The sequence below is a fragment of the Miscanthus floridulus genome, chromosome 2 (assembly GCF_019320115.1).
Source record: "Miscanthus floridulus cultivar M001 chromosome 2, ASM1932011v1, whole genome shotgun sequence".
In the NCBI taxonomy this organism is placed as follows: domain Eukaryota; kingdom Viridiplantae; phylum Streptophyta; class Magnoliopsida; order Poales; family Poaceae; genus Miscanthus; species Miscanthus floridulus.
The window spans coordinates 151,602,014-151,672,156 of NC_089581.1; the positions used below are offsets into that span (position 1 = coordinate 151,602,014).

Below are 70,143 nucleotides of genomic sequence, written 5' to 3' on the forward strand. Positions count from 1 at the left end.
CGAGACGCAATGGTCGTACGGGGTCTGCCATCCGGAACCTGCTAGGATGACGAAACCGACACACAGCGCCCCCTACCTAGCGCGCCAACTGTCGGTGTTTTGGACCGGGGGGTCCTCAACCAACCAGTGAATTTGTTCTGCGTGCTCCCGATTCTGGATGGTGATGCAAAGAGACACAAGGTTTATACTGGTTTAGGCAATCGAGGCCCTACGTCTAGTCTGAGAGATCGAACTTGTATTCCTTGCACCGAGGTGCTCGTAGTAGAGGGTTACAAGCTAGAGGAGAGAGGGAGCTAGTCCCAGGTCTTGGCAGGGTGTCGTGCGGGCCGCTTGAGATGTTGCTCTCAGGCGGCAGGGATGTGCGTGTGTGTGTGTGTTACAAGGTGTTCTTCTTCCTCTCCCCCTAAAACAGCCCAAGTCTTCTCCTTTTATAGCATGAAGGGAGGACTAGGACGGTACATGAGCTAACTATACGGCGTCGTGTGAATAGAGGCGGTGTGTCCGGGCCCTGTAGCCTATTCCTGTGGCGGCGTAGTCGTCAGAGTGGTCCGTCCTTGGAGCACTGGGGCGGCGTGGTCGTCCCATCAGATCCTGTGCGTCGTGGGAGCCCCGGGACTGCCTCGGAGTGGGTGCGGTGGTGAATGTGCAAGCCACTATGGATGGATTGTGCGCGAGGCCAAGACTTGGTCGGTGTCGAGGCTGCACCGTGGTGGAGGGGTCTCGGTAGGCACGAACCCCAAGATAGCCGAGACCTTGGTGTACAGTGCCGAGGCCTCGAGTGGGCGGCTAATCGTGGGTACATTGTTAGGACATAGTGGCCGGTAATCCCCGTCGTACCCTGTCCCAGCCGGTATGGCGCTGATCGTGGACACAGCGTTAGGACACAGTGGCCGGTAATCCCCACCGTGCCCTGTCCCGGCCGGTATGGCGCTGATGCGACCTCGGGTCGCGTCGGCCATTCTGTGGCGTTAAGCCATCGTCCGGCTGAGATTGCGGGAGTGGTTGAAGCATTAATGGGACATGACGCGTTGTCTGGAGGGTCGGTCGAGGTGGGGGGTGACGGGCTGCGGGCGACCCGGCCTCGAGCGACACGAAGACTGAGGCCTCGCGCGATACGGAGATCGGGCTCCTTGCCGAGGCCTCGCGCGAGACGCCTCACGCGATACGGAGAATGTACCCCCTGCCGAGGCCTTCCCTGGAGAGCCTCGGGTGAGACGGAGACGGCGCTCCCTACCGAGGCCTTCCCTGGGGAGCCTTGCGCGAGGCGGAGTTTGTTCCAGGATGCCGAGACCTCCTGCTCGAGGCTCGAGGCGAGGTGGAGGAGGACCCAGTGGGCTCGGTCGTGGCAGGTGAGGGGCCCACGGCTTACCTTCTAGCTTTATTTTTTAGATGGGATTTTAGCGACCCATTTGATGTTTGCTTGGGGTACCTCGTTCTAAGGTACCCGACAAAAAGGAAAAAAATAATTTAATACTAGGAGAGGTCCCATCGGTTGAAATCATTTAGTGTTCCAAAATGACGTTTGAAGTTAATATTTTTTGAAATTCAAAATTCAAATATATATAACACAGTCACATGAAAAGATAGATAAAATAATAGCTATAACAAAATAATAAATTGATAAAGCATGATTTTAGAAATTTTTAGGAAAAAATCGTCAAATTTGAAGTTAGTATGAGGGAGAAAGACTAGTTACAAGTTTTAGCCAGAGATTAAAAAGAGAAATCAGAGTTCTTTAACAATTTCAAAATTTAATTTCAATCAGCATTTTGAAGTAGTAAATGATTTCAAATGAAAAAGTTGTCAACTATAAAGTTCCATAACTTTTTGAGATCTACAACTTTTGTTTTGGATATTTCTCCATCCGAAGTCATTTGAAAAAAATCAAATTTTAAATTTTAGAAATCAAACGTAATTTTAGTTAGAAAGATGATTTTAAATGAAAATATTTGGACATCCAAATGATCTTAAATTAAAAAAGTTTGAACTGAAAAGTTGTAGATCTCGTCAAGTACTACAACTTTGATATAAAATTCATCTTTATTGGACATCATATGAGAAACTTATGAAGTTTTCTTGCAGCATATCACTGTCGGTTCAAGCCATGAACCGACAAGTGATAGTATCAGTGTCGGTTTTGGGCTAAAACCGGCAGTGATGGCCTAATATCACTGTCGGTTCTTAGCTAAAACCGACAGTGAAGACCCGAATATCAGTGTCGGTTGGGCTATCAGTGTCCTATCCCTGTCGGTTTTAGCCAAAAACCGACAGTGATGGGCTATCACTGTCGGTTTCTCAAAATTCGACAGTGATGAGGCCGGCAGTGATGTCCAATTCTGTAGTAGTGATCGCTCTACTATCCAAACCAGTACGCAATTGTCTAATTTAAACTTGGATGCTATAAATTAAAGGCGGAATACAACGTGGCTTGCAACCTCCTTTTGTTGCCTCATTCATCTATGCATCATAGGTCCAACTTCGTGCCTACTCTTAAATCTTGAGCTATAATATCTTCCCTTGTGTTCCATGTAGGTCTCCACACACTTAAACCACCTTTGAATCGTTGGCCTGTTTCAATTCTTTGTATTGGCACCATCGTCAATAGCTTCCTAGTCGCCACCGGAAGCTACTCGATACAACTTGTGTGCCAAACGCGTGAAGCGAATAAGGAAGGCAAGTAACTGTTATGCACATTCCTGCTTATTTTAGTTCTATCGTGGTTGCCTTTCCTTTGTGCGCTACCATTGCTACACAAAAGGCCCCAAACAAAATTAGCCATTACACGTGCCGACAGATGCCATGCCAACGCGCGCATTGGCAAGACGATGAAACCAAGCTTCAACTTCAACCAGTTTGGGCTAACTACCACCAGTTGGAACAACATTTATACCTACTTCCCCCATTATGATAAGAAATAATGCAACAACAAACTAGATGCCCTGAAAGCCACATACCTTAAATGGAAAGATGAGCTATCAGCCACTAGGCTTGGTAGGGACCCACGTATGGGGGACGTTGCCGCTGACCCTAAATACTGGAACAGCCAGGCCGGTACCTAGCTCGAGTGCGTGGTAATTCCAATAGTTGTTCCCATGAGCTGTCAATTTTTGTTGCCATTGTAGTGCCTAATTGCATCCATCTTACTAACACTTGCGATTGTGTTCTTCGTAGGAAACAAGTTCCGCTGGTTGTAGACGTGGAAGACCACCTCGGTTCCTGGAAGAACTTGAAGCACTATACGGCGACCAGAACTAGCACATGGGTTGTTTCATGTCGGCTGGTGGTATTCGTGCCTCAACGCCCCCTCCTATTGTGGAGCCACAACATTTCTGCGAAACGTACAGCGACAACTCCAGTTCAAAGAGGGGCACCAGGGACCATGCTGTTAATAGCCTAGAGAAGAAGTCCTACAACATGGAGGAGTACATGGCATGTTTGTCCGAAAGCATTGCTACTAAGAGTACATCTCATGATCAAGAACATACCCGTGAACAGGTGGAGGTCGACGAGGCAATGCAAATCCTACGGGACGATGGTGTGCCAAGTTGTTCAGACATGTTCTTCAAAGCATTAGAGCTATTCAAGAACTCTGTGTCCCATAGGGAGTTCAAGAATCTGGTGAACACAGAAGAACGTATTGCTTGGCTCACGTGGCACATGAACAGGAACAACAAGTAGTCCTGGTGGATGTAGTGAAGTACATGCACGTCAGACTATCAGATGTTTAGTGTGCTAGCCACCTATGATGACATTTGAGTGTCATCTTATATCCTTTGCATTCAGTTGTCCACTAGTTTTATTGAGTTGTTGCATGTTTGTTCAAGTTCCCGCGATGTAATGTGGCCCGTGGCCGAACTATTGAAAGCTCTAGTTTGGTTTTGGTTAATTGATGAAACCCTAAGTGCTAACCTAGTTTATCAAAGTGATTATGAGATAGGTAGCACTACTCCAAGTGATGAAGCAATGGCGAAGATCATGACGATGGTGATGGCATGGTGATGATCAAATGCTTGAACTTGAAAAGAAGAAAGAGAAATATAAAAGGCTTAAGGCAAAGGTATAAATAGTAGAAGTCATTTTGTTTCAGTGATCAAAACACTTAGTGAGTGTGATCACATTTAGGCTAGATAGCCGTACTATTAAGAGGGGTGAAACTCATATTGAAATACGGTTATCAAAGTGCCACTAGATGCTCTAACTCATTGCATATGCATTTAGGATCTAGTGGAGTGCTAACACCCTTGAAAATGTTTGTGAAAATATGCCAACACATGTGCACACGGTGATACACTTGGTGGTTGGCACATTTGAGCAAGGGTTAGAAACTTCACCGGCGGAGTGTCCGCCCGTAGAGTGCGGATAGTCCAACGGTGCCACCGACGCCCTAGACAGAAAAGACAGGGGTTCATAGAGTGACCGGACGCTGGTGGTGTAGTGACCGGACGCTGGGTTCAGAGTCTGGTCAGTAGCAGCAGTGAGCACACGTCTCGGTCTTGTGACCAGATGCTGGCGCGAAGAGTGACCAGACGCTGGCAGGGTGCGTCCGGTCAGTGCTGACGTATGCTGACATGAGGCGCACAGAGGAAACGTTGAGTGACCGGACGTCGGGTGAGTCCGGTCAAGCATGACCGGACGCGTCCGGTCGTGAAATTTCATGTTTGGTACCTTACTAGAAACGACCGGACGCTGGGGTTCAGCGTCCGATCACTTTGAGCTGCAGTGTTCGGTCGTCATATGACCGTTGAGATCGAGCGTTCAGTAATTGAAGAGAGGGACACGTGGCAAGCATCGGGCGACCGGACGCAGGACCCCAACGTCCGGTTGAACTGACCGGAGCATCCGGTCACCCCGTGTTGTGCCCAGTAAAAGGGTACAATGGCTCTATTTCATGGGGGCTTCTATTTAAGCCCCATGGCCGGCTCAAGCTCACTCTCTTGACCATTTGCATTGATATAGCAACCTTGTGAGCTTAGTCAAAGCCCTCCCACTCATCTCCATCATTGTTTCATCATCATTGTGAGATTGGGAGAGAATCCAAGTGCATTACTTGAGTGATTGCATCTAGAGGCACTTGACATTCGTGTTTCGCTGCAGGATTCACTTATTACTCTTGGTGGTTGCCGCCACCTAGATAGCTTAGAGCAGTGAGGATCGTTGAACGGAGGTTGGTGATTGTCTCCGGCTCCGATCGTGGTGATTGTGAGGGGTCTTGTGCCTCCCCTGGCGGAGAGCCAAAAGGTAACTCTAGTGGATTGCTCGTGTCATTGAGTTAGCTCACTTGTGGGTAGGTTCTTACGGTGTCTAATTGTGTAGATAAGGTTCGTGCAACACCTCTTAGCCATCGAACCACCAAGTGTTGGTCGACACGACGGGGACTAGCGTGCCGGTAAGCACGTGAACCTCGGGAGAAAAATTGGTTGTCTCTTTCCCTTTGGTATTCTCCCGGTGATTGATTTAGTATTCATCTTGTGATTGGTTCACTCCTCTACACAGCGGGTATAATCATACTACTCACTTATTTATATTCTTGCAAACTAGTTGTGGCAAGCTCTTTAGTGTAATTAGAATTGAGAGCTTGCTCTGTTATTTTAAGTTCATCTAGTGGATCTCTTTAGAGTAGCAAGATTGAGAGCTCTTGGTGAGTAGTAACATTGCAAGTTGTGTGCCTAGTAATCATTGCAACTAGAATTGTTGGATAGGTGGCTTGCAACCCTTGTAGAGCTAGAGTAAGTTTGCATTTCGCTATTTGTCATACTAATCAAATTACTCTAGTTGATTTGTAGTTTTTAAATGGTCTATTCACCCCCCTCTAGCCATATTAGGACCTTTCAACTTTGTTTCCCGAACTCCTAATAAGCTGTTTGTTGTGATGTATATGTGTTTTGTGTACTGAACTCCTAATAAGCTGTTTGTTGTGTTGTATATGGTTTTGTCATTTCAAGTGTTAAGTACCTTCCTTTGGCTGAGTAGGCTAACAATGTTTTTTTTGCAGGGGTCGCTGAGGTAACCACATCTGGACGATTAGCCCTGAAAGGCTATGGAAGACGTGAGGTAGCCAAGAGGTTAGTATGAGCTACCTGCTTTGATATTTGGTGATGGCATAAGACCTAACTGCTATGCCATGTTCTCTGTATAATTTTTTAATCTGCATGTTCCGAGGGCATGCTTACCTGCTGATATTTTTGTTTTCTGGTGATGTCATTTTACCACAAACACTGACTTGAAGTAGCTGCAATCATGTTATATATTTTAGCACATATTTAACTGATTTGAATTTAGATAACTAATGTGTTGTGAGTTTCGACGTGATGCAGTTTATGCTTCCTTGTTCTTAGACCTTTCAACTTCTACTAAAGTCAAGTGGTCATAAATTATCTCTAATTTCGAAGGTTTGTATTAAGCTGTTTGCAGTTGTAATGCCTCTGTTTCTATATTAATTGGTGTTCTAGGTTGACCTAGTTGAGTACATGTTTCTTAAATTGTTGGGCTGACCTTCCGATAGGTTCAGGTGGCATATGAACAAGTTATTTGAAACTAATGAACTGTTGTACATTTTAGAGGCTGCATGAAGTTAACTTGCTGCATATTGTCTCATGCATGCTGTTTCGAGCATGGAAAGAAGTGATGAAGAGAGTGAAAATTCAAGTGAGAACAGTTTCAATGAAATTGTAACAGCAGCTATGGCGGGAGGATATGCAATGATGTCCATGATGATGGTACCGCCACAAGTGAACTATGTCTACCATCAGCCAGACATCACCGGTCGACAATGGGTAGATAACCTCTTGGCTAATCGTCGTAGATGCTTTGAGAACTTTCGTAAGCAGCCTGCAATTTTCCAAAGGTTGCATGCCATATTATCTGGAGGGTACGGTCTAGCATCCACTAGGGAAGTTGAATATATTAAAGCTTTAAGCATGTTTCTTTGGGCAGCTGGGACAGCGCAATCTCAGAGGCAAATGCATGAGAGATTTATGAGGGGATTAGGCACCTGTAGCAAGATATTTGCCCGAGTTCTTAACGCCTTGGTTCACTTTGCAAATGACGTGATTAGGCCTAAGGACTACACCTATTCTGTAGTGCCGCAAGAGTTGTTAGAGTACACCCTTTTTTTGATGGCTGCATAGGAGCCATTGATGAAACTCACATAGATGTGCTAGTTGATGAAGTAGTACGTGAGGATTTCATTAATAGGAAAGGGAGGACAACCCAAAATGTGATTGTTGTTTGTGACTTCAACATGAGGTTCACTATATTAGGGCCGGGATAGAGGGTTCAGCGCATGACATGTGATCAAGATAGCACAGGCGGATCCCACTTACCCACACCCACCATCAGGTTTGTCTACCTAAGTTGACTTCCTTGTTGTATGGATGCAGTTGGTGACTAGTGCTGCATGCTAAGTGTTTGTGACCTTTTGTGGTGCTATGTTCGTGTGCAGGACGGTATTATTTGGTGGACTCCGGCTACATACTTCGCCCAGAATATCTGGCGCCGTATCAAAATAAGAGGTACTGGGTGAAGGAGTTCAAGGATAGGGGCCCTCGAGACGCGTAGGAGGTGTTCAACCGCCACCATTCGAAGCCGCGTATTGTAATAGAAAGGACATTTGAGGCCACGAAAGCTAAGTGACGAATGTTGAAAGTCGTACCTCACTATTCGGGAACGAAGCAATCACAGATAATTACGGCATTGTGTGCACTGCACAACTACGTGCATGATCTGGAGGGCTAGAAGCAACCAGGGAGGCACAGGCAAGCACAAGGACTTGGCGAGTTGCATCAAGTGGTAGCTATGGCGTTAAGTGACCCTAATGATATGTAACAAGTCCGGGACTGGATTACTTACGGACTTAGACTCCTTGGGATGACAACAACGTATGTGAATATGTTAAAGTTTTGTTAGCAAAGTTCCGTTGTCATGAATCTGTTGGTCAGTGTCTAAGTGGGACTGAAAAGGCTTTTTTGAACATGCAGGTGAGTGTGAACTAGAGGAGACTGGGAGCAAGGTGAGCAGCCGATAACATGAAGAAAAGGCTTCAAGTTGGTATGTGCATGTTGACATTTGGGCTTCGTCTTCCTACTATCTGAAGTACCTAAAAGGGGTACAAGTTTTGTATTGTTGTTCCACCTATGCACCCAATTAGATGTAGAGGACTGTTGTGATTTGCAAACAATTGTTTATGACCTGATGTAATGGGCAACTGCGTAGGAGAAGTATGATGTTGTGACACTTCTGCTACCAGTTAAGTATGTGGCTTCTAGGGACTACAATTTATGTAAATGTGCCCACCACTAATTCGGTGTCAAGGATGTAAGGGCTGGTTGTTTTGGATGCCTCATCCTGGTATTGTAGTGACCTGGGTGTAATCAAATGGTGCCATTGGACAAGTATTTGAATGATGTAACGGCTGTCATGGTTGTATTACTGGTGTTCTACTTGTATCTGCTGCGTAGTGTTGTTTGAATTTGAATTTAAACTGCATTAAATGAAGGCTGTGGCGTCATTTTTTGAAATCAAATGGCTGCTCGTGCTACATCGGCTAATGCTGGGCACATCTGCTGGTTTTGGCTGATGCTGCTCACTGTACCGGTTTCAGCTTCAGTCCAAACCAGCCGGCAAAGTGACCAGCCGAACGGAGTCCTGGTAAATTTCACCGGTCCTTGTCAGCATCGTGATGCCTCCGACTCCGATTGACCAGTCGCATCTTTTCTCAGACATGGACCGTGTCCACCCGACATGCCCTCCACAGAATCACAACCGTCGTTCTCAACAAGACAACAACGAACGGCCCTGATCACTCGAGGCCTTCCACCTCCGCCAGCTCAACGCCTCAGCCACGCCACCCGTACCGTATCGGCGTATCCACCGTCACCACCTTGCCGCAAAACCCCTCTCTCCTCTGCCCGCCCCGGCCGCCACTGTTGCAACATGTACCTCCATCTCATCAAGCATCAGCTTGGCCTCCAAGAAGCCGGGAGGAAGGGGCGACCCGCGGCCGCGACCGCCGCGCGAACCCTAGCCGCAGCTCCGATCGCCACCGCTGGTAAGCCGTACTGCCCCTCGTCGAGTCGACCCGTTTCGATTATTCGATCCGTGTTCCCGGCCGCCATTCCTGGGGTTTTGGGTGCTGGGTGCTTTTGGTTTTTGATTCGTTTTGATGCTATTGTTGTGCGGTGCAGGGGTTTTCGATATATGCTTGCGAGTTACGACGAAGAGAGCGGAGGGAGCTGAGGACGGCGGTGACGCTGTCGTGAAGAAGGCTCGGGGTGGGGGAATCGGCGGCGGAGGCGGAAGAGATGGTGGCCGGGGCGGATGTGGGCGGCGGCGGGAGCAGCAATGGGAGCGGGGTGGTGGAGATCGACGAGGACCTGCACAGCAGGCAGCTCGCTGTGTACGGAAGGGAGACGATGCGGCAGCTCTTTGCCTCCAACGTCCTCATCTCCGGCCTTAACGGGCTAGGGGCCGAGATCGGTGCGTGCTCCTTTTTTTATTTTTGTTTGGTCGTACGTTTAATGTTTTCCTGTGTTCCCTAATCCTTATGGTTCGGCAATACAATAGTATGTATACATGCTGAATTGGTGGATTGCAAAATACAGCTGGGACTGTTGCATGTAATGGATATATGGGCAGCAACTGGGCAAGCAAAAAGGCTGACAGCCTTAGACATTTATGCTCCAATGTTTAATCTGTTAAAGTTTCTGTTGAACTGAGAAATGCAAATGGTGCGGCCATTTTTCTGATTTTTATGTACATATTTTGTTTACTATTCTGTTTAATGGCCATCCTCATTATAAGACATGGTGTAGCAGTATAACTGCGCAAGTCACTGCCTCTCACTTGTTTACCTGTATAGTCATATAATTCGGATCAACACTCAACACGATGAGCAAATTGTATCCTCCCCCCAAAACAAAAACCTTCTTGTCAGCACAGGAACATAATGTTTTTTTTTCTTTTCTCTTGAGCCAGCCAGTAATTAATCATTTTTGTTAGATAACTATCATTGTATTTCCCATGTGCATTTGTTCATATTCTAATGCTAGAATGTCTTATAAGCATTATCTTGGTGAGGTCTTTGGAACTAATATTTCCTCCCAACAGCAAAGAATCTTGCTCTGGCTGGTGTTAAACCTGTCACCCTACATGATATCGGAAATGTGGAAATGTGGGACCTATCAAGCAATTTCTTTCTATCTGAGGATGACATCGGGAAGAACAGGGCTGTTGCTTGTGTTGCAAAGCTTCAAGAACTTAACAATGCTGCTCTCATACATGCTCTAACATAAGAATTGACCACTGAGCACCTTTCAAAGTTCCAGGTCTGTTGGTTCTCCGCTGTGCTAAAATTTGCTACTTCTCCTTGTTTGCATTCAGGATCTGTTTTCAAGTGTATGGGATGACGTGTTGTATAACTATGTTCAGCTTAATTCTTTGTTTTGATAATAGCAAGCAAATCCATCTTGCCCTTCTATATGACCTTGTATTTTTCTTCTCCTGCTCTCCTTTTTTATTTTAGTGGCTGAGCATATGATTGTGAGCAATATGTTCTCTCATAAACTCATATGAGCACTGTCTAGTGCCAAATGCTTTTCTTTTGTAGGGCCTAGTTGAATTTGTTTTCTTGAATTAAAAAAAAGAAATATGGAATTAAATTGAATGTAGTGCAAATCTGTGTGTATCACTGTATCTCTTTGCCAATTGCAGTATAGGGTTTGCATATGCCTCAGATATTATTTCATGGTATCATGTACATCCATGATCTACCTTTTCCAACCTACTTAGGCTGTGTTTAGTTGTAGGAATTTGGATTTTGGGGCTACTGTAGCATGTTCGTTTTTATTTGGCAAATAGTGTTCAAACATGGACTAATTAGGCTCAAAACGTTCGTCTCGCAATTTCCCACCAAACTGTGCAATTAGTTTTTCTTTTCATCTACATTTAATGCTCCATGCACGGGCCGCAAACATTCGATGTGACAGGTACTGTAGCAACTTTTTGGAAGTTGGGGTGGAACTAAACAAGGGCTTATGTGAAAAGGGTGGTTCCTTCTACTGCAGAACCCCTTAACTTTCTATATTGGTATCTTGCTCTGTGGGCCTGTGTCTGGTCATTATCTGCAGAATAGCTGATAGTATTGATAACATTCCATATTCAGCCAACTTAGAACTCCTCAAGTGACCATGGTTAAACTGCTGATTAGTAACATCATATGATTGAAGCATATTGGCTTAGATAAGTGTAAAGCAAATGATAATGTTATGCTTGGTAGCATCACTGAACATACTGCTACAGTATCCAGTTTTTATTTATTTATTTATCTGTATCATAAATCATCAACTTCGTAAACTCACCAGCTATTATATAGTGATCATACTTATAGTTGTCTGATTTTTCAGGTGGTTGTTTTCACTGACATTAGTTTGGACAAGGCGTTTGAGTTCGATGATTATTGTCGTAACCATCAGTCTCCAATTTCCTTTATCAAGACAGAAGTCCGTGGTCTTTTTGGTAGTGTGTTTTGTGATTTTGGGCCTGAATTCACTGTTCTTGATGTCGATGGTGAAGATCCACGTACTGGCATAATTGCATCCATCACCATCAGCACTGACAGTGACAATCATACGATAGTGTCCTGTGTTGATGATGAGCGCCTTGATTTTAAGGATGGTGATCTTGTTGTTTTCTCAGAGGTCCAGGGTATGACAGAACTCAATGATGGCAAGCCAAGGACAGTAATGTGCGCAGGACCATTTTCCTTTTGCATTGAGGATACAAGTAACTTTGGCACTTATACAAAAGGTGGAATTGTTACACAGGTGAAAGAACGGAAGATCTTAAAGTTTAAGAGTTTGAGAGATTCGATTAGAGAACCTGGGGATTTCCGTCTGAGTGATTTTTCAAAGTTTACCCGCCCTCCTCTGCTTCATTTTGCATTTATAGCTTTGGATAAATTTAGGAAAGAGTTTGGACGCTTCCCTGGTGTTGCTTGTGGTCTGGATGCCCAAAGGTTTGTGGAGTTCGCTACTTCTATCAATGAAGCCACAATTGATTACAAGATAGAAGGCGAGCTTGATGAGAATTTGTTGCGGCTTTTTGCGAGTGGTTCTAAAGCTGTCCTGAACCCAATGGCTACTATGTTTGGTGGAATTGTCGGTCAAGAAGTTGTGAAGGCATGTTCTGGGAAGTTTCATCCGCTGTACCAGGTAATTGTCATGACTTACATGATATTTTATGGTTGTCTAGTACAGTATGTTGTTACTATCTGATAGTTTGTCTTGATCAGTTCTTCTACTTCGATTCGGTCGAATCTCTGCCAACTCACCAATTGGACCCTAAAGACTTGAAGCCATTGAGTAGTCGCTATGATGCTCAGATTTCTGTTTTTGGCTCTAAGCTTCAGAAAAAACTGCGGGATGCCAATGTCTTTGTTGTGGGATCTGGCGCTCTTGGATGTGAATTCTTAAAGAACCTAGCTTTAATGGGAGTGTCTTGCAGCCATAGAGGGAAAATTACTATAACAGATGATGATGTCATTGAGAAAAGTAACTTGAGCCGCCAATTTCTGTTCCGTGATTGGAATATTGGACAGCCTAAATCTACAGTAGCTGCCACAGCTGCTAGTGCTATCAATTCCTGCCTGCGCATTGATGCTCTCCAGAACCGTGCCTGTCTAGAGACCGAGCATGTGTTCCATGATGCATTCTGGGAGGGCCTTGATGTTGTCATTAATGCACTCGATAATGTTAATGCTAGGATGTACATGGACATGGGATGTTTGTACTTCCAGAAACCACTCCTGGAATCTGGAACACTGGGTACAAAATGTAACACGCAAGTGGTAATTCCTCACCTTACTGAAAATTATGGGGCTTCACGAGACCCTCCTGAGAGGCAGGCACCCATGTGCACAGTCCATTCATTTCCACACAATATTGACCATTGTCTAACATGGGCTTGCTCAGAGTTTGAGGGTTTGCTCGAGAAAACTCCAAAGGAAGTCAACTCTTTTCTGTCTAATCCTGCTCAATATGCTGCCTCCATGAAAAAGGCAGGTGATGCTCAGGCCAGGGAGTTGCTTGATCGCATATGTGAATGCCTTGAGAAGGAGTGCTGTGAAACATTTAACAATTGCATAACCTGGGCAAGACTGAAGTATGATTTATCTCCCCATTTTGTTCATTCTTTAGCAACATTTATTTGTTTATTTTGGTCTGCATTGAATAATCTTTTCTATCTTAGAGCTTGGCTGATTTTACTGAGTATCATTGAAGAAAATAGGACTAGGGATGGTACTCATTTTAGATGCTGTCTAATTACCCCCCTCCTTTTGTCCCCAGATTTGAAGATTACTTCTCCAATCGTGTGAAGCAGCTAACATTCACGTTTCCTGAAGATGCTGCCACTAGCATGGGAGCCCCTTTCTGGTCTGCCCCAAAGCGTTTCCCTCACCCACTGGAATTTTCAGCTGCTGATTCATCACACATCCATTTTATAATGTCTGCTTCCATATTGAGGGCAGTGTCTTTTGGAATCTCTATACCTGATTGGGCAAAGGACACTGATAATCTGACTGATACAGTCAGTAAAGTTGCAGTACCTGAATTTAAGCCAAAGAGCGGGGTGAAGGTTGAGACAGATGAGAAGACCAAAAACATCTCCAGTGCCTCAGTTGACGATGCTGCTGTTATCGAAGATCTTTTAACCAAGCTGGAAGCATGTGCCAAGAAACTACCTCCGAGATTCCAAATGAAACCTATTCAGTTTGAGAAGGTTAGCCTTATTTAAATATTCTTTCTGTTATTTTAAGGCTAAGACATTGTGTTTTAAAATTTTCCCTGCTGTTGTTTTTACTCTTTTGAAAATATTTTGAATCTAGGAGAACTTCACATTCTTTTAAATACAAATCAATGGATATGTCCTGGCCTGTTAAGCATAAAGATTAACATAGGTTCTGTTGTTCTGTCATGTTCCTTCATGCTTTAGACTGGATTACAGAAGTTAGTTGCCTCTGACTCCTTGCTAGTAGTAATCCATTATTTACATTACACGGCTCCAGCGAGATAAAAGTCAGTTAGCTCTTTTCACTTGATCTCTCATGTTTGTTTTCTGTCTAATTTGTGTAATGCTTCTGTTTCATTATCCAGCTGAGAAAAAAAATTACCTATTGTGGTTTCTGTTAACATGAAATATTGAAGAGGACTGCTATAGTAATATATGAGCATTTTTGTTTAAATGTGAACTGTTGAACATTCTGTATAAAAATAAAATTGATAGAAACTTTAACAGTCGATCCTTTTTGTTATCTTAATTAACACCACTTTCTATACAGGATGATGATACAAACTTCCACATGGACTTAATTTCTGGTCTTGCAAATATGCGTGCCAGGAACTATGGCATCCCAGTGGTTGACAAGCTGAAGGCAAAAATTATCGCAGGAAGGATCATCCCAGCCATTGCAACTTCAACTGCCATGGCCCATGGCCACAGGACTTGTGTGCCTTGAGCTTTACAAGGTTCTGGCCAGAGGGCACCCAATTGAAGACTACCACAATACATTTGCTAACCTGGCCCTACCGATGCTCACCGTATCTGAACCTGTTCCCCCCACTGTGATCAAGCATCGAGATATGAGGTGGACCGTATGGGATCGGTGGTCTATCAAGGGAGACATCACAGTTGCAGAGCTCCTGAAGTGGTTAAGCGGCAAGGGCCTGAGTGCATACAGTGTCTCCTGCGGCACATCGTTGCTCTACAACACAATGTTCCCAAGGCACAAGGATCGACTGAGCAGGAAGATCGCAGATGTTGCCAAGGAGGTGGCAAAGGTGGACATTCCAGAATACAGGAAGCATCTGGATGTCGTCGTTGCTTGTGAGGATGACAACGGGAACGATGTTGACATCCCTCTTATCTCCATTTACTTCCGGTAGGTTGCACTGTGAAAAGAGATGATGAATGGGAGGAAAAAGTCCCCGTGAAAAAGAGATTTGAGTAGATTGATAAGTTCTGTTAATATTCACTCTTGTTATTAAAAATCGGTAGCGAAGTGACCACAGCTGGAGTTGCTTGTAGGCCTTGGCTTACCCCATATTCGGCTTATTCGGTTTTTTTTTTTTCAGCCGGAACAGTGTTTTTCTCTCACAACAATCCAGCCAGAACTGTGTTTTTCAGCCTGTTTCGGTCAAAATTCTGCTAGCCGAACGGGGCCGTAATGCATCTCCTATTCTCCTTACGGTTCTGTACGGGTGCTTGGGTCCCTGCTGTTGCATGCCAAATATTTGCAGGTGTGCAATGTGATCTGGATATTTTGATTAATGAATGTTTCATAGCATCAGAGTTCTATTCACGTTGCACCTCACTGCAATTTTTTTTCTTTGAACACACCGACAGGAGCTCTGTTTTTTAATTAAGTGGAAAGAGTTGATCCAGTTTATAAGAAAAACCAGGTCTGAAAGCATTACACTTGCATGGTTAATTACAGGAAAACCAGCAGAAAACCCTAACATCGACAGCATAGCCAAAATGAAACCCAAAACGACACAGCCTGCCGCAAGTCATCGTTGCACCTCACTGCAATCGTCAATCTCAGACAGTAATATCAGCTTTTGTGAATCATTAACATGCCATATAGGAGTATATGACACTGATACACACGCCAATTCCAATCCTTTCCTTTTCAGCGTGCCTTGCTGGCAACACAGTTTAATTCTCTGAATGAGTAGGGAGCCAGGGCGCTTTTGATACAACGCTTGTCACCGTTGAGACTCCTTGAGTGTCTTGGTGAGTGCAGGCCAGCAGGTGCGTCGGCGCGCAGCGGTGAAGTAAACTGTAAGCTGCACGGTGCCCGTGTTCACTGGGACTCATTTCAGCCCATTCCACGCGTTTCCCGCATAGGAGAGGGCTGGGGGCTGGGCAGTGGCGACGGAGGTGTCCGTGTCCCGTGGCCGGCGCGTGGGCCGGCAGGGTCACCCCAGCGTCATCTGATTGCCTCCGCCCTCCGGCACATGCCTCTGTCTCAGTGGGAGGCCAGGACCAGGACTCCAGGAGGGAGCGGAGCCAAGCGCACGCCGGCACGCGCAACCGATGCCTGTCTCTGGCTTGCGCCTCACTCCACCACTGGAAGCACCACGGCCCATCCCTCCCCTCCATCACGACGAGTTCGCGACGGCACATGGATGGATCATCAGGACGCCCCGTGTTTAACACTCCAAGCCACCGGGCGAGCCATGATGCCCGTTCCCCGTCTCCGCCGCCGCATCCCGCTCCGCTAACCAAAGCAGCAACTCGCCACTACTACTACGGACGCGGTAGCTCTCAACCACCAGACGCCGCCCCTCCTCCCCCGTCACCGGGCACCGGCAGCACGGCAATATCTTAACCCCCAGAAAGTCGTTGCCACACGTATCCGATCGTGATCGTAGATACGTGTGGTGGACAAATAAACAAATCGGGCGGCGATGTCTTGGGGACTCAGCGAGCCGCGAGCGTTCGTCACCGCCAAGGCAGGCAGCAACATGCACCTCACGACTTCCTGCGCGCCGCAGCTCGGCAGCTGCAGAGACTGCAGTGTGGAGGGTCTCCGATTCGCCTGCGCGTTTACTCACTCGTCATAGGCCGTGCCGTACACCGGGTTATTCGTGATGGAATGAGACAGCAGGCAGGCAATCAGGCTGACTTAGCTTACACTTGATCGTCAGCCATACTTATCGGTCATGATATATTGTTTTTCTCTCACAATAAAACAGCATTAGTCGGCTTATAAGCCACAGAAATGATCAAGCGAACAGGGCGTAGCTGCCTACCTAACCTGACAAGAATATCTATCGGTTCTCCTAATATTAATAATGGAACGAAACATGCAAACAGCCCCCAGTCTGTGCAGATGGCAGGCGCTAATCATCCGAGACAACTGAACTCCCAGGAAGATGCAGGAGCACTGCTACTGCTCGTCATGATCAAGGAGCAGCACTGCAGAAGCCACCGACTGGCCGAGGCCAACCAGATGAGACGACGCAGGCCTGTCCGAGTGTCCCTGTCGCACGGCACGGTTGCGCGTCCCAGTCGCCACACCCTCCACCGTCACTTGCTGTCGCCGCACGGCCGCGCGCCCCCACACCTGGATTCATCTCTGGTGAAAGGCGACGCCCAGCGGCGGAACCGAACGACCCGGCACCTCGCCACCTTCACTGCACGGCCGCATGGGAATAAGGTCGCCGCTGGACACAACGGTTCCTGTAAAATGTAAATCCTGCTGCGCTGCGTCCAAGTAGACGTTTGTATTGTATCCTAGATAGATCTTTTTTTTTTCGCGACCGTGCCACATCCTAGATAGATCATAGATCGCTTGGATCGCCCAAGGCAGGCAGGCATTCGTGATCGGCGGCAACGTGAGCCTCCAATTCACTTGGGGATCACGAACGTGGCGCCCTTTTTGTTTGGTTCAGCTTCAACCGACCCCTATCTCTCTGCCCGTCTGAGATTACCGTTGACTGCGAATTGATGAGCGCCCAAGCCCAAGCCTAATAGTGTTCGCTACCTTGTCGTGTCACGTGGACGGTGGATCCTCGGTTGATCGTGGCATGTTTCCGTCGAATTTGGCGCTGCTGCTGGGGCGGTTTCCCGATCGCGGTCAACTGGGTGAGGCGTCCCCCTCGTCTGCGATCAGGGGTGGGGGGACTTTTGGGTTATCGGTTGTTTGGCTGTGGCTTATCGTAAACGATCGTAAATTTCTAGCCATAATAATATTTTTCTCTCACATAAACCAGCCAGCAGTATTTCTTCACGAACCAGCAACGGTACTGTCGGTGTTTTGGACAGGGGGTCCTCAACCAACTAGTGAATTTGTTCTGCGTGTTCCCGATTCCGGATGGTGATGCAAAGAGACACAAGGCTTATACTGGTTCGGGCAATTCGTGCCCTACGTCCAGTCTGAGAGATTGATCTTGTATTCCTTGCACCGAAGTGCTTGTAGTAGGGGTTACAAGCTAGGTGAGAGAGGGAGCCAGTCCCAGGTCTCGGCGGGGAGTGATGTGTGCCGCTTGGGACATTGCTCTCAAGCGGCAGGGAAGTGTGCGTGTTACAGGGTGTTGTTCTTCGTGAGAACCTCTCCCCTAGAAATGGCCCAAGTCCTTTTCTTTTATAGTTTGAAGGAAGGACAAGGGTAGTACATATGCTAACTATACGGCGTCGTGCGAACAGAGGCGGCGTGTCCGAGCCCATGTAGCCTGTTCCTGTGGCGGCGTAGTTGTCGGAGTGGTCCGTCCTTGGAGCACTGGGGCGGCGTGCTGGTCACATCCGATCCTGTGCGTCATGGGAGCTCCAGGGCTGCCTCGGAGCGGGTGCGGCGGTCAGCGTGCGGGTCGCTGTGGATTGACTGTGCGCGAGGCCGAGGCTCGGTCGATGCCGAGGCCGCACCGCGTTGGGGGGTCTCGGCAGACACGAATCTCGAGATAGCCGAGCCCCTGGTGCAGAGTGCCGAGGCCTGGAGGGAGCGGTTGATCTGGTGTACTGGTTCGGAGGCGATGATGACCCGGGCCAGGCTGCCCATGTCGTGTTGTTTTCGAGGCGGGGATCGCGGGGCACAGTGTAGTACGGGCGCTGATCGTGGGCACAGCGTCAGAATACAGTGGCCGGTAATCCCCGCCGTGCCCTGTCTCAGCCGGTATGGCGCTGATGCGACCTCATGTCCCGTCGGCCACTTCGTGGTGTCGAGCCGTCGTCCGTCTGAGATTGCGGGAGTGGTTGACGTATTAATGGGACATGACATGCTGTCGGGAAGACCGGTCGAGGCGGGGGCGACGGGCTATGGACAAGCCAGCCTCGAGCGATACGGAGAATAGCTGTCTCATTCGAGGTTGTAGGCACAGGGCCTCGGGCGAGACGGAGATTGGGCTCCTTACCGAGGCCTCCCGTGAGAGGCCTCGCGCGAGGCGGAGATTGCGTCAGGACGCCGAGACCTCCCGTGAGAGGCCTGAGGCGAGGCGGAGAGCCTGGTGGGCTCGGACGGGGCTGGTGATGAGCCCATGGTTTACCCTCTAACTTTGTCGTTGATGGAATTTAAGTGCCCCTTTTGGTGTACGCTCGGGGTACCCCGTTTTATGGTACCTGACAGATACGAACCAGCCAACCGAACAGGCTATATGGCGATTGCGGCATCCCGTCCCGTGCGTTGCTTGCTTCACGTGATGCCTCCATTCTCGACAGGCACGTCCACATCCACGCAGATGCGTCTTGTAGACCTCGGAACTCAGCAAGGGTGCACAGAAGATAGATTTGCCAAGTGAAACCCTAGCGCCTGGATGTCTGAACAGGATGCCACGTACGGACGCGGCTGACACTTGCACCGTTCCCACATCCGCATCGCGCCCCACACCCCCGCGTCTCACGTCCCGCCCCTAGGGACCCGCGCCCACCACATGCTCCGTACGGGGAACTCACGTGGGTTGACGCACGGCTATAGCCCAGCAGCAGCGCCGTGCCATGCACACCCCAATCTACTTTTATAATATCTAGATAAAACTTTTGTAATATACGTCTAAAATAGATAAATCATTTGAAGCATACAGTTGAACCATCATTATAACAAGTGCAATATTCCAATCTACTTTTAAAACCTCCAGATGCAACACTTGCAACGTACACAAATAAGACATATGAAACACTTAGAGACATGCGTCTGAAACACTTGCAACATACGTGTACAAAAAACAGATGAAACATTGGGGATAGACGCTTGCAACATACGTGTACAACCATTGCAACATATGCAACATCCCGATATACTTTTGCCACATCCGCATGAAACAATTTTAACATACATCTGAAACACTTAAAACATGTGCTTGCAACATGTCTGAAAAAGCGTCTAGAAACACTTGAAACACAGCATCACCGCGTGGCCATGACCTACCTGGTGGGCAACTGTGGTGGCGCAGGCTCGCTGGATGGTGCGCGCCCGCACACCCCCTCCATGCCCGCTGTTGGCCGAGGGAGAGGAGACGCTGTCGGATCTGGGGAGGGCACCGCCGGCCCGAGTAGGGAGGGTCAATAGCTTGCTTGAGCTGCCGCCTGCGCGCCAACGGCTTCTTGAGCCCGCTGGCTAGATCCAGTGGGAGGAGGGGACGCCATGGAGGCCGCCGGACATGAGGGAAGACGCATGCCTCGCTGGATCCATGGAGAGGAGGGGAGAAGGGGAGGCTATGACACAGTCGAGGGGACACCATGGCGCTTGCAGCGGTGATTTTTTTTTGTGAAGAATGGAGACATCAAGGTCCATTCCAGAAACAGGCAGGAGGCTACGACTATATGGGGTGCGGTGCGGACAGGGGCCGTTATAGAGCGGCGCAACTCGGGCGGGGTCCGTCTAGACGGACGGACGATCAAACAGGAGCATTACCGTTTGCCAAGACATAAAGCCTTGACATGTTATCACGGCTTATTACATACACTAAAATATTTTAGGCGTGCTTTTCTCTTTTTTTTTTGCACATACTTTTAGGTGTGCTTTTCTTTTTTTCCTCACTTGAAATCTATCGAGACACGCAAAAAGATATGTATATGGGACGACATGAAATCGGCATTGGCACGACTTCTACCGACATTTCTTCCTTCTCGCTCCAAGAAAGAAACTCTAGCCTCTTTTGGCGTGCTCTAGCCAAGCCTGGAGGCGGCCACCCCTAGCCACCACTTGCCGGCCACAGCCACTGCTTGGCTGAGCAGTGGCTAGCTGGGACGTGCCTAAGGGTGGTCGAGCATGGCTAGGTGCGGTCGTGGCGAGGCTGCGGGATGACGGTCGTGACCTACGCACGAGAAGGCAAAGCTAGCGTCAAACAAATCTTCATGTAGGACCGATTTTTAAGAGTAAGATTTTGGAAATGGTTGGAGAAACCTAATAATTGTGCTCTCAATTTTTTTGGTGACTAGAAAAACTTATTGATTTTGGAAACAATTTTTTTAGGAAAAATGCTCTAACCAACCGATATGACACTGGATTCGAACACCAATATACTTTTGAAACCAAATAAAATTTATAATGTTGTCGTCAATGTGGGGATATTATTTGTGTCAAAGATTGAGCAACTGTTCCATTAATCTACGGCGTGGCAAGTCTTCAAAACCTAATGCAGAGACATGTCGTTACGAAATGATTGGGTAGCTAGATTAACCTGGGATTATTCATATCTGCGAAATGATTACAACAACAACCAAAACATTTTCTTTAGTTGAAAAATAAAAAAGAATTCTGAAAGTCCTTTAGTTGTGTGGTCGCCTTCGTGCCGCCTCCTTTCCTTCTCTTCCGCCCCACCAGACCAGACCACCACCACCAGTCCACCACCCTCCGGCTGCTACTTTTGCCGTCTCCACCGCCCTTCTGGCCTTCTCCAAAGCCCCAACCGACTGCGCGTTCCCTCCCAAACGCACCCCCTCCTCCCCTCCAGTGACAGCCTTCTAAGCCTGCGCCTCCTCGGGCTCCCCCTCCAGCCCGTGCCACTGCACTTGCTGTGCCGACCCGAGCTGCAGTCGAGTGAGTTAGTAATGGAGCCGCGGCGGCGGCGGCCACCGAGGCTGCCGCTCCATGCGTTCTTCTTGGTTGCCGCTACTTGGCCGCTCGGGAGCTCAGGTTTGTTTCTTCTCCTTGAGCTTTGGATTTCGTCGGTGTAATTGGGTGTGCATTTGGGCTTATGGTGTTCTGCTACCTCCCTGCTTTGCAGCAGGGGTTGCAAGCTTCGGAGTTGGTGCGGAGAGCAATGGAGCTTCGTCTAGTTTTAGGTTAGTGTGCTCAGATTCTTAGAATCTCATTTTGTTACTTGTTACTTGTTGTACTCTCAAAAGTTTGTTATTACTTGCCAGAAATGGGTACAGTTCTTTTTTTTTTATACTCAGTGAATGTTATTCTTGGGACTGGAATTGGCCTCTTTTCACACATGGGTTGGCAAATAGCAAAAAGTTGTGATTTTGGTTTCTTGACCTTGTAAAGAGTTGCCTCTCAGGCTCTGGGTTGAACTGGTATCAGAATCAGCCACCGGGTATTTGAATCTTTTTAACTGTTGTCATGCTTCTCTTTGTACTGGATCCAGCAGTAAAGCTTTGGAGTAAAAGCCATATAGTGAAGGATGGCTAGGTCCAAAAAAAAAAACGTTTCAACTTCAATTCTGAAACTTAATTGTCCGTTCAGAAAATAAAAAAAAAATGAGCGTGAATAAAAAAAATCAAGAGAATTATTTTTCATACTGCCATCTATAGAAAATGTGTCTTCTTGGCTTGCTAATATGACTAATCCTTCTGTAGGAATTCCAGGAGACTGCTGCAGATTGGAGACAGAAACGAAGATGGCCTATTTCATCTCCCACATGCACGGACTCTAACGCACAAGAGCAGATCTCATAGAAGAGCTCCAACACCAGCACCAGCACCAGCGTCTGCTCCAGCACCCTCACCATCCATGTCGCCACCAGAAGGTTCACCGTCTCCATCACCACATAGTTCACGATCAATGCCACGCCAATCAACTTCAAATCATCATCCACCCCTAGCCCCTCCACATTTGGTTAGGCCTGGGCCTAGGCAAGATGAAAATGATCCTATAGTTGATACTCCACCTCATTCTCGCCATAAACATTCCTGGACAACCTATGGTTTAGTTGCAGCAGGGATTGCCGTTTTCCTTTTGGTATCAGCAGCTAGTATTCTCTGCTTCCGAGCTAAGAAAATGGGAACTGTGAGGCCATGGGCGACAGGTCTAAGTGGACAATTGCAGAAAGCTTTTGTAACTGGTATGGTTTTTTCCTAGCTATGTATATACCATATATGTGGTACCGTTCCAGTTTATATATCACAATGCTGTAATCATATTTCTAGGTGTACCTTCGCTGAAACGATCAGAGTTGGAAACGGCATGCGAGGATTTCAGCAATATAATTGGCTCTACCTCTACCTGCATGCTGTACAAGGGAACTTTATCTAGTGGAGTTGAAATTGCAGTGGCCTCAAGCTTGGTAACATCTGCAAAAGAATGGTCGAAAGAAAATGAATCACAGTACAGGAAAAAGGTATTGTACAGTTATCTTCAGTCTGCTTAGATACAACTTGCTTAATTTTAATCGATGAAAATAATAATGGTTTCAGATCACAAGCTTGTCCAAAGTAAGTCACAAGAATTTTATGAACTTGCTTGGCTACTGTGAGGAAGAGCATCCCTTTACCAGGGTGATGGTATTTGAATATGCTCCAAATGGGACACTTTTTGAGCATCTCCATGGTAAGGGCATTGCTGTCATGAGTTTCTCAGTTTCATCTGTCACAAAACTGTTCTCTTCACTGTGTACAATTTTTGTCACTATGACTTCTGTATTGTTGATCAAAGTTTGACAATGCATTCCTGATTTCACTGCAGTCAGGGAAGCAGAGAAGCTTGACTGGATGGCACGGCTCAGGATATCCATGGGCATTGCTTATTGTCTTGAGCACATGCATCAGCTGAAAACACCAGTTGTGCTGAGGAACTTTGACTCAACTACACTATACCTTACTGATGACTTCGCTGCAAAAGTCTCAGATCTTGAATTTTGGAATGATGCAAAGGGACATAATTCTACCAACAATGAACTGGCTTTCTCCCCAGACCCTGAGAACATTGTGCGCAAGTACGGCATGGTGTTGCTGGAGATATTGACCGGAAGAGTTCCTTGTTCTGAGGATGATGGACCACTGGAAAACTGGGCGTCTCCCTATTTTGAAGGTGAGATGCGTCTTGAGGAGCTGATTGACTCTAGCATCGGTTTCTTCCCCGAAGACACTGCACGTGCCCTTTGTGAGGTTGTAAGATCCTGCATTGATCCGGATCCAAAGAAGAGACCGCAGATGAAAGAGGTTGCAGCTCGGATGAGAGAGATCACCACGTTGGGGCCTGATGGGGCGACTCCGAAGGTGTCACCGCTCTGGTGGGCTGAGCTTGAGATCATGTCTTCTGAGAGCTGAGTTTGGACGCATGCCAGATGATATTGTTTCTCCTAGTGTGACTGAGAATTCTTTGAGCTATTGGTTGCTGCTAATCTTGTTTGTGGAATAGGTGATTAGGTAGAAGAAGTTGAGAATTTGTTGTGTGCAAAATTGCATATAGGGAATTCTATTGTACTTGTACATGTCAGGAAGGTTAACATTACAACATACTGATATGCAGGCATTCTAGTCAAGTGAGCAATAGAAAGCATGTGTGGCTTGTTTTTGCTGCAATAGCTCTTTTGTCAAGCAATTGCTACTGGTATTGCCTTATTCTACTGAGGTTGAAATAGCAAATCCTTATGGTTCAATCTTCCCAAAATTATGGCAAATGTTAGCCCAAAAATGAAAATAATCAGCAGTGTTTACTGAGGTTGAAATGGCAAATCCTTATGGCCCAATCTTCCAAAAATTATGGTTAGCCCCAAAAATGAAAATAAATACAATGTTTTTCACTTTGGTTTTGTGGGCCCCTCTCATCAGAGAAGAGATCCCTACCTTGGTTTTGTGGGCCCCCCTCATCAGAGGAGATCCCTCTCATCAGAGAAGAGATCCCTCCATAAATTTGTGTATGCTGCTGCTTTGTGTGGCGAGCACACGGTATTCTTTAGTAAAAGGCGAAAGAATAGTTCGCTTTGTGCTCACCACGCAGCTGCATGCCTCGCAAAGGCTGGCTCGGGTGCTATTTCAAAGACGGTGGAGATGACTGCTGGCTCAGCAGTACGGGACTAAACTGATGGTAGCACATCTCGTTTCCTGTGGGCCAGATTATAGATAACTGTTGGTATCGTGGGCCTGATTAGAAAGTAACTGTTGGTCTCATTGGGCCTAGTAACAGACAACTACTACTAGGTAAATCAGCTCCGGTTGGTGCTTTGGCCATCGATAGAAGAGAATCAGAGAAGGCATGTGTGCACATTTCGAACCAAAGAACAAAGCGTAGTTGTGAACACGAACAAACGTGTAGAGCTGACTAAAGAGAAAAAAATGCAACCAAGAAATGCAATGCAGCAAATGCCATGGCCTCGTTAGCTGGAGGCACGACGGAACCACAACTCATAATACAGAGTACACCCACTACAGTTGCAGAAATAAAGCAGAGAGAATCTTCGCTTTCGCTGCATTACTTTAAAAACTCGAATTTGTAACCAGTCGTGCCTCCGAGTGCACGTCACACGGCATCGGCATACATACAAAAGAAGAAAAAGAGGAAGATTCGTCGATTCCACCGGTGGTTTGAACACCTTGCTGACCTGGTTCTTTCTTCAGCCTTTTCTTCCTCTCTTTCTTCTGGAGGTGCTGGCCGTCTGCAACCTTTGATGCATGCTCTTTGTCACCTGCGCAGTCTACCTTAAACAACACGTGCTCAATCTCCTGCGGTGCTCGCTCTCGGCGGTGCCTCCCAAGTCCAACTAACAGTAACAGAACTAAGGCTTTTGTATATACTCCTTAGAGATATGTGCATGTTCTGGTGCTCCTGCCTCACTGATCTGCAGTGCTCCGTCTGCTTCCACCCCATGAGAGTAGAGAAGAGATCGTCTCATCATTCTGCCTCGCAAAAATCGCAGCTGAATCAACGACGAGGAGGGCGGCGGCCGGCCGGCTAGCTCTGGGGTTCGTCGGCCTTGGCGGAGGCTTTGCTGTACAGCTCCAGGGTGTCGCCGTGGGTTGGGTCCAGGCACAGCGCGGCCTCGCAGTCCCGCAGGGCGCTCTCGCTGTCGCCCATGGAGTCGAAGAAGGCCGCGCGGAGGTGGAGCAGCTGGAGGTCCGGCTTGAAAGCTACGGCTCCTGACAGCTCCGCGATCGCCTCCTCTTCCTTGCCCTCGTCCATCAAAACTGGGGGATGAAACAGAAATGCAAACATTACTGTGCTTGTCAAATCGAAAATTCGTAATGCACACAATTGGAGGGAGCACAACAACTGCAATAACAAATCTTATACTCCCTCCATTTCAAAATGCAAAAATGCAGTGTTTATAATCTGAAAAATAAAAGGCATTAACCGTTAATTAGTCAAAATATATGTACGCTTAATTTAAAACATGCATCATTAGATTCATACTAACTTCACATATTTCAGTAAGATGTTGCTTTTGTAACAATTGATGCTATATTGATCATAGAAATTAATGGTCAAGGTATACCTTGAAAGATCTTCTCAAATCTTTATACGTCTTATTAAAAAAGAAAAGAAATGGAGAGACTGTTGGAGAAGGTGTAGCTTGCATTACTTAAGACATGTTTCTAGGAATTGGAAGTTCGAAACAATGCAAGATTCCCATGTCATGTTGATATGTTAGGTAGTAGACTCACCAGCTGCTCTGTATCTGTAAGGATAAGTCCTTGTAGGATCAAGAAGCGTCGCTGTGTTCAGGTCGCTCCTCGCAGCGTCGCGCTCGCCATATTCTGACCGTTTTTCATACGCCGACGCGCTGTTGGTAGCTATCTGCACGAGCTTTGTCATCTCCTCATATGCAACCTTTTTCCTATTTTTCAAGTAATGGACTCGAGCTAGACCCTGATGCGCCCGTGTGTGCTTTATGTTCAGTGCTATGCCGTAGCACTCGGCAGCCTCATCCAGCATGTCACAGTCCACGTAGATGCTCCCCATGTTGTTGTATGCCTAAAAGATGTCGTTAGTTGTGAGCACAAACAATTAGGAGAAGTCGAGAGTCTTGGACGATTCTTACTTGCCCCTTCCGAAGGTTGTCAGAAGCACAACTGTTAGCATGTTCCAGAAGCTGTACAACGGAGAGCGAAGATTCTGTGTCAAGGCTAGAATCTCCTAAAGCATACGCCTTGAGGAAGAAGGCTTCGAATGATCTTTGAAGTCCAATCGACTGCTCAGCCTTGGCTAATGCTTCGTCCCGATGTCCACTGTCATACAGAATCCAACCTTCATATACAAGCCTCTCATGCTCATGGAGTGAACTGTTCCGAGCATATCGCAAACTACGCATGGCAGCTTTCTGACAATTTAGCCTACAATATACAAGGAGACAACAAAAATGTTAAATCTCTTAATAATCCAAAATTTTACTCATTCAATTCCAAATTATAAGTCATTACAACTTTTTTGGAGAGTCAAAGCATCTCAAGTTTAACCAAAATTATAGAGAATTATAAAGATTTATGACATCAATTAGGTATAATATGAAAATATAATTAATGAAGAATCTAATGATACTTATTTGGTATCATAAATGTTATTATTTTATTATATAATTTGGTCAGATGTTTTGACTCTCCCAGAAAGTTGGAATGACTTATAACATATCAACAAATAAACCTTCTCCTTGTTCTCTTCTTTTTCTCCCAACTTTACATGGGATTCATAATTGTGGCATTTACTAGAGGTTTGCTGCCCAAAGTTTTTGCAATTTTTTCATCCAATATGCAGAACAACTATAGTTAGTTTAAAGGCCCTGGTTAGTTTAGGCCATCCACTCAACTGTAGTTTAGTTGCTAAAGATTAGCCGGAGTGGATCCAAATGAACCCGGCTAATAGGTCAACTAATTGTGAGCTGGACATTCAGTTAACAACTATTTCACTAGCTATTCCAACCTACTTCTTTCATCCTCAAAAGAGTGTCGTTTTTGTTAATGTCCAGATTCATAACAAAAACGACTCTCTTTTTTGGACGGAGAGAGTGACTGATAGGAGCTAAAAGATTGTATTTTGCTCTCCCACTACCTTATATTCCACTTGTATTCCTGATAGGTAATAAAAAAAAGAAAGGGCATTATAGACAAAGCAATAATGCATTTACCATTTAGCTGTGGGATCCAAACAATGCCTAGCTAATATTAGCTACTGATGGATCAAACATGTCCTTAGTTTAAAATAGCACTGATATTAGCCATGTATGAAATTATCCCCTGGACAAGGTTAATCGAGAATGAAAAGTGGTGCAAGGAGATCTGTCCAATCAAATCCAGCCTCTGTGAAGCAAGCTAATGAACAATGTAAAATAGACTAAATATTGGCCCTCCATCCAGTTTTTGATTTACCAAACATGTCATATGAACCAGAAGTTTGAAAAAAGATTTGTTCTCAGATCTCAGCACATGAACGGAGAGAGAGCAGTAGATTCAGATGTACCTTAGCAGGAGAAGTGACTGTCGAAACCGCAAGCTGCTGTTCCCGGGTTCCCTGGCGAGCATCTGCTGGACAACCGCCAGAGAGCCGATGTCATCCACCGCCGACCACCGGTCGTACAGCTCCATCCAGCAATCTGCCATATCCCACTGCCGCACCTGTCCTCGGAGGAGCTCAATCAGCTGTTCCCCGTGCATTCTCCCATGGAACATCATGTAAGTTGGATCCAACGTCAATATCGCCCTGACATCCTGCACAGCCAACTCGCATTGCTCAAGCGCAAGGTAGAACCACGCCCGGAGCTCCAGGCAATCGGTCGCCATCTTGAAACCGACGACCTTGCTGATCTCTGCGATCGCGGACTCAGAATTGTCCTCCTCTAACAACGCGCAGGCACGATATTTGTACGGGAATGTCATCGTCGGGTCCAGCTCCGTCGCCGCCTGCAGATCAGCCAGTTTCTCCTTGCCGACACAGTACAGGGAGCGCTCTTGGTACATCCACCCGGCGGGTTCGTCGTAGTCGCCGACGACACTATTCATTAGCTTGTACGCAGCGTACTTGTGCCCGCGCTTGTACTTGGCACGTGCCTCTCCAGCGAGCGAGTAGACATGGCCCTCGGCAACGGCGGCCTCAAACCACTCCTGCGCCTCCTCAAACTCGCCGCGCTGCAGCATCACGCACCCGAGCTGGTGCAGCGCCAGCTGCTTCTGCCATGGCTGCTCCGCGAATTCATTCAGCCTCTCCAACAGCATCACCGTGGTGTTCGATCTCATGTCCTGCTCCATGGCGACGTAAGAGAGGAAGTAGTAGAGCGCGAAGGACGCGTTACCGGAAATGTCAAGGCGCTCTCGCCCCTCTGGGCTGCACAGAAGGCGCGCGATGTCCGGGTAGGTGAGCGACTTGGGGAGCTCCCGCAGGAACGCCTGGAGGCAGGAGGCGACGAGGAGGTGGGAGGCCTCCTCGAGGCCGATGTCGATGAGGGATCGGGCGTTGTCGAGGCCCCGCACCATGGCTGCGAGCTGGTTGTCGCAGGCTGCCTTCAGGCCCTCGCAGCAGAACTTGTTGGCGAATGCGAGGAGCTGAGAGATGATGTCGGGCGGGAAGTCGTCCACGCGGCCGTGGCGGCTGTAGGCGGAGACCGCGCGCATGCCGCGCGGCGTGATGCCGTCGCGGGAGAAGTCGATCCGGTCGCGGTGCGCCTCGGCGAACCCGCCGTAGAGGAGCGTGTTGAGCGGCTTTGAGAGCGCCGCAATGCACGAGCGCTCGCACGCCACCTCCTCCTCGCCGATGATGAACCACAGGTCATTGGTCTCCGGCTCCTCCTCACTCATCTCGGAGGCAGCGCCCGACGTGTTGCGCCTGAGGCGGTGCGGTGGAGGGGTGGCGGGAGGAGGCGGCGGGCGGCGGCACGGGCAGAGCGGGTCCACGCTGTGGGACACGCTGGCGAAGACCGCGGCGCGGGGGCACTCGAGCAGCGGTGTCGTCGCGGTGCAGGGCGCGAGCGGAGGCGGCGTCGGGTCGAGCTCGTCCTCGCGGCGCTCGTACCGGAGCCACGCGGCGAGCACGGCGCGCCGGTGTGGGTTGTCCGCGTGGACGCGCGCAGCCCGCAGCGCCCGCCGGATCAGCCGCGCGTCGCCGATCGACTGGAACAGCGCGTGCTGCTCCAGGTACGCGTCGCAGAGGTCGTCGTCGGGCCCCGCCGTGGCGGCCGACACCCGCCGGTACGACGCGGCGAGCGCACCGACGTGGTCGACGGGTCGCAGGCACGCGTCCAGGGCCGGCTCCAGCGCGTCGGCCACCGGGAGGCCGCACGGCAGGTGCGGCTCTGGTACGAAGGCCCCCGACGTGGACGGCGCCGCGTGCGGGTAGTAGAGCGATCCGGACCGCATCGATATGGTCTTTGGAGGAGGCGGGGTATGGGGTTTGCCGATGCTGCTCCCGCCGGCATCCGCCGAGCCGGACGTGGAGGCTCCGACGGAGCTTAAGGCGTATAATTGAGCGGCCTTGCAACCCTCGATCAGCTTCAGGCTCTTTATCGTCGTGAGGAAGTTATTGGTCATGGTGAATCCCGCAGCCGGCTTGCCCGTTCCTCCTCCTCCTCCTTCCCTCGGCTATGGCGCGCGCGTTTGGCCAGCAGCCTGTCACACGGCGACGATCGTGCCAGAGCGGGAGTTCCCGGCGGAACGGCTGGTGCGCGCGCGCGTCGCCCCCGCCCTCCCGCGCGGCCGCGCGTCCCCGCCGTGCGCCCAGGCGTGACCTGTGTAATGCCGTTGGTTGCGGGGGGGCGGCGGGAGTGGGCCGGGGGCGCGGGGAGACGAGGCCCTTCGTTGAGGACGGAGGGGGAGGACACCGAGGAAGGCGGGGGGCCGTAGCTGCTGCCGCCCTCTTCTGCACTTTTGGAATTTTTTAGCTAGTTTTTTTCATCCCTGCTCTGCTGTAATCGTGGGTTTTCGCTTGAAAAGGACCTCTCCCTGGGGGAGGAAAGAGGGAACAGCAGGAAGCCAGGAAACATGTTCAAATTTCACATCAACATCGATATGATGTACAGTGAAAGTACTGTTCGTTTTGCTTAGCCGAAAAACCATGCCTGAAACGTTCGCTGTTACCTTTGCTGAAAAGTCATGACTGAAAGTGCTGTCACTGATTTATTATAAGAAAAAATACTGTTTTTTTTGCTGAAATAGTATGGCTTGTAACACAAATAAACATGGCCATAGAGTTATAAGGTATGTTTGGTTACTTGTATCATCTAGCCTGGCTAGCATGAGCTTAGCCAGATTCAGTTGAGCCTGACTGAACACGTACAAAGTCGTTTTGTTTGGTTACCACCTCGCATCCAGCGAGCCAGGTCCACGAGAAACAAAAATGAAACTCGTTTCTCGGAAGCAGGCTGAGGGCGTTCTTTTGCGTGTCGCAAGTAGGGATGAAAATGGTACGGATATTTTCTGACCGTATTCGAAACCGAATCCGTTTAGAGGGGTTGAGATCTGTCCGTATCCGAGTCCGGATATCCAACATCCGATACCGTATCCGTATCCGAATACTCAAATAACATATTTATGATGTCGATATCCAATCGTATCCTATCCGACATAGTTGACACTATCCGTATTCGAATCCGAATCCGGACAGAAATATGAAAACAAATGTAATATCGGTGATATCCGTTCGTATCCGATCCGTTTTCATCCCTACTCGCAAGACATACTCAGATGTTTGTCTAGACAACCATACAACTAAATGACGGCGTATAAAATTTGGTTAAAACTTCAAGAGCTCTATGACGGCATAACTAATGTTTATGAGTAAAAATATTATCTAGCTAAACAAAATTATGATTCATTTAAAATAAATGATGATGAACTTGTTCGTTATATTTATTCTTGTTTGAATCTAATTATCAATGAGCTCCATTTAATAGGATTAACAAAGCTAAATATTACGGACATCGTGAGGAAGATCATCTCCGTGCTACCATAAAAGAAATATGCAAACATCATCACCATCCTTCACAACATGGAGGACTTGAGCACTATAACCCTGGCCATAGTCATTGGCAAGATAGTGGCATTTGAAATGTCACGAAAGATGGATCAAGAAGAAGCCTCATCATCAAGTAAAGACAAAGCTCTCGCATGTAGTGAGAAAAAAATAAAGGGCAAGCAAGTTAAGATAAGCTCAAGCTCCTTAAGTGAAGATGAAGAATAGGATGAGGATGAGGATGATGGTGATGATGTAGATTTAAGTGATGATGATCAATCTTCCTCCTCTACCTCCGATCTTGATGAAGAATCGATCAAACTTATCAACAAGGTGGAGAAGATGATCCAAAGGCTCAACGTTAAGATTGTGCCCATCCAAATTCAAGATTTTATCTTCACCGATCAAAGAAATGAGCAAAAAAAAGAAATGATTCTATGAATGCGGCGAGTTGGGGCACTTTGTGAAAGTTTGTCCAAACAAGCCCACACCTAAGACAAAGAAGAAGGCGTTCGAGGACAATGCCCTCACATCAATAAGGTCATAGGATGATTCTTCAAGTGAAGAAAAAGACTATCACAAGAGACGAGGCCACAAGCACTCATCATCAAACTCTTGTCGTGTGTGCCTTATGGCACTAGGTAACGAAAGTTCATCCTCTAGTGAAAGTGATAGTGATGATGAAATATCTTCTTTTAATAAACTTATGCTAGAAAATCTTAAATATGCTAAGACTTGCACTAGTCAACAAAAGAAGCTAAAAATATTATAAGAAAATCTAGATAGTTCACAAGAAGCATACAAAACCTTGCTTGAACAATATGAGACATTTGTTAATCTCAATATTGAACTATCTACTAAAATTGAGTAACTTGAGGCTAGTGCAACAACAAATGCATGTATAATCAATGATGAACAACTTGTAAAGAAAAATGAAAAATTAAAAGAAAAATTAGCTAGCTCACAAGATGCTTATAAAAGTTTGCTTATTAAAATAGAAACCATATGTAAACATTGTGATGAGCTAATTAATAAAGTTGCTAATCTTGAAGCTATCGGTACAACTCTCACCAAGGCACCTAAAAAGAAAAGTTATATCTTTAATATGCCTAAAAAAGATGCTTCTACTTCTTGCAATGATTTATGTTTAGACTCACCCTTGTGCAACCAAGTTTATGTTGAGAAAATTATTGTAGATACATGCACACAAGAGGTCACAATGGAGAATGGACAACTCAAGCAAGAAATGACTCGCCTTACCAAGGGCTTGATTCAAGTAAAAGACAAAATGGAGCAAGCCCAACATCATTAAGATAACATCATTAAGGGGGTGAAGAAGCTTAATGAAGGACAAATCGTGGTTTGCTACACGTGCCACAAGAAAGGCCACAAGTCCTATGAGTGCAAGGTGAAGAATAAGGGAGGAGCTAACAGGAAAGAGAAAAAGAAAAAGAAAATAAGCAAGCTCTCCAACACCTACACCAACAAGGTGGACAAAAAGGTCTCCACACCTTATCTCTTAAAGAAGAAGAAAAATTACAAGGCGGTGGCCATCAAGGTAAACAAGCAAGCCAACAATAGGGCTAAACGTATTTGGGTGCCAAAGGAGATCATTTCCAACATGAAGAGCACCAAGAAAGTTTAGATCTCGAAAGAGAAGTGAGAAGTCCGATGGACTTCGGAAAATTTGGAGACTTGGCAAAGTATGTGTGTATTTCATGGGGTGCATCATTATGGACAAGGTAATTATCAAGTGGGTTAGGGAATCGCGGAATGGCCACATTATGAGCGAATGGCTCATCGCCAGGGTGGAAACCTGGTTCTTATGGTGGAGGAGGTCTGTTGTTCATACCACCTGATCGATAAAATGCAAAAAAATATGAACATAAAATATAAGCACAAAAAAATTTCCAAGTAAAATGTGGCAACATAATTAAATATAGATCGAATGCAAGGAATAAATATATATATAAATATAGAATGCAAAGAAACATAAATATAAATATAGATCCAATGAATATAGATAGAATATTGGAAAAGACAACATATGAATGCTAATGAAAAATGCAGAAGCCATGACCAAATCACGTAGAGAGAGAGTGGATTTTTTGGGAAGTGAGAGTGAAATGTGAGAAATGAGACTATGAGAGTTCATGGGTGGGTGGGATCGATGTATGTGGCCAGTGGTTTGTTTTATATAGGGGGCATGGACATCACTGTCAGTTTTTAAATAGAATCGACAGTGAAAGTGAATATCACTGCCGATTTTTAAATAGAACCGACAGTGAAAGTGAATATCACTGTTGGTTTTTAAATAGAACCGATAGTGAAGGTGCATATATGTAAAGGGTCGTGGGAAAGTTTTAACAACAATGATATATTTATTTAGATAGTACAAAAATACATAAAAAATAACAAAACTGAAAGGATCAAGATGCCCAAGAGGGGTGTGAATTGGGCTAATTCTAAAAATCTTTGCAATAATTAAATCCTACACTTAGCCCACTTCACTCTTTATGCCTAGAAAGTGTTCCTAATGTTCTACAGCACAAAAGTTTTACAATCTAAGTTCCAATCCTACTCTAGCATGGTAATTCTATGAATATAAAGACAAGAATTGAATTTGTTTAAAGTAAATGCTTAAAGTAAAGAGAGAAGGAGGAACGTGGTGATGTTTTGCCGAGGTATCGGAGAGTCGCCACTCCCCACTAGTCCTCATTGGAGCACCCGCACAAGGGTGTAGCTCCCCCTTGATCCGTGCAAGGATCAAGTGCTCTCTACGGATTGATTCTTCGACACTCCGTCGCGGTAAATCATCCACAACCGCTCACAACTTGAGTTGGGTCATCCACAAGCTCCACCGGATGATCACCAAACTCCCAATCACCACCAAGCCATTTAGGTGACGGCGATCACCAAGAGTAACAAACAAGAACTCTCACTTGACCACAACAAGCATAATGAGAAGGGTGGATGCACACTTGCTACTCTCTTTTCACTAATGAGGCCTCTCTCTTGGATTCTCAAATCTCAATCACCTCACTAGAACATTGCTCTCCTTGGCACTCTCAAGGGTGTTTCTCAGCTGTTGAAATGAGCAAAAGTGATCCCTTGAGTAACCCAAATTATCCTTCCCATGTTATGTAACTAGATTTAATTTCTTGCTATTTCAATTAGCATCTAGTTTCTTTTTATGCCTAGGTTTGCATTTACATGTTTAATATTTTGTCTTGCATACACTAGGTATATCTTATGGTAGGCTTGCTTGGTTTCACCCTTAACCCTTAGAGCAAACGTACATGGTTTAAATTGTTTAGAAGCACGGCACATAACTTGTTTTATAATTATTCATCTAATATGTGCCAAAGTCCAAATTATAGATAATTTCTCCTGAATATCACTTTCGAAAATAATTCTCACATTCATGTGATGTCATCTTTCAAGTGGTATTTTTTATTCTAAAATCAATGTGCATGTCTCCTACAAGTATCCATACTTATGTGTACAAATTTAGGGAAGGTTACTCTACAAGTTGGATGTTTTGAGACTAACACCTTTTCAAGCTTATCATGTGTTTAGTAGTCTCATTGCAAGGAAAATAGAGTCCCCGGAGTTAAGCATCATACTTCAATATCCACCACCTATTGCAAGTGGTATAAATCAAATTGGTTTCCACATGTGGTATTTCTAAACCGATATCATCATATTGATTTCACTTTAGTATTTATATGCTTTATCAATGCATTATGTAGATTAAACTCCCTTGAGCATTAATTTGCTAATTATGCATAAACTACATTCTCCAACATATGTATGCATATATTTAGGGGGAGCTTAGTCTATGTAATATGAGAGTCAAATTTTGTGACCTATTCCACTTCACATACAAAGGATCACAAAGTTTGACCCTTCCTTGTGCTACTAATGTCTTCCTTTTCGGTGTTTGATTCCAAAGGAGGGGAATTTGTAGGACCAAAAGCAAGCCCGATCATAATAATTTACAAGTGGTAATGGTTCGAGAAAGGGAGAATAGTGGATTATGGAGTTAGGGAGAGGCTTAAATCCATAATGCCACATGGGGATATTTACAAGGGCAAGATAAGTTTCCAAACATATTTACATGTGGTATCTATTAGCATCATATAACCTTGCCATTTGTATTGCATCTTACCAAGTAAATAGTTTTTAAAATTCCAAAAATGTTATTATTTGCTTGCTTTGGTCGCGTTGTCATCAATCATCAAAAAGGGAGAGATTGTAAGAAAAATGGACCCTAGACCCATTTACTTTGGATTTTGGTGTTTGATGACCAACACAACCAAATTAGACTAATAAATTTGTAAGTAATTATTTTGTAGTTCAATAGGGTGCAACTGTGCAAGACGTGACTTGGACGAAGGCGACAAGGTGATCCCACGATCAACACTATAAGCAAGACCCTAGAAGCACAAGAGAAGACCCAATATATCAAGCAAAGTCCAAGCACGAAGATGGAAACCAAACCAGATGCAAGATCGCAAAGAAATAAGCTCGGTAGAGGTGACCGGACATGGCCTTAGGAGGACCGGACGCGTCCGATCAGTTGTTCAGCAGCAGCAGATGTCAGCAGTTGTAACCGGACGCTGAGCAAAGCAGTGACCGGACGCATAGATGACACTGTTCTTCGTCATGATAATGTTTTCAGCATGACCGGACGTGACGGCAGGATGACTGGACGCACCAAGAAGTAGCGTCTGATCATATCTAGAAAGGTTCCAGAGCGGCGCCAGCGGGATCAGACGCGTCCGATCGAGTGAGACCAGACTCAGCCCGGAGTCCGATCAATGCGCGCTCCAACGGTCGGTAGGACCGGGCATGTCCGATCACGATGTGATCAGCGTCCGATCACTAGCAGAAAGTTAGGTCTTAGGTCCAACGGCTAGTTCTCACATGTGGGGCTATAAATATACCCCCCCAACTGGCCATTTGAGAGTGGAGAGTTGAGAAAACATACCAAGAGTGTTGATACACCATTTTAGTGATCTTCACTTGTATAGTGCTTAGTGATTCATTAGGTAATTAGCGTAGGTGCTTTGTGAAGTGCTTAGGTTGATTAGACCACTGCTTATGCGCTTGCTCTAGGTTTAGACCTAGTGTTTAGTGAGGGTTGCATATCTCTTACCACTCGGTGCTTGCGTGTACTATTATTGTACATCGGAGGGGCTTGTAGTCTTGCGAGATCACACCAACCGCGTTTGTGGTGTGGCCGCCCCATGTACCGGAGGGAACAAGACCCGTGGCGTTTCGGCCGGAAGCTTGATAGTGAAGAGGGCGGGGAGCGGTCCTAGAGAGGCTTTGCCACGAGTGGCTTAATCGGAGACCTGCTTACGCGTGGGGAAGGCCCGGAGCTATCCACAGAGTTACCCGACCGGGAGCTTGGCCTTTGCGAGGGACTCCAACGAGAACTAGGGGAAGCTTGCGCGCTTCTCGATACTTCGGTAAAAATACCAGAGTCATCGACAAAAGTTTGCATATCTGTATCTTACTCTTTAGCTTCCGCATTTACATTGCAATATTGGTTTGTGCTTTACTTTCCTAACTTAGTGATAGGGTAGTTGATAGGTTTGGAACCTATGTTGCATAACTCCTTTTTGCAGTAGAGATAGCAACACACTAGCGAAATCGTAGTTGCACATTTAGATAGTTTATCTTTTGCATAGATTTTCGCTAATGATAGAAAAAGATGTTATAGTTTAGAGTTAGAGTTTTAAGTTGCCTAATTCACCCTCTTCCTAGGCATCACGATCCCTTACACATGCTTGTAGTCATGTGAGAAAAAACAGTAATAGAAATAAATAAGTTTGGAAATTGCTCTAAATAGATCACCAACACACCATAGCATTTTCAAAACAAAAACAAGTACTACTTTCATAATTTCTTAATTTCAAATAAATTAGACATGAATTTTTAGAGATTGAACTAAATTAATATATTATTTAAAAAAACAGAAAGCCTGCTAGAGGACCAAATTTACCCGGTTCCTATAGTTGGAAGAGGTATGATACGTGGTTTCATAGTTCAGAGTTGAAAATTGAACCTACGTGCAAGATTAAAGTTGAAAAATGAACTTTACCTTTTAATGAATCATGCTTCTAGAATTGACCAATAAATCGTGCTTCTGGAATTGACCAACCCGTGAACATGTTCCATATATGTTGTTAATGTAGGTAAGTAGGTTGAAAGGACAATTGTGGGTTGCATTCTTTGATGTGTTAGCACGTGAGCTACTAATTATAATCTCGCATTTTGAATCAAATGATTACTCAACTTGTCTTGCAACTATCAAGGCTTTCTTAATATTTCAAGAGAAAAAACCGCGCATAGAACATTTCATTAAAACTTTAATGCCCAAGATACCAGAACTTGCTTGGTTCTGGAATTGGATTCTTTTTTCTGTGGGTGTGTTCGTTGCCTCCGAACGCTTCCACATGCATTTACTGTATTTTTCAAGCTCATCTTTTTAATATATAAAACTTCAAAAGGACGATGGAAGGTTGTTGTAAGTTGGGAATGGCACTGTTTTGGCTTCATGACAATCAGCTTGTTCGCTTGTTGGTTTCGGTCAGGGCTTATCAGTCAGTCAACAGTGTTTTCCTTTCACAATAAATCAGCATTAGCCGAACTTATCAGCTTAGAAACCAACCAGCAAACATATCATATAATGCGCGGGATCATGATATGGAACAAGGGGCATGGGGCCCACCAGTGCGGGGCAAAGGTTGGACGTACTCCTTTTGTCTCTAAATGAATCAATTCGTAGAATTCGTGTCTTGACTGATTTTTTTTTAGAAAAAAATACTGTTCCGGATAAAAAAAGAAGAAATCGGGTTTAAAGGCACACGAACATGATATAAAAAGTAACAACTAAAATGACCATATTATAAAATATATTCTATGATAAATTTAATGATACTAATAATTTAATAACATAAATCTTTACGTTTTTTTATAGATTTGGTCAAAGTTCTAAAGTAATTGGCTTAAGACAACTCTAGAAATATATTTATTAAGTGATAAAGGGAGTACATGAGTAGCAGCAATCATACTGGTGATTAGCGTGGATCCCGTCACCCTAGTGGGGGCATTACATACTGTTTACGCTTAATCTCGCCACCCATCATGGGCTGTGCTGTGCAAGATGGGGGAGACGGACGACCCCATGTCCCCATGTGCTTGGATAACGGCAGCGATCTGCTAGTGGCGCGTCGCGACAAGCTCGTGCGGTGCGGCGCAAGCAGGGCATGCACGCGTCCAAATCGACCTCGGACTTTTCAGAAGAGCAAGAGCTTATCTGACGCTAGAGGTAGGTTAACGTCACGCGTTTTTTTGCTCTCTCGTTTTTTTCTTGATGATGAAAAGAAGATGGAGATACAGATTTTTTTATTGAGAAAACCGGGTTTGTATTTCACATAAAGTTTTTTTTGTGATTACAGCCCAAATCTTACAAGAATACTCTTGAAAGAAAAGAAAATTACAACTCGGTCCTTGTAAGCTCCTCCCGGCATGCCTCGCTGCCGCCGGCCAGAGCACACTGCTTGAAGCCGACCTCCTCTCCGACGAAGAAACAAAGTTTTTTGTTGTCGTCTTGTGTAGCACGTTGACCTCAACCTGCTTTGTAACCGCTGAACGCCCCGGCTGAAAAAGATGGTCGTCGGCCATCACATCGTCGGACATCGAGGAATATGACGCCTCAAGGACCAGAGCCCCCAGCACACTCGACGACGACAAACCCCGAAGGGGAACTGAACCACCAAAGAGGTGGGATCCAAAACCTAGCCCGATTTCTCCTCGAGTTGGTAGCCATACCTTCCGTATCTTCCGCCAGCGACGACGAAGACAAGGGACAGAACCTGATGCTGCCACCGCTCGTGAAGTCAGGGAAGCCGTTGGAGATGTTGGAGAGGCCCACGTCTAAAGTCGACATGGCGTCCTCGTCGCATCCCCGCCGTCGCTCGCTGGAGCCGCAACACCATAGGAAGACAAGACCATGCCTCAGCGCCGGCATAGTCAAATACCTGATACCGTCGCCTTCTGTGCAGGCAGGTGTAACACCCTAAAATTTGACCTAGTTTTAAAAAATCACTAAAATTTTGAACTTTTTAAATATTGCATAGGAGATAGTATATATAACCAACCTAAATAATTTTTTACAAATATGTTAACATAGGAACACTCGAATTCATGTGTGAAACTTTGTGTGTGAATGATTGCTTGACTTGTTGAACTAATGGTGGTACATTTTTGCACACTCATGCATTCAAATTCGAATTTAAAATCATTTAAACATATGCATATTTGAGCTAGGAAAAAGAAAAAGCAAATAGAAAATGGAAAAGCCACTTGGGCTCATTCCCTCCTCCTCCCTCCTTTCGGCACGCGGCAGCCCACTCCCTCCTTCCCTTTGAAAGCATCTAGGCCCCTAGTTGGGTTTCGGTGATTAATGACAACACGAGATTACTATGACTAACGTGTGTTTTGCAGAGGCAATTAAGTTAAGTCATGGTAATAGCAATTGATTGGGCAATCATGGTGGTCATGCCTCTGACGATGGAAATCGTTTTGGTTTTCAAATGATGGACGACAAGGTCAAGGATGGACTAGTTCTAAGTGTCGTTTGGTGTTGGAGAGACACTTAGAGTAGTTTAGGACTTTGTTTTTTTTCATTGGCCGTACTATTAAGGGGGTATGGACTAGTAGCTTGACCTAGGTGAGTCTAGTGGGTTAGATATGGTGCACACTTATCAAATCTAGCACTAGATAGCTCAGGAGTAGCCCTAAGATCAATTGGAGCAAACTTCATTCACATATGATTTCGGGTTGGAAGTGAATGGAGGGTCAAATGACTAACCGGACGCTGGTCTAGTTGTGACCGGACGCTAAAGGCTGAGTCCGGTCAGTTCATTTGATCAACTAGAGCTGTCTGGTTGCGACCGGACGCTGGGTGCCTGCGTCCGGTCAACTCCAGAGAGGGAGTTTCCTGATTGGACGCACCCGGTCAGTGCTGACCGGACGCATCCGGTCAGTGCTGACCGGACGTTGGTCAGGATTCGGTAATTGACCAGACGCTGAACAACGAAGTGACCGAACTCTGGGTGCCAGCGTGAAAGCTCTAGTTTGGTTTTGGTGAATTGATGAAACCCTAAGTGCTAACCTAGTTCATCAAGTGATCATGAGATAGGTAGCACACTTCAAGTAGAGAAGCAAATGAAGATCATAACATGACAATGGTGATAGCATGGAGATGATCAAGGGCTTAAACTTGAAGAGAAGAAAGAGAAAAAACAAAAAGCTTAAGGCAAAGGTATAACTTGTAGGAGCTATTTTGTTTTGGTGATCAAGACACTTAGAGAGTGTGATCACATTTAGGTTTGATAGCCGTACTATTAAGAGGGGTGAAACTTGTATCGGAATGCGGTTATCAAAGTGCCACTAGATGCTCTAACTTATTGCATATGCATTTAGGATCTAGTGGAGTGCTAACACCCTTGATAACATTTGTGAAAATATGCTAACACATGTGCACAAGGTGTTTGCAGGGTTTAGATGGGTTTGGGTCCGGCGCTTTTGGAAAAATAAAATATCTATTTTCTATTGCGCCGGATGCAAAATTCTTGGTGGTTGGCACATTTGAGCAAGGGTGAAGAAGTTAGAGTTGAAATGGAGTTGGTCGAAATGATGCTACTGACCGGACGCTGGGTCACTCAGCGACCGGACGCTGAAAGGCTGCGTCCGGTCGAGCTGTCAGACGGCACAGTAGGCTAAGGTTGAGCACCGAACGCTGGCTGCGTCCGGTCAAGGTGGACCGGACGCGTCCGGTCGGAAAAACATGCCTCGGGGAGCTTACTAGAAACGACCGGACGCTGGGGCTTCAGCGTCCGGTCAGTTTTGATCGGAGCGTCCGGTCAGCGTCATAACCGTTGGAATCTGACGAACAGCGTTTGAAGGCAATGACACGTGGCGTCCATCGGGCGACCGGACGTTGAGGGCCAGCGTCCGGTCAGTATGACCGGAGCGTCCGGTCAGAGCGCGTTTTGCCCAGTGAAGGGGTATAACGGCTCTATTTGATGGGGGCTCTATATATAGCCCCATGGCCGGCTCAAGGGATAACCTTTGCACATTTTCATTGATATAGCAATCTTGTGAGCCTAGCCAAAGCACTCCCACTCATCTACATCATTGATTCATCATCATAGTGAGATTGGGAGTGATCCAAGTGCATTGCTTGAGTGATTGCATCTAGAGGCTTAGTGATCGTGGTTCGCTGTGGATTTCGCTTGTTACTCTTGGTGGTTGCCGCCACCTAGACGGCTTGGAGCAGCGAGGATCGTCGAGCGGAGGTGGTGATTGTCTCTGGCTCTGATCGTGGTGATTGTGAGGGGTTCTTGACCTTTCCCCGGCGGAGCGCCAAAAGGTACTCTAGTGGATTGCTCGTGGCTTGTGTGATCCTCATCTTGTGTTGGTTGTGCGGCACCCTATTGAGGGTTTGGTGTGTGAAGCCAATTAGCGCGTGAACCTCTAAGTGAGTGAATCGCCACAACGAGGACTAGCTTGCCGGCAAGCAAGTGAACCTCGGTAAAAATCATTGTCTTCATCATTGATTCCGAGGTGATTGGTCATCATTGTTATTCATCTTCATGATTGATTGGTTCATTCATCTACACGGCGGTATAACCCTCTTGATCACTCTCTTTACTTTACCGCAAACTAGTTGACAAGCTCTTTAGTGTAGCTAGTTGTGAGAGCTTGCATGTTTGGTTGGTGTGGCTCTTTAGTTAGCCTTTGAGAGCACACTAACATAGGGTAGTGTCATTGATCTTGTGTGAATTGACACTATCTAAACTAGAATTGTGGTAGGTGGCTTGCATTTTAAGTAGACTAGCGCAACACTCGCTTCGCCTTATAATTGTCTAACCATTTGGTTAAGTGTTGTTGTAGAAATTTTTATTAGGCTATTCACCCCCCTCTAGCCATTAGGACCTTTCACAGCGTCCGGTCAATATCAGTAAGGTTCCAGAGAGCGTTTTTCATGACCAGACGCAGGTCAGAGTTCGGTCAACTTAATGGCTCTTTCTGACACAGTGGCGGGGATAACTGACCAGAGCGTTCGGTCACCCCACAGAGTGATGACTTAGCCTCCAAACGTTATGTTTTGAATGAGGGGATATAAATAGTTACTCCACTCATCCAAGGGAGGTCTCTTGCCCATTTGTTCAGCTGAGAAACACCCTTGAGAGTACAAAGGAGAAGAAGAGCCTAGTGAGATGATTGAGATTTAAGAATCTAAGATTAAGGCCTCATTAGTGGAAGGAGAGTAGCAAGTGTGCACCCACCCTTCTCATTCGGCTTGTCGTGGTCAAGTGAGAGTTTGTGCTTGTTACTCTTGGTGATCACCATCACCTAGATGACTTGGTGGTGATTAAGAGTTTGGTGATCATTAAGCGGAGCTTGTGGATGACCCAACTCAAGTTGTGAGCGGTTGTGGGCGATTCACCGCGACAGAGTGTCGAAGAATCAGCCTGTAGAGAGCACTTAATCCTTGCACAGATCAAGGGGGAGCTACACCCTTGCGTGGGTGCTCTAACAAGGACTAGTGGGGAGTGACGACTCTCCGATACCTCGGCAAAACATCACCGCGTTCCTTTCCCTCTCTTTACTTTAAGCATTTATATTCGAGCAATTCATTTCTTGTCTTTATATTCCTAGAATTGCCATGCTAGAGTAGGATTAGAACTTAGGGTGCTAAACTTTTATGTAGTAGAACAATAGAATCACATTCTAGGTACAAGGGGTGAAGTGGGCTAAGTGTAGGACTTAATTATTGCAAAGAATTTAGAATTAGCCCAATTCACCCCTCTCTTGGACATCTTGATCCTTTCACCCTTCTCCTCTCCCTTCTCCTGTGCGAGCCAAGCCTAGCAGCACCATAGTGGCCGTGGCCCCGCTCGGACCATCTCGCCCGTGCCCTCTCTCCCCCTCTCCCTCTCACCGATGCCCGGGGCCCGCACGTCAGCTCCATCGTCCACCTCCGAGCCGGCAGCCGTACGTGGCACAGCCACGGCGTCAACACCCGCCAGCGCCATCCCCGGTGCCAGCGAACGTCAACGGTGACACGACAGGACCCACGATGCCCCTCCTTTCTCCTACTCTCCTCTCCCCCCTCACTATGAACACGTCAAAGGCTAGCGCCACGGTCGCCATCGCGCCGAGCCACCGGAGTAGCCGCTAAGGCACTCCGAAGTGCACGTGGGCAAGCGCCAGCCATGGCAATGTGACCTGACGAAGTCAACTGCGAGCCCGCATGATGGATAAGGGTGGCCACGAGAAATATCTCACCGCCGGGACACCGGTATAGCCAGCCTATAAATAGGCCCGGCCGGCGACGCTCTCGCCTCGCCCCCCCCACCATCAGCTCCGCCGAGGGCGGGAACACCCCATCTTTCCCTCCTCTTCCCTTTCCTCCTCCTCCTTTCCACTTTCTTCCAATTTTCCCATTTCGGGAGTTCACCGACGCCATCAACGCCGCCCCCTCCCTTCTTCTTCGCTACGTCCCTAGCCGATTGGAGTGACCGGTGAGTCCCCAAGCTTCTCCTTTCCCATTTTCCGTAGCTAGTTGATATTCTAGGTCTCTGTGTTGCGCTGCCCACGTGAGCCCCGCTCCACCGAGCTGCCATGGTCGACGGCCATCATGGGCAAGGCCACACCAGGGCACCCCACCACCACCACTTCACTCCGCACTCACCTACACGCATGTACACGTAGTTAGTTGATTAGAATAGGGCCTTTAGAGCTGAGTCCGTCACACAACGCCACCGCGACCTCTCTGGTGAGCCACTACTGCCGCCCCGGGCGCCCGTCGCCGACGGCAACCCTGCCATCGGCTGTAGGCGTGACCCCGCGAGCCCCGTCCGCCACTCATCCACCATCGCCAAGGGCTGACACCGCCGACGTAAGCCACTCATCCACCACCGCCAAGGGCTGACACCGCGACCTCCCCTGTATCCGTCACCCCTCCCCCTTTCCCTATCTCCACCATGTGGGACTAGGTGGAAACAATGTTGCCGTTATCCTTTGTCCCCGTTCGTCTCTCCCTCTCTCTCCCTTTCTCGATGACACATGGGCCCGAGGCCATAACATCGACACCGCTGTCACTGCTGATGTAGGCAGGGTGGCCCACCTACCATCCACACACACACCACATACATAGCGTGGGGTACACTTTAGAAAATGCTGGGTACACCCGGCTAGTGTACACAGAGAGTTAGAAATGCACCTTCCTAGCTTAGAAAAATTCCTAGAAAATTTGTAAATAAACAAGATGCATTAGAGAATTTAATCATGTAGTTTGCACATATTTTCATGCACTATAAAATGCATATAAAATTCCACCTAGTTAAATAACTATAGGATAAACTTCTAAAATGCATAACTTTTAAACCCTAACTCCTTTATACATGAAACCACCTCTAAAATTCATCTAAAATCCAACCCTATCATTTGCACCTTGTGCTGCCATATAGTTCCATGTTTGCTTTTGTCCTTTTCTTTTATGGATAGTGGTAGTCTTATTTTGATCGATACGTCTGACAGACGACGGAAATCGTCAGGAGGACGAAGACCTGAATTTAGTAGACATGCCGGAAGTTGACAACGACGAAGGCAAGTCCTAGCTCCCCTCCCTACCATCTTGCTTTAAACTACTAAAATACTAAAACATGACTAAGTTTATTACCCTGAAATATGAGCTCAATTAATGTGATATGCTTAAGATAAATGGGGCAAGTGGTGGTAAGCTCCATGTTATGACTAGATTTAGGGATAATAATAAAACTTAAAACTTGTTAAACCTAAAACTAAACCCTGACATGGGGCAAGTGGTGGTAAGCTATGGAGGTAGTTTACCATGGTAGGGATGCCTAGAGAGCATTCATGTGGGAGATACTTGCCTTGGTCATATAAGTACCGGTTCGTAGTCACTCTCGCCTAGTAAGTATTTTCGTACAGCCACATGTATATATGGGTAGGCTTGATCTCACACCCCGTTAGATAGAAGTATAATTCCTACTAGAAGGCCGGTGTAGGCAGCAGAATATCAGGAGCCGACACGGGGGATAGGTTTTCTTCCGTGGTCCGGTTGGCGTGGGTGCTATGTGACCCTCCACGTTAAACTTGTGTTTTTGGCCATGTTTGAGCCCTTGTTTTCTTGGCCGTGTTCGAGCCATGTTTTCTTTTGTGACGATTTGGTATCACCACGTTTGGGGGGATTGGTATCTTCCTGGTTTTATGTTTCCAACCCCTAAGAAGTCGTAGTAGAGTTATATGGATATCTAAGGTCGTGTACATTTGGGTACGAAGTCTCGTTAGGTCTATTTCGTCCACTGATCATGGATAAGGTTGCACTTATCGTGTGGGAAAATTTATACACCTATGCAGAGTTTATTTTAATATATTTGAATAGCCACGTTCTTGGAATGGACAAATGTTAGGATGAGATATTATGATCAGTTTTACTTTTATGTGTAATGAAGCTGGTAATGGAATTGATGCTAACCCGGGTATTAGTGGGAATGGTAATACTCCGCTAGGACCGAACCTTTAATTATAATTACCACTACACTTCTATTTCCACTCTATGGTTAGGGCTTGCTGAGTACGTATGTACTCATCCGTTGTTGACTCACGGACCTCAGCACAGAAGAAGACTATGACTTCAACGAAGAATCGTACCACGAGGGCTAGAGTTCCTGCTAGGAGATTCATTCGTAGGAGTATGACATCGAGGCTAGGGTTTTGACCGCGCTCAAGTTGCCTGTGGAATAGGACACCGCTTCGCTGTATAATAATCCCGCTCTAGAGACCACTAATAATGCCGTTTCACGGCCGTAGTCTTCCGCTAGATATGTAGCCTATGACCATGCCCTTTCGGGCAACTATTATAAGACCTTATTTCTAGATATCAATAAAGCTAGGAACCTTTTATTATATATCTATGTACCCATTTCTGTGAATTTATGCGTATTTGTGCTTGATCATGGCACAAATACGAATGCACTTAGGACTCTCAAATTGAGGGGCCGACAGCAGGGAAACCGACGCACCTCGTAGGAGCTGGCCCCGAACAGGCACCAACCAACCTCGACGCAGTAGCACCAGTAGAAGGATCCACGCCACACCTCCAGCATGGATAAACCTATCTCTAACCTACTTAAACCAAACCTAATAGTAGTGGGTATATACACCGGACGATCAAATCGAAGTTTCCCCCGGACGGCCAAATCAAAGTTTCCCCATCCTCCAGCGCCGACTAAGCCGCCGGAGGCAAGGGAAAAAGCTCGATTTGGTCGCCGGAAAGAGGATCGCCTATTATTCACCCTGTTGGGACTGTAGCGAGAGGAAAGGAGAAGAGACGAGAAGACCCATCCCAGATGGAGATACAGATACTCGCTATGTCGAGAGTTCTCCCGGTAATGGGCCGCACGCTCGCAACCCCTTTGTGCGTGGCCAAAATGGCTGCAAGGGCTGGTAGGTGCGTTGTGTCATCGACCAAGCGGACGGAGGACGTGGTGCGCTGTCGACCTGTTATGCGGCCACGCAGCGCGGGAGGAAAGGGTGACCAGGCTCCGAATGTTTGGTGCACTGCTCCATGTGTGCATGATCACGAGTCATGGGTGCCAATGCCATACGGGTTCGTGTGGCAGAACTACTACCGCAGAAGCCACAAATGGTTCCAAACTCGGGTTCAGCAGGAGTAGGAGTACGAGTATTATTATAAGTAGTAGTAGTATATAGCATACTCCGTATGTCGTTCTGGGTCCCACTCCCACGATGACAGGAAATTCGGACGGACCGACGGATCGTCATTGCAGCGCGTGGTCCGCTCATCGTATAAGGCTGTGATCAGTCGAATAAGCATTTAAATCTAGATTATAATATTTTTCATAACCTTAGCTAGGGGAAAGAGTAGAAGCACCATTTGCTTTGGAGGGTGTGAGTTGCTGTCCAAAAAATGCTATATTGCTCCTTAAATTATTTGTGTTTTTTATCTAAGCCACAGATTTTGTGAGTTGGTCTGGGTTCATGTAGCTCCAGATTTTATATGGTCTGCACTTTGTAACGATCGGTTAAATGATTGAATTGCAACCCGTTACTGTCAAAAAAAAATGTCTCACAGCACAATAGCTAGCCCACTAGCCTGGCCCTCACACTTCACGCTAGCCCCAATATTAGACATCGGGTCCTCATGAATTTTCCCCCAAATACATCGCTCACTCCAAACCAAGCATCATCCCACGTTATTGAACGCCCAGCTCTTTCCTTCAGCTATATATTCAAGGTCGAGTGGCCTCCAAACACCATCACTTGCAGCTTGACAAACAATCATGATCAGCACCAAGAGAATTGCTCGTCTGCTCAAGAAGTGGCAGAGGATGGCAGCAGAGGTCGATGAGTGCTGCACCTCCGTGGCAAGCAAGGGCCATTGCGTGGTTTACACTGCTGACGGCAAGAGGTTCGCGGTGCCATTGGCATTCGCCGAGCTCCCGCGGATGTCCCAAGAGGAGTTTGGCTTCACGAGTGATGGTCGAATCACGCTTCCTTGTGATGTTGCAGTCATGGAGTACGGCCCTATTCACTTATCCTTACGAGCCGTACTATTTTAGTGAATAAATATTGTTTTCTCTCACAATAAATTAGTAAATAATATTTTGAGTCATAACTTTTCAGCAAAGCGAACGAGGCCTACGCCATGTGCCTACTCAACAGAAGCGCCTATGTAGAGATAGAGAAGCAAGTATTCGGCCTGTTCGCTGGTTGGTTTCTGGGCTGGTTTGGACTGGCTGGTGCTGGTTTATTGTGAGAGAAAAATACTGTTGGCTGGCTGGTTTAGGCTGGTTGAAACCAACAAGCGAACAGGCTGATTGTGTGGCACCGCCAAGCCAGTATTGTGTGGCACCCATATCTAGGAGCTAGCCAGCAGGTTGTTGTTTGCAGTTCCTAGGGGTGTTTACGTCCTGTTCGTTTGGGCTTGTTTGGCTTATAAGTCATGACTAAAAGTACTGTTAGCTGATAAGCCATGACTTATAAGCTAAATACGACCAAGCGAACAGGCAATTGGTTTCCCCTCCTAATTTTTAGTCCATACCACGTCGGATATTTGGACACTAATTTAGAGTATTAAACATAGACTAATTACGAAACTAAATGCACAGATTGAGACTAATTTACGAGATGAATCTATCAAGTCTAATTAGTCTATGATTTGATAACGCGATGCTACAGTAAATATATGTTAATGATGGATTAATTAGACTTAATAAATCCATCCCATGGATTATTGACGGCTATAATTTATTTTATTATTATTATTTAAACACTCGATGTGACAGCCTATATGTGTGTAAAATAGTTCACTATAGGTAGTCTGTCACCTTGTCTGGGTTGGTTCGGTTTGCTGGGTCAGTTTGGGTTGGATGGTTCTAATTGGATCACTGGGGACCCGAAATCGAAGAAGAGTCGAAACTAGTCACAAAGCTTCAAAATTAGTAGTAACAAAACTTTTTAGAAAGGACTTCTGGAGAAGTTTTGAACTAAATCATGTACTCACGTCATGATTTCAATTAAATCAAAGAAAAAAATCCCCAAAACAAGAGAACGATGATGAGAAGCATAATGGCAGAAGAGCAATACACAACAAGAAATTTTTACTGTGAAGGTTCGGGACAAAATGAATCAGGTCCCACTACAATTGAAGCTACTATTTACGAAGAAACTTTCAAATTAGTACATCACAACCAAAACAAAGAGATCTGTTGAATTTGGGTGCAGACCGTTGGGAGGAAAAATCAGTAAAGCTCGTCAGCTCGACCACAGAGAAAGAAACTTTGCACTAACCTCCCTCCATCCATAGTTGCGGCTCCGTACACCGCACGTGTGCTCGGAGAAGCAGAACACACGGCCGGTGTACCGCCCAGTTAACATGTACCATATACTTCAGGGTAACACACTGAACTCTCAGACAGAAAATTAAGTGACATACAATACCAGCACAAGTCTTAATATAACCGTACCCACTTATATGTGCTCGAGAGAAAATCAAAGTAACAATACCGCTGTAACACTGCATAAACGCTGCTAGACAGAATACTAAATGCGTAAACGAAATCAGAGCAGATCTCGCTCCATACATCATTTTAGATACGTCTAGACATCATCCGCTCCTTGTATTGTCGTCCATTTGACGATCACTGCAGACAAATTACCATGAAATCATGTCATGCATAATAAAAAGAAAAAAAGACCAGGATTATAAATAGACAATTACAACAATGTCAAACGGCAATCAGAAGCATATATTCAGCGCTCAAATGAACATGAAAAGAAAACTAAAGGAACATAAAAATTTCACTGCATCTAGCAAAGATCAACAAAAAATGTGCACGACACTAAATGCACACAAACAAGAGGAAAAGGTGCTGCATAAATGCTCAAGTTTGCAAGAGAACCACCATTTCATATTTTGTACTGTCTATTGCAAAACATAAAGCACTGCAGTACGCAAGAATTTCTAATTTGAAAACACTGTCATTTACCTCTCCATTAGCCTTCGGTAGCTCAGATAGCAAAGGAGGCTTCGCTTCGAAGTCCTTGTCCTTGGCAACTGTTAAGCTAAGCTTCAACAGATAAACAATGCATGTCAGTGAACTTCCTGCACATACACACACAAAGAACAACTCACAAAAGCTAATGATGCTGCCCTTTTTTGCATTTCAACCTTGGTCTCATTTCCCCCGTTTCAGCTTCATCTTCTTCTGCAACTTATATTTCCTCTTCTTCTCCAACTTCTTTCTCTTCTTCACCAACTTGCTCTTCTTCTCCTCATCTGCATTATTGTTCTTTTCACTGTTACTGACTCTAGAAATAGTAAAGACCAATTAAATGTCACTAATAGGAGTGCCATTCCCACCAGCAGTTTCCTGAGCCAACTCTTCCTCAAGCTTGGTCAAAAGTGACACTGTACATCTGCGGATCTGACGAGAAACGTCGTACCCAGAGACACGAGGGTCTTCAGATATCAAGTACTGATGAAATAACTTAGCCTCGATTGCCAAACCCTTCAAAACATTATTTTACAATTGGTAACAAGAAGCTCGTCAGCATAAAATGAATGGACTACAATTTACGCAAGTAATGGTAGGTGCAGGCATATGCATACCAACATGGCGCCAGCTACAGCAGCAGCAGATTTAGAACCTTTGTAGAGCATAAGGTTTGAGGCAGACCGTCGGATCTGATTGCCAAAGGCGATCATTTCGGTGGTGTCCCAGTCAGAGCAACCCGTCAACAACTCAAAAATCAGGTCAGCCTCCTTTGCGATACACTTTGGAATCATCGTTAACATTTGGTGCAAGAAAAAAGGGGGTTAACATCACATATTGCTACTAGAATGAGGAACGTCACAGTTTGGTGTAGTTTGTAACAGGCATACCACCATGCCCGCAGCTGCAACAGAAGATTCACCCTCTGATCCGATCAGATGCTTTGCATGATTCTTGATATCTTTGCTCAAGTGGATGTCTTCAGGAGTGAGGTAATCTCAGCAGCGCCTGAGAAGATTTCTCTCAAGCTTGATACACTAGAAAGGATCGATAAGAAGTTAATTAGCAACCGAATCACTAAAACAAATAGGGCATGCAGCATGCAGGTCATTATATTCGGCAGCAACGCCTTCTCCAACTGTCTCAGGCTTCTGTTTGGCACAAAGAATGGCAACTTGGCCAGCATTGCGGATGAAATAGTCCCCGAGATATTTCTTGTAGTCACACCACTCAACCTGAATACTACTGTAGGCCACCAACCTGTCCCACCCCCAACCTCTCTCAAGATCTTATACCATGGGGGGCAGCAAAGAAATATTAATCAGATTCTATGATATAGTTAGCAGATACTGCGGGAAAGAAACGAAGGCACATCCAAAAATCTCAAATAGGAGAGACAGATACAGCATCGGCACAGGAGAATTCAAAAGGGCATGCATCTGTCAACAGACTAACTTTGCAGTAAATCAACTAACGATGTCTACTATATATGGTTTCAATCCAGCACCAGCCACATAAGCCAAGCAAATTCGGAATAAATTCCTGACCATAAAAAGACAAATCCACAGCCGCAACCTTAACAAGTGGCGGAGCTCTGCTTCCGGCGCGACTAGTGCCAATAATATCACATAGTTGGATCTCCGCCAGAATAAGAACCTCCCGCTCCTCTCCTCTTCCAGCCTGTTCAGTCAGAACAGTATTTTTCTCTCACACCAGCACCAGCCGAACAGGATGTTCCACGGTTTCTCTCCTGCTCGCCCTCGCCCCGTCTCCGGCCGCGCCCCCAAGCCCATACCCCTCACATCCGGCTGCCCACCGCCGCCAGCTCCCGATCAGACACCACCTCTCCTAAGGCCAATAAACACCGGAACCGCCCGCCATCCCAAACACTGAAACCCTATCCCGGCGGAGACTCGATTGCAGTTAATTATGACCTAGTATCAAAGAAAATGTGAAGAAAACAACAAAGAAATTCGCACCTGCGTATCGGAATATATAAGTCGGCGGCACAACCGGATCTGGGTCGACCTCCGCCACATTTTCAATCCACTCCAACGCATAAGATCGACGTCTGTCACCAGGGGGCATATCACCGGGGTAGACGAGGGAAATCTCACCCATCCCAGGGTCAGTTTGGGCTCCTCGCTTCTCTCCGGAAGGCGGACTTGCGTTCTAGGGTTTCCTAGATGGAAAGAGGCAGAAGGGAATGGGTAAAGCGAAGGAGGCGGCGTAGACGAGGGAGATGCCGAGCAAGGGGACGAGAGGGGAGGCGGCGGTCGGGGGGAGAGGAGGCGGCGGTTGGGGCCTTGGGGGAGGCCGGGAGGGAAGGGAAGGGGCGTTAAGGGTTTTTTTTTATTCAATCAAAAAGGGGAGTTAAGGTTGGGGATGTCGGGCTGGGCTGGGCTGGTGATTGTGGCCTTGTGATATGCGGTGGTAGGTCCTTATGCGGGAACATAACGTCACTCGGCCCACGTACAAAATGTCCCAGGTAAAGTGGACTGGACCAAATTAGTAACAAGCCAGCCCATTGATGTATCATGCGTCTCACCCTCTGCGGCTCAGCGTACCAATCACCTGAGCTGCCGAGCATATGGCACTCGCGCGGTCGCGCCCTGTAAAGGGTTTTTTTACCGGCTTCAGGAGCGGCCGGTAAAATCTCAAGCCTCTTAAAAAATATGCTCTTACAGTGATTTGGGGTGAGATGGAGTCAAAAAAAAAAAGTAATTTCTCCCGGCTCCTCCTTCAGACCCCTAAAAACATGTTCTCACAGGGAAGCCATTTTGCCAAACGGTTTACCAAAACCGCTTCAGCTTCACCGGTGGAACTGTTCGTGGAGCTGAAAAAAAAATGGCTTCATTAGTAAAGTGAAGCCCTGCCAAACAGGACCTAAATCTTGGATTCGCCAGATATATCGATGGTTTTAATGTTTTACCAGATAAATGCCCGCGTTGCATGGATTTAATCTTTTTAAATAATAATAATAATAAGTTAATAAATAATTTTGTATTAGAAACCCTAACCTATTTTTGAATCCAGTCATGTTTTTTATTTAATTATTTACCAATCGAAACCATATTCTCTTTCTATGCACTCCTCACATCATTCTCCTCTTTTCCACTCTGGACAATCATATAGAAAATAATAAGAGATATTAATGTGGCATAACAAAGATAACTAAAATATGAAATTAAACCTTGGATGATTATACTAATGGTGAATGAAGACTGTGTCAGTGGAGGACGTGGCAATTTCATTCTCCAGTTGTTTCTAGTTCTTGAGCCAACAGCCTGGGCGTCTAGTTCATGAGCAGCATTCCGTTATGCTAAAATGGTAATGGGGATTCCTCAGTGTGAAAAAAATGAGCAGCAGATGTCTTGTGCTTGTTTTTGAGTTGCACGAAGTGACGAAGACTCGCAGTCGTGCTAGCCGGTGGATCGATCAATTGATCAGGATCGGCGCTTGGTGGAAGTCGGAACAGTGGAAGCCTCAAACCGTGGAATACTGGAATTGAATGGCAGTTACAAACGCAACGCAAATGGTCTTCCAAACCAACTTGCACGTTGCGTCTGGGCCTGGGTTTCCAGCAAACTAACATATGGCCCAATAGGCCCAGTCAGGCCAGTTAGCTCGTCGCAACGACTGCGACGACTCATCTTCCTCCTTGCAAAACAGACATCGGCCATGGCAGAGCTCTCAGCGTCTCGCCCAGGCAGTCCGCAGGGACAAAGGGGTTCACCGGAGGGTAGGTCTGGCGGCTGCCTGAGCTCACCTTATTGGTGGATCCGCCCCTGGTTCGACCCCGACGACGGCGTCCGCCTCCACATATTCGAGAACGCCCCCATCAAGAACCGGAGCCGCCGGTCGGTGCCCGCGGGCTACAGATGCAACGCGTTCGGTTTTGCGGCGGCGTCCGCGCCGACCGTGGAGCTCTGCCGGCTGCTGGTGGAAGCTAAGGCGCGGTCGTCGTGCGAGGGGTACGCCGTACACGGGAGGGACGGAGGGGCGAGCGGGACAAAGGGAGAACCCGCAGGCAGTTATCTTCAGTAATTTTCGTATTCCTGTCGATCGATGTGTCCAGATCTATAATAAAAAGTTATGTATTTAAAAAAAATAGTCTATAAGTTAAAACAAAACGAGTATAATATAAAATAAATATTATTAAATTAATTATGAAAACACTTTTATAATAAAATTAGTTGCAGTATAAATGATAATATAATTTACTATAAACTTGATTAAAGTTATATCAGTTTGACATGTACAAATTTTATAGTTATTTCTTCAGTGGACGGAGGGTGCAATTATTATTGGTAGATTCAAACATGACATTGGCACACGGCACCCACCTGTTGCATGTGTGATGCAATGCGAGCGAAGCAGATACAAATATTGGGTCAGTTCGCTGGTCTGGATTCATCCAGCCAGCCGATCCTCCTCATAGTTCACTATTCATTAAACAAGTCGAACAATGTTTTTCTCTCACAACAAATCAGATGGAATAGTGTTTTTAGCCAAGTTTCAGACCAGCGAACGGGACCATTAAGAGCATCTCAAGAATCACCATGTTCGCTCGTTGGTTTCAGCCGGGCTTATTCAACCAGTCAACAGTGTTTTTCTCTCACAACAAACCAACATCAGCCAGCCCAAACCAGTCCATAAACCAACCAGCGAACACGCCGATTATTTAGAGAGCCATCTTCATAAAAATTGTTTTCTATACATTTTTATCTTCAAACAGCTTTTCTATATCTTGTGCACACTCTAGAGAGCTATTTTCGCTATCTTTGGCTAGTGAGAAATCCAAAATAAAGGGTGACAATATTTGGATAACCACTTAAAGAAGTTCAGCCTGTTCGCTTGGTCGTATTTGGCTTATCAACCAACGAACAATATTCTTGTCTCACACCAAACCAGCCAACAGTACTTTAGCCATAACTTATAAGCCAAACAAGCCAAAACAAACATGGCGATTGTTGGAGGGTATTTTTTATTAAAATATATACTCCTAATAATTAGGAAGGATATAAAGAGTCTTGAAGTTGCTCTAATGCCACACTACGAGTTAGCCTTCCATGACCATTTCGAGAGAAAAAAACTCCACAAAGTAGAAGCGCCCGCGGATGCATCACATTTATTTTGTACTCCCTCCTTTATAAATTATAAGATATTTTGACTTTTTTAGATACGCTGCTCTTGCTATATATCTAAATATAGTGTATATCTAAATGTATAGCAAAACTACGTATCTAGAAAAGCCAAAACATCTTATAGTTTGGAATGGAGCGAATACGTGTGAGGCTCACTTGGTCACGAGGCGTGGCATTGCAATTCAGGTTCCACAACCCAACCTCAGCGGCGTCCAGCATGGGGGGTGAGGGTGGCGGCGCTCCCCGCCGGTGACCGGCCAAAACGACTCTTGCGAACCGCGCGGCGGAAGAAGGGTAGGCATGCTTTATTTCATGCACGTTCACAGCCTCACGGTCACGGGCTACCGCCCCCGCGCGCCGCGAATTGCCATTTTGTGTCAGCAGTGGCTTGTGGAGTGTGCATGCCCAGCCGTCGTGCCACCATGTTTGACGTGTGGTCTGTGCTTGTTCGTTGATGCAGACTTACAACAGTTCTTATTGCCCCTTTGACCTTTTTTGGCTCCATTGCCGTATCCGATTCAACCATTGATACATATTTGTTCTCCTCTTTAAAAAAGGAACTTTCAAGCTTGGTTTGGCGAGTCGTACGAGATCGTATTTACATACTTATAAACTTAGCCTCTTGAAGTGTATCTGATATATATATAAATAATTTTGGGTGTGTCGACTCTCTATTCATGTATTTTATTATACATGGTATGTATATGTATTTATTTATATAATAATAAATACCTATAGTGCAAGTGATAAGAGATAATATGAAAGATTTTCTTATTTTTCTTGATTTTCTCAAGATTTTAAACCTGTCCTGATAAACTTTGATACGTTGATCTCGATATATAGAAAAGAAAATCTCTACATATCTCTATATATCCATATATTATGTACATTATAATATATACATATAATACGTACGTCTGTTCGGAATTTCGGATTTAGGAGGACGCGAGACGTCGCGCGCGCGTTGAGTGACCACGCCCGAGGGGCAGCGCAGGGTTAGCTCGGCGAAGCCTCTGTATTTGTTGCCCGGGAGGCCGCGACGCTGAGTTGCGACGAAGGACGGACGGCAAGCAAGGAGGAAGTGGTGGTTGACGACGCCGATGGCTGCGCGATGAGTCTGCATTCGTGCGACACTTCGTGATCGCCCGATCGGCATTTGTGTGGTACTGTTCAATCGTCAAAGCTTCCATGTTGTGTTGTGACCACTGAATGCAGGGGCAATTCAGTGGTCCGTAAAACAATGGTTAATCGGAACTCAAATGAATTGTAAAAAGATTATATGGAATCTATAAGATCTCACTCAGTTACATTGAAAAACAGGCTTTTAATTATATTGGAAAATATATATGCTATGAACTCTGAATCACCCTCACCCTGAAAATTCTGAAACGTCTAGTATCTGTTTGTGATCGATCTTGCACCGCTGTTCTGCTGCTCTGCTGGGAAACCGTTATCGCCTGTCAGCCTTTCCCAATCATTAGAATGATGAATGAATAATAATGGCAGAGAAGAGAAAAAGTACAAACTCCGTAACATGCACCACTGCGCCAGAAGCACGTTGCCAATCATTAGCAGAGTGATGATCACAGGCAGAGCAACATAATCATAAGAACTATAGCATCAGACGAAGTATCCAAGATATCATATGTAATGGATAATCAGAACGTCTCGAAACCGAGCAGCCGAACAGCTGTAAACCAAGAGGGATTACAGCTGTAGTTACCAAAGTGAAGCCTGAATAGCTAACATTAACAAAGACACTTTTCAGGCTATTAAGCCTCTCCCCTTTTCAGTTGCTGCAGACCCGCAATCAGTGAACTTAAAAAATCTCACCATGTGCTATCCTATATCTGGCTAAGCTTTTCCTGTAACCTAAACCGATTTAACTTTTCAGAAGAACATCACATCAAGTGACTTGTATCTCCATGATGCGATCGTCTCTTTGAGAAAAATATAGGCTGGAATTGGCTACCTTGGCCAGCCTGTTATCCAAATCCCTCTGCAAAAGAGAACAAAGACAACGAAAGTGTCAGGGAGTTGTATCTTCTGAAAGATTGAACGGTCAGACGTGATTAACTTCTCATGCATTCACACAAATAAACAGATTATTATCACTCCATTTCTGAACAACAACAAACGCTTATGGAAGTATGAATCCTGTAATCTATTGGCAAGAGGTGCGACATGACATTGCTTGCATAATGAGTAGTTTGATCAGAAACACCAGCATTGCATGTTTAATATCCTGTACTACATACCAAACGATCTGAGTAACCAATTCGATGTCCATTGTGGAAATTAAGAATGTCTACCAAATTGAATGATCATGTGTTAGTTGGTGTTGTCATAGTGAAGTGGAAATTTCTAGCCGCGCTGCCTCACAATTCCAACATGAACCAACGATTATCGAACATGAATTCCGCAATAATCATTTATACGTGACCTGCTCCGCTAGCACAAGCACGCGTTTAATAACCAGAACAAAAACCATAACTCACCAACTAGAAGTCGCCGCCGGCGCCATCGACACCGACGGAGGTGGTGACGGCGACGTCGACGAGGAGCCGCATACGCTCGATCTCGAGATCACGCATCGCCTCCAGGCGCCGCTCCTCCAGCCGCGCCGCCTCCTTCTGCTTCGCCGCCTCCACCCGCTCGTACGTCCCGGCAAGCCTATCCAGAGCCGCTGCCACTTCCGTGCAGCTCCTCCCGCCGCCTTCAGGGTGCTCCCCGGAGGCGGCGTTCAACGGCGACAGCGCCACCGCCGTCCTCGGCCGCTTGGGCACCGGCGGCCAGTAGCGGGGCAGAGGAGCCCCGCCGCTCGCCTTCTCGTCGTCTTCCTCGTCGTCGTCGTCGTCGTCCTCCTCCTCCTCCTCCTTAACCTTCACCTTCGTCGTTTTGGCGCCGAGACGGTGCGCGAACCCTGGAGGCGCGGAGGGGGCGAGGTGCAGCAGCCCGCGGAGGCGGTCGAGCCACCCCGAGACCGGCAGCGGCGTCGGCGGGGCCCCCTTGGGCCTGGAGCCCTCGGCCCTGAGGCGCTTCTTGAGATAATCCAGGCGGTTCTTGCACTGGTCGACGGTGCGCGGCGCCCGGCCGGCCGCGGCGCGGCGGGAGGTGACGGCGTCGGCGCAGGCCCGCCAGTCGGCGGGGCGGAGCGCGCCGCCGCGCGCGCGGAGGTGGCGCGGGCCCCACGCGTCGAGCAGCGCGGACGTCTCCCCGTCGCTCCACGGCTCGGGCGTCCACGCCGGCGGCGGCGGGGGCGGGCGGCGGCGCAACGACGACGACATCCGCGCTGGCGGACGACGGGCGGGCGGAGAGAGGCTGGTTCGAGAGGGAGGCGAGGCGAGGCGAGTCCGGTTGGGTGCGGTCGTGAGGAGCGTGTGATGTTTGTGCTGCTGCTCGATCGGTCGCGTCGCGTCCACCCATAACAACTGCGAGGTTCCGTCGTACGCGTGGGTGGATGATGCGTGCATCCACGGCTCGGCACGGCACGGTGCAGGGTGGGTGGGCTCGGGTGCGGTCACGCTCACGTTCACGCTGAGGTTTTTGCTGGATCGGGCTGGGTTGGCTTCCGTTGGTGCCTTGGTGGCTTGGTTGGCTTGGTGCTGTGCGGCCACGGGCTTGTTTCGCCGCGGCAACTTCTGGCGCAAGTGCGCAACGGGCGGCCGGCGCGCCGCGCGCGTCTGCGGGAGTCGACGGTGCGGCGAGGTCGAACTGCTGTTGAGTTAGGTAGCCCAAGGCGCGGTGCTTCGGCTGCAAAACGCCGCGTTGCACGCGTCATGGAAAATGGAAGACAAGCTGAGGACTACGGCTGAATCGCTGAGGGCGTAACGCTCTTCCTTTCCTCCGTGCCTTCACGCATTGCGGTGGTCGTATGTATGTTCGATTTCTGCTGCCAGTGCAGTAGAAAATCACGGGAGTATATTATGGCCGGATCAGTCACCTAGGAAACCAACCCTCCTCATAGAAGAACTGTTCTATGCCCAAAGGCAACTGGAAACAAGTACTAGGAGTAGTAATCTTCTAAAATGATTGGACACTAGTAGAAAGGCGCGCGCATTCGCGCGCTCGTGCAGAGAAAAATGAGTGCTACGATGTGTTATGAAGCACTTTATCCAGTAGCCCAAGAACTAAACCTTACAATGACATAAGAAATAATCAAGCCCAGTGCATACACTATGTTTAACAATGCACATTTATTCAGCAAAGGTTAACTGAGAAACAGGACTATATTATTACAGAAACGCAACACCAGTGGTGGCACAACAGAGCATGTCATTTGTGTCTAAGCAATGAAGACATATTAAATGAACGAAAAAATAAATCCATTCCTACATTTTATTATGTTTGCCAAGAAGAATTACACAATTGAAGTGGTTGGGTTAAACAAGAACTCATCATACTGTCCTAGCTGGCTGTTCTTGCTGCCACCATTTCTCCATCTGCTTGCCTAGCAACAATCAGAACTCATAGGTCCGAAAAGAAAACCAATTACATGCAAATACCTAGAACATGTACTGTCGGCGTCCAATAGACAATAATAAGAGAAAAAAAACTTTCGTAAAAAAGTTTCAGATGGCAACAATCTGAGGGTTTTGTAGCATAGGAAGCTAACACCTTGTCCATCCTGCAAAAACACTGTCCGGTTTCCCCTTCTCTAGGTGTCCACTGTAAGTCATGAACAAACTATCCAACATATCAGGGGCAATCTAAAAATGGACATCCTACTCTGTTATTCAAAGTAGAGTTAACCTACAACCACATAATTTTAGGCTAGGCATATTTCATATTTTTGTTGCACAGAAGGTGTGACAGAACCGCCCAATTTATACAAGATCAAGTGTGGTTGTCCCCGTTAACATGTTGACACACCCATACTTTCACTCATATAAACCCGTTAGTCCGCCGAGTGTCCCGAAAGACCTCGGTAAATCAACATCACAACCAAGATCACAATATAGGAAGCATATATAGAAAGAATTGCTTTTATAAAGTAGGAGACTTAGAATGCTCCGGGGCTTGCCTGGGATCCGACACAAGTCAGTTCAGTTAGCTTGCACCATCTCCGGGTTCGGCTCCAACATCCCGCCTTCACGAGGTTCATCTAGCGTACCTAAATGAGATGCAAGATGCATGTGTATGAATGTGATGAATTGTAACACAAGATGCATCACATAAGCATTCAAGATAAACACAAGATTATGCAAGACATAGACACCAATAACTATTTAACTAACCTCACACCACTAACTATAGAGAGCAAGCACATCAAGCATGGCACAAGTTTCCCAAGATCTCAGGTGCTCTAACTCAGTCATCATTTGTCACGGAACCGACCAATTTATAAGAGCACAAGTACAAAAACAATCGCCGAAACGATCAAATTCTCGAACTTGAGCCCATATAAACCCGGTAGTCAACCGAAATCTCGAAGGATTTCAAACCAACTTGCATACAACCAAGATCACAGTAATTCAACATAACATATCGTACGTTACAACATTTCGCAGATGTTCGCAAATAGATTACATCATCACAGAGTCATTGTTATTACAAAACAAGTCTTGTAAAACATGCGGAAGCAAATAGTTTAACTCACACACCGAGTTCAAATACACATACTGGTTGGTTGATCACAGACCGCAAAAGCATTCAGATAAGAGAAAGGAGATCATGCCCATGATCTAGTCCTCATCACCCGCCGGGTGGAGACAGTACTTGCAGAACCCCTGATATAGAAGGTCATCTGTAACAAGAGGGAATAAACCCTGAGTACGGGAATGTACTCAGCTAGACTTACCCGTCGAAAACCAAACAAATGACACCAAGGATTATGCATAGCTTAATGTAGTGGAGCTGGCTGACACTTTCTTTTTGCAGAAAAGCATAGGTAATAATGATCAACTCTTAACCTGAACTAGCAGTAACTTTTTAGCCATTAACCTGTCCTCTATATTAGCACCTGTACTAAGCAATCATTTTATTAGGGTGCAAACATTAATAACCATATCAGGTATTCATTGTGGCAACCTTATCATCATCCATTTAACCATATCGTTAAATTAATTGAATCTACGTTGCCGCTGCTCAGTCAAGTTCTCACTATCCGGGAGAGACGGCGATTCGAATCGATTCCTATCCAGCTGGAGGGGTATTCCTAAACACAAACCCTGCTTCCCCCGTCAGGGTCGCAAACAAGTCACCTTTGGTACGATTCAGGAGTCGCGAGTCCGATCAGATCGACATTCTCAGAGAACCACTCTGCCAAGGTTGTTCGGGACTCTAACCCGCCTTGGACTTATGCCAATGGCTCTCCGCACATCCTTACTACCTCCAGAATGTCGCCACTGCTCGCGTCCCCGGCCTGAGTCGAGCTACTAGGCTTCGCGGTCGGAACGACTTATCCGGCCAGCTAAGTGTTAGGCTGCGTTCAACATGACATGAGGACGTACAGCGTATCGGTCCTTAAACGACTCAGACGGAGTCACTATGTTCAAACCTACACAAGACCCCGCCCGGTCTTAATTCATTATTCACATGGTTCTTTTCCACGATAGCAAATATAGCCAACCGTGATCCACCTCATCCTAAAGCTCGCAGGTGACAGGAAATCACCTGACTTCTACCGCACTAAGCATGGCTAAGCATTTAACCCGTTCCTGAACTTAATTAGGATTCTAGTGCGATATCTGGACAAGGAAGGATATATAATGCAGCAATTGGTTCCAACCAATTCCTATACTTAATGCATCATCAACAATAAAAGATACTCAATGTATTTGTGAAAACATAGGAGACTTAATATGCTCCGGGGCTTGCCTTTCAGGAACGAGGAAGGCTGGTGGTCAGGGCACTCGGGCAATTCCTCCGCGGCGACTGCTTCGTCGGCTTCCTGCACCTCGGGTTCCTCCTCCTGGTTGGCTCCCTCGAACTCCAGCAACGTCACTCCCTCCGGCACACCTATTGCATGAATGCGCAAGATAAATATCATGGATGCACATGTATGAATGTCGGGGATGCTCGGGGAATGCACATGTTTGCTGTAGTTTGCATATTCCAACTTAAGCCCTATTCAAATCACTTTCACTTACCACATTTATACAACCTAAGGTATAATTGCTCATCTTCAGTTAACGACCTAGCACCTGCACCTAAGCATATTCTCAAGTTAGGCTAACCCCTAAACAATCAACGAGAACATTGCAACCACATACACTCAAGCAATTGTATTTCAGCAAAATGAATACTATGTAGCGGTGCAGTAAACTAGCCATAACTAGAGATTTATAATTCCAAATGACATGCAACAAGACAATCTAGAAAGCTTATAAAATTGTCTACAAAACATTTTCAGACCTCAAAGCATGATTCAAACCTTTACCAGGTCGAATTCATCAATCAACAGAAGTCTATCCTCACAAGGCAGAGAATCAGCAAAAACTGCAACCTAACTTTAAACAGCTGTAGTTTCTAAACTACTGGGCCAAATGCCCTCAAATTTTGACAGGAGCTAGCTACCTAATTTATCTACAACTCTTGTATTCAACTCATTCACAGAAAACCAAATTATCATGGGGAACTTTCTAAAGTCCCCAGATCTGTCCAGAGGGACATAATGCAAACAATTAATTATTAACTTATGATATAAACACTTAATTGGACAAAACTAACTTTACTATCTTATCACACATATCATAAGAACACCAGAAAGTAGGGTGCTCATCACCAAAACATTTCTTTTAATACCTTTCTTAATTTATTTAATTAATTAAAGGAAATGGTAAACACATATGAAAACTACACCATTAATTCTACAAAAATTACAGTAGACACTACATGTCCTAAGTAGACTACCATAAAAATTTCACACCATTTGAGCAAGAATAAAAGCCTACACAAAAATGATAAGCCATAATGGCTTAAAATGGCATAATTAGGAAACCCTAATGAAAAGTGTCAAGCAACAGATTTCATATTTTTCCTAGCATCTATAAGGTACCAAGATACTACCTACCAAGTTTCATGGCCATAGGATTCATAATTAATTTACTAAAATTCACACAAGAATCATTCAATGATAAAAGGAAAATCTATAACTCAAAAACTACACATGCAATGACTCTCAAATTTTAACCAGAGCTTCTACTATACAATACTAGCTTACCCACAAAATTTCATAATTTTTGGATCACAGAAACTCAAGATATGATTTAAACAAGTTTGCATGCATTCAAAAACCACTTTTTAAGTTCCTATTTAATTCATCCAAAATTTCTACAAAATGTGCTCAAGATATATTTTTCTTAAATACTAGACCTAACTGTGAGTCTAACAAAATTGGAATCACTCAATTTGGATCTACCCATTAGGAGTTACAAAAATCACAAATCAGCATTCAAAACTGAAAATTTGAACTAGCCCTAAGACTGCTCAGCCACTGACACGCGGGACCCGATGTCAGCCGACCCCACCCGTCAGTGAGCCAAAAACAGAGCACGGCGGTTCGCTCGACGGGGACCGGCGGAGCTCGTCGACGACGAGGACTCTGGCGAAACCGAAGGCACCGGCATGTCCCCCAAGCTACCCCGCGTCGATTGATACCCTAAGCCTAGACCCTAGCGACCCCTAAGCATGCCGGCCATGGCGCACGGCGGCTCGGCCATGGCGTATGGCGGAGCTCCGGCGAACCCCGGCATTCAGTGACCGGGCAAGGCACGCGTAAGCTTCTAGGGGTCACGATGGACCTATCTATGCTACCGCTAAAGGCTAAGGTGAAGTGCTCGAGCGTGGTCACGGGAGGTCACCGGCGGCGACCATGGCGGCCATGTCACGGTGGTGCGCGATTCGGCAATGCCGCTTACCTAGAGCTTGACTGGTTCAGAGAGAGTGGCGTCACGGTTCGGGGGGGTGCTCGCAGCGCTCTAGGCGGGACGATGATGGCTGTGGTGCCGCGGCGAGCTCGAGCGAGTTCGGCGGGCTGATGGCGTCGGCGGTGTGCTGCTGCGGCTGCGACGGAGAAGGAAGGAGAGTGAATGGGAAAGGCAGAGCGCGCGCGGGTGGGTTCATGTAGTGGCCGGCCACGCCAGGGCGTCCGCGGCGCGTGGCAGCGCGCTCAGGCGACCGGCGACGCGCGGCGTACACGCGGCCGTCGAATTCTGAATCGGTTGATCACTGTAGCAGCGTTTCAGTGAACCCGAGCGAGCCTGACAGCGTTACTTCGTCGCGTTGGCACGGCTAACTCATGGCTCAAAAGTGAAATCCGTAAAGATGAAAGTTGTAGATCTATAGTAGGGCTACAAATTTGATTTACAAATCAACAGCTAACTCTCGACGGATCACGAGTTAAATCAAGCCAAAGTCAGCTCCTTCAAACTGTAATTGCAATCAATACTTAGAAAAATTCTTAAGTGTAGAATCAGCCCTGATTTCTGGCTTGTGGGTCCAATTTGAACATGTTGTGCACATTTTCATGACTTGACTTCTAAACAAAGTTTGTTCCTTATTAAATTTGCTACAACTTTGCTTTAGGTTGCTCAAGCATGCATAGACTCTAAGTTGCACTTTTTAAACAGTCAAACACAGGAGCTCTAGGGGTCCAAATTGGTCAACCATGACTTGGAAACCTAATTAGTCAAAATGATCAACATAAGCATTGTTCCTAATGACATTCTATGTGTAACTAAGTTACTTAGGATGATTATTAGCCACACCACACATTGGTCACACAAGAATCAAGCAAGGTGTGTACTGAAACAATGAAAAACACATGAAAGGTTACAACTGTTTCATAGTCATGTTTCACATGTTTCATGATCTTGTTGCATAGTATTAACTAATCTTGTTTCACTAAGTGAGTGGCACATGTTGCACTTAAGTGTTGCACACTTTACATTTCATAAAAGAACAACACACATGAAATATACAACATGTTGCAATGTTTCGAAATCATGTTTCATGTGATATAAGTTCACGAATGGATGCATGATGCTCATGTTCATGAAATGCAGTGCAAATGTGGAAGCTAAACACCAGGGGTGTTACATCATTCAAGGCATAAGTCACACTTAACAATATACAAGCAAACACTATAATTGGAATCTGCCAATTTCTGGACATGCAAACAGCAGCTACAAGATTTAGCTATAACTGAAGTTACACAAATCCAAATGACTTGCAAGAAGACATTATGGAAAGCTTATGAAATTTTCTACAATTCATCTTTAATCATCTTAGCATGATTCTCAAGTTAACTAAGTCAAATATATCTATTTACAGAAACTGGTCTACAATTGACAGAAAACAGCCATTTCTGAAACCCAACTTTAAACAACTGTAACTCTTAAACTACTTGGCCAAATGACACCAAATTTTAATAGAAGCTAGATACATGAATTATCTACAACTTTTGTATAAACAAGTTTCACAACAAAGCACATTATCATGAAGAACTTTGCTAAGTTCCCAGATCTGTCCATAAACCACATCGGCAAGAAAATAATTAACTCATGTTGCAAACACATAATTGGGCAAAACCAACTTTACCAACATTTCACACATGACTAAAGAACACCATAAAACCTAGTGTCCATGACCAAATAAATTCTTTTAATGCATTTCTTAATTTATTTTAGATAACAAGGTGACTTAATGAACATATACCAAAAGTGCACAATAACTTCTACAAAAATTACAGTGGCTCACATATCCTCTCAATAGTCTACTGTACAAATTTCACTCCATTTGAATATGTATAGCAACCTCTATGAAAAAGACAAGTTGCTAAAGCAAGAAATCATGTGAGAGCAAGATAAACCAATAACTCACTCATACTTCATCCAATACTCATGAAATTTTTACCACACATCAACTATCACATGAGTAGCATGCCACAAAAATTTCACTTCATTTGGAGCCCTAGATCTACAGTTATGAAAAATAACAAATTCAACTAGCATTACAACCTTACTGCACAAATCTATTTTTACCATAAAATATTTAAACTAAAACATGCCATATTATAGATCTACTGCATAGACAATTTCACAAGGATTCCAAAAAGTCCTCATTTACTATTTTACGAATTTTCTACGATTTACTATGAATTTCCAAAGTTCCTGCAAAATAATTACAAACCAGTTCTTACGGCACTATTCATATGAGTCTATGACATTGCAGATAGGACCCTCCCTTTCTTCAAATTCTTGCGCGAGGTCCCTGGTCGGAAAACAGAGCAGAGGATGGCCGGACTCGCGGCTCCGGCCGGCCGTGGTCGTCGACAGCGGCGGTGGCGTGGCGGGGAGGACCAAGGGGGCCGCACGCATACGCTGGGCTACCCAGCATGGCCCGACGCGGCCTGTGGTGGCACGGCCACAGTAGCCGTGGCGGCGACGGTAGCTTCTCTGACGGCGGGGAGCAACAGAGGCCAATGGCGCCGGTCTAGGAGGTCCAGAGGCGCGGCGCGATGAGGAGAAGATGATGCCGCGCTTGGTTCGGACGGAGGAGGGATGGAGTGGAGGCAGTAGCAGCGACAGCGAGCTCGGCGACGACATTCATGGCGGCCGCGCTCTGGCGCGCACGCGCCGACGCCAGAGAGCGAAGGAGGCGATGGGGAGCGCGGAGGGAGCAGGAGTGGAGGGGGAGCCTCTAGCGCGCGCTATGGAGGAGCAGGGCACAAGGAGGCACGCGGCACGTGGCGGAGAGCAGGGGCGCAGCTCGCGCATGGCCGCCACGCACGGGGCACGTGGCATGCGTTGGGGCATTTTCCGCGAACAGCTGGCGGGCGACGGAGTGGACATGGTGGGAAGCCGATTTGGGCCGTCTCAGGTGCGAATTGGACTTTGGGCCTAAAATGAAGTTTGCTTCTTTCCTGACGCTCTGCATTTCTTATTTAAGGAGCCAAGTCATTAGAGCTCTGGATCAGCGGGTAATTAGGCTCCAAGTTAATAGTGTCAATGCATTGATGGCGATGAACAAAAGCCCAAATTGAGGGTCAAAACGAAGTCCAACAAGTGCCATCTTTATACATGTTCATCTCCATCATGTACACTCCAACTTTTATCTTTGGACCAAGTTGAGTTGCTTAATGAATTTTGGAGAACGTGGAATGCCAACGTCGTTGCTTAGCAAAACTGACTTAGAATAATTCTATGTGTTGAAATCAGCAGCAGGTTCCAACTTCGAGCCTCTGTTTGGCTTATTTCCAAGTTGATCTAGCTCTTGGTCCAAAAACAAAGTTTGTTCTACATGATATGTACTACAACTTTCATTTAAGGTCCAACCTCAAAAATGGTATAGAACCTACTGTTCTACTTTGACCAAAGTAGGATCACGATGAAGCTTAAATTATCCTTTTTTGATCCATTGGAGCGTTTTCTTGGCATTTGCTCAACATGAACCTTTCATGACTTTTGTTGTAGAGTTCATCTAGAGTTATTTGGGCATAGTTGCAAGATTTGGTTGACATCTCATGTTCTCATTCACTTAATAGTGCAATTTAAGCACTTAGCAAAGTCAGTCCAATAAGGATATAACTTATCATTTCATGTGACTTTTTGATTCCAAACTTCATGAAACTTTTCCATGGACCAATATAGATGGGTATTGATGTGAGACTCATAAAGATATTCCAATAACACCACCCAAGCATATATCTTGAAAAGGGGTCTATAGGCGAGCAAAGGTGCAATATCCAAGTTTAGGTTGGGGCTCGTTTCTATAGGTTTGACATTGACATCTTCATCATCACTTAATATACCATGTTTTAGCTCAAACCCATTGCTTAACTGGTGGCAAACACCTGGGGTGTTACAGAAGGCATCAAGGTTGAGTAAACCTAGGTTTGCAATTGGCAGCGATGAATTAAAATCAAGAGCGTGCTCTAAGGTTGACAAACGCATTATATGTTTTATAGGTAAATATTAGGAAAAAATACTGAGTATCCGAAACAATATATGCTGCATACTTTCTCACTCATTTTTTCTAAAATTACTAGGAAAATATTGTACGTTCCACGACAGGTGGAGAAATTATTGGAATGCATAAGTCAGTTTTTTCAGCAAGTCATCGTAATTAGGCCATAATTAGAATGGTTTGGATGTACCTAACTGGTGTTTAACTAACACTGGTATTTGTATTGTTGGGCAAACAATTTAAAAAAAAGATGTCGATTCAGTAAAAGTAATAAACCAAAATTCTAATATGGTCTGCAACTAAAATCCTGAAGCAAAAATAGAGTATGGTTAACCTGAACTAAGTGTGAACTTTATGTTATAAAATTATGTATCTGAAAATCACATATACTGATCAGAGATGGTGCATTTATGGTAGAATCATATATCTGAATATACTACTCTACTCAATCAGTAATACACCAAGGGAAGGCCTAGAAAATGCGTGGTAATCTATAGCAGCAACCTCTACTACAACTCCACATTTTTGTTTTTCCGATAGTACAGTGACTAAATGTCATGCAATCCTGCAGTCGCTATATGTAGGCTGACCCATATCAAGTTGCAACAACGGATATCATCTTAATAGAAAGACAGAAACACTAGAAAATAATAAGTGGAAAAGTAAGTAAATAAGTGGAAAAGTAAGTATGGATGGCTTGTATTACCTGGTACATTCTAAAATCAACAATTCACAGAAAGAGCTCCATCCACACTACTCCCTGATATTTTGCAAACAAAGAAACGAAGGTTAACCCCAAGATCTGTCAGGTAAGGCATAGTAGGTGGAGAAAATTCTTAAGGGCCTGTTTGGCTAGCTAGCAATGTGGGCAGGATCTATTTTAGCTCATTCAAGATTATGTAAATTAGGCAAACATTTTTAGTGGGAATCGTTCCAAGTTAGCATTGCAGCTAAACCGAACAATGCCTAATTCTTTTTTATTGGAAAAAGGAGAAACATGAACTGCAGAAAGGGCCTAAAATCTATACAAAAAGCTTCAAAGAGAAGAACCAATAGGGGTAAAAAATAGTGGATACTGTAAGTACAATTAATACTGGCATTGTTTACCAGACTCATAGAAGAAACACACTTGTATATGTTGTGACAAAACTTTTTTTTTGTTATTGTTATGCTGTCCAAGTGAACAAAGAAAGTGCCATCTAAAAAAAAAGGTCAACCTACAACAAGTTGCATTATTCCAGTGATCAAAAGATGGAAAGGTAGCGCGAAAGTCGCAGCACCCTGCATACGCAAGCTGCATAGTTCCAGTAATCATAAGAAGGAAAGGTAGCACAAAAACTGACATCAATATTCATCTAAATTTCTGCTTGGAAACAAAGGCGGAGAAGTATAAATCATTCCATTAACGATCCGCACAACTCAGTCAGCAGCTTGAGATATTCCTAAATCATAATATATGTAGCAACTGAAGTAAACATCAAGAGAAACAATGCAACTAAAAGCGCAGGAAGCATCCACTACTTAGATAATGCTTGTTTTTTTGACTGAAGTCAGCAAGGGAAACCCTAGCCTATTTTTTTTTATTTTTTAATAATGCAGACCTGTTTAAATTGACTCCCACGGGGAGTCGAACCCAGGTCTGCTGGGTGCTACTCAAGTACTATAACCACTAGGCTAGTTGGCAGTCCTGCATCGCAAAGGTGATAAAGAAATGCAACTTTGGGAACCAAGAGGAGCACCTGACATGGCATCATTTTCAATCCCCATGCACACCTTCGCTGGACCCATTGTCGGCCTGAACTTCATAACTTGTAACTGCAGCTTATTTAGTTCTCCAACCATGAGCACACAAAATCCAGATACATTGACCTGC

At 45.9% G+C, this 70,143-nt stretch overlaps 5 protein-coding genes, 1 non-coding gene and 1 pseudogene across 12 annotated transcripts; 3 read left to right on the plus strand and 4 right to left on the minus strand.

Annotated features, from left to right (window-relative positions):
• The first annotated feature begins 8,876 nt into the window (after positions 1-8,876).
• LOC136540120 (ubiquitin-activating enzyme E1 3-like) lies at positions 8,877-15,181 on the plus strand (annotated as a pseudogene).
• Positions 15,182-21,348: 6,167 nt separating this feature from the next.
• On the plus strand, positions 21,349-24,264 carry LOC136540121 (protein MALE DISCOVERER 2-like). 5 transcript variants are annotated; one of them, XM_066532119.1, is made up of 6 exons: positions 21,349-21,625; positions 21,717-21,774; positions 22,303-22,778; positions 22,864-23,054; positions 23,131-23,263; positions 23,399-24,264. In XM_066532119.1, the coding sequence occupies exons 1-6, from the start codon at positions 21,541-21,543 to the stop codon at positions 23,980-23,982; spliced, it is 1,527 nt and encodes a 508-aa protein (XP_066388216.1). In that variant the 5' UTR covers positions 21,349-21,540; the 3' UTR covers positions 23,983-24,264. The 5 variants fall into 5 exon arrangements, with proteins under 5 accessions (XP_066388216.1, XP_066388217.1, XP_066388215.1 ...); XM_066532120.1 differs by having other exon boundaries at positions 21,720-21,774; XM_066532118.1 differs by having other exon boundaries at positions 21,720-21,774; positions 22,294-22,778; positions 23,399-24,263.
• A 271-nt stretch (positions 24,265-24,535) lies between these two features.
• LOC136541132 (U5 spliceosomal RNA) lies at positions 24,536-24,657 on the minus strand. Its single transcript, XR_010780228.1, has one exon. It is a non-coding gene; the product is annotated as a U5 spliceosomal RNA (small nuclear RNA).
• A 418-nt stretch (positions 24,658-25,075) lies between these two features.
• Positions 25,076-30,487, minus strand: LOC136540122 (ethylene-overproduction protein 1-like). The gene is made up of 4 exons (XM_066532122.1): positions 28,106-30,487; positions 26,694-26,985; positions 26,317-26,626; positions 25,076-25,839 (listed from the first exon to the last, which is right to left on the minus strand). The coding sequence occupies exons 1-4, from the start codon at positions 30,163-30,165 to the stop codon at positions 25,607-25,609; spliced, it is 2,895 nt and encodes a 964-aa protein (XP_066388219.1). The 5' UTR covers positions 30,166-30,487; the 3' UTR covers positions 25,076-25,606.
• Positions 30,488-48,000: 17,513 nt separating this feature from the next.
• Positions 48,001-48,476, plus strand: LOC136537266 (auxin-responsive protein SAUR36-like). Its single transcript, XM_066529300.1, has 2 exons — positions 48,001-48,236; positions 48,344-48,476. Exons 1-2 carry the CDS (start codon positions 48,001-48,003, stop codon positions 48,474-48,476), a joined length of 369 nt encoding a protein of 122 aa, XP_066385397.1.
• A 1,132-nt stretch (positions 48,477-49,608) lies between these two features.
• LOC136540123 (uncharacterized) lies at positions 49,609-52,528 on the minus strand. Of its 2 annotated transcripts, none has more exons than XR_010779867.1 (7): positions 52,194-52,528; positions 51,105-51,251; positions 50,832-50,996; positions 50,583-50,730; positions 50,391-50,498; positions 50,209-50,289; positions 49,609-49,863 (listed from the first exon to the last, which is right to left on the minus strand). XR_010779867.1 is itself a non-coding variant. In XM_066532123.1 (7 exons), exons 2-5 carry the CDS (start codon positions 51,108-51,110, stop codon positions 50,398-50,400), a joined length of 420 nt encoding a protein of 139 aa, XP_066388220.1. In that variant the 5' UTR covers positions 51,111-51,502; positions 52,194-52,528; the 3' UTR covers positions 49,609-49,863; positions 50,209-50,289; positions 50,391-50,397. The 2 variants fall into 2 exon arrangements, 1 of the variants encoding a protein (XP_066388220.1); XM_066532123.1 differs by having other exon boundaries at positions 51,105-51,502.
• A 978-nt stretch (positions 52,529-53,506) lies between these two features.
• LOC136540124 (trihelix transcription factor ENAP1-like) lies at positions 53,507-58,742 on the minus strand. Of its 2 annotated transcripts, XR_010779868.1 has the most exons (4): positions 57,860-58,742; positions 56,888-57,360; positions 56,277-56,800; positions 53,507-54,294 (listed from the first exon to the last, which is right to left on the minus strand). XR_010779868.1 is itself a non-coding variant. In XM_066532124.1 (2 exons), the coding sequence occupies exon 1, from the start codon at positions 58,646-58,648 to the stop codon at positions 57,863-57,865; it is 786 nt and encodes a 261-aa protein (XP_066388221.1). In that variant the 5' UTR covers positions 58,649-58,742; the 3' UTR covers positions 56,839-57,360; positions 57,860-57,862. The 2 variants fall into 2 exon arrangements, 1 of the variants encoding a protein (XP_066388221.1); XM_066532124.1 differs by lacking the exons at positions 53,507-54,294; positions 56,277-56,800 and having other exon boundaries at positions 56,839-57,360.
• Positions 58,743-70,143: the final 11,401 nt, after the last annotated feature.

Coding starts and splice junctions, on each gene's coding strand:
- LOC136540124 (XM_066532124.1), bottom strand. CDS start 58,648: ATGTCGTCGTCGTTGCGCCGCCGCCCGCCCCCGCCGCCGCCGGCGTGG.
- LOC136540123 (XM_066532123.1), bottom strand. Junction 50,731..50,831: donor CTGTAGCTGGCGCCATGTTG/GTATGCATATGC, acceptor AATGTTTTGAAG/GGTTTGGCAATCGAGGCTAA. Junction 50,499..50,582: donor GTTGGCTCAGGAAACTGCTG/GTGGGAATGGCA, acceptor ACAATAATGCAG/ATGAGGAGAAGAAGAGCAAG.
- LOC136540121 (XM_066532117.1), top strand. CDS start 21,541: ATGGAGCCGCGGCGGCGGCGGCCACCGAGGCTGCCGCTCCATGCGTTC. Junction 23,055..23,130: donor AATCACAGTACAGGAAAAAG/GTATTGTACAGT, acceptor TAATGGTTTCAG/ATCACAAGCTTGTCCAAAGT. Junction 23,264..23,398: donor ACTTTTTGAGCATCTCCATG/GTAAGGGCATTG, acceptor ATTTCACTGCAG/TCAGGGAAGCAGAGAAGCTT.
- LOC136540122 (XM_066532122.1), bottom strand. CDS start 30,165: ATGACCAATAACTTCCTCACGACGATAAAGAGCCTGAAGCTGATCGAG. Junction 26,986..28,105: donor CAGTCACTTCTCCTGCTAAG/GTACATCTGAAT, acceptor TGTATATTGTAG/GCTAAATTGTCAGAAAGCTG. Junction 25,840..26,316: donor TTACAGATACAGAGCAGCTG/GTGAGTCTACTA, acceptor TTCATCCCCCAG/TTTTGATGGACGAGGGCAAG.
- LOC136537266 (XM_066529300.1), top strand. CDS start 48,001: ATGATCAGCACCAAGAGAATTGCTCGTCTGCTCAAGAAGTGGCAGAGG. Junction 48,237..48,343: donor TGTGATGTTGCAGTCATGGA/GTACGGCCCTAT, acceptor ATAACTTTTCAG/CAAAGCGAACGAGGCCTACG.